Source organism: Microchirus variegatus, assembly GCF_963457635.1.
Source record: "Microchirus variegatus genome assembly, chromosome: 6".
Classification (NCBI taxonomy): Eukaryota; Metazoa; Chordata; class Actinopteri; order Pleuronectiformes; family Soleidae; genus Microchirus; species Microchirus variegatus.
The window spans coordinates 31,141,204-31,211,671 of record NC_139807.1 but is presented as its reverse complement, the minus strand read 5'-3'; the positions used below and the strand labels follow the sequence as shown (position 1 = coordinate 31,211,671).

The window sequence follows — 70,468 nt, the reverse complement described above, 5'->3', positions numbered from 1 at the left end:
TCGGTCTGCTGCCTTCCGGACGTCCTCCAGGATTTCGTCCAGCATGGACAGAGACTGGTTCTGGGCTAAAGCATTCTTAGCAGCTTCCTGCAGGTGTTTCTCAACAGCCACCAGCTCCACATACTCCTGCTCCACCTAAAGGGGGGAGAACAAAGCCCTGATCAGACATGGACTAGGTTTGAGAAGAAGTCTATGATGAAAAGTCCACCATCCCTGCAGGTGAAGCCTCAGGGTGGCTTCATTCTAAGGTTTTGACTGGATGTTGTTAAATGTAATTTTTGTTTTTGTTTTAACCTTTTAGGAAGTGTAATGCTTGAGACCACAGCGTCCTCACCTTTATGGCTGCTTCCCTGAGGGCATCCAGCCTCTGCCTGCTGCTCTCCTTCATGTTCACCACGTCCCTGTAGTCGCCCTGCAGCGCCCTCTGCAGGCTGAACATTGCTTGGAACACCAGGTGTTCGCTGTCATTGAGCTCTTTCTGAAAAACCTCAAGTGTGTGAACCTGAAGACAAATAAAGCAACTGTGGTCATTCATTAAGCTATAAAAGACCGTACATCCTCTTTCCCTGAAGCCACTCAATATGATCTTTAAATATATAATTTCTAGTAATTGAATAAGTAATAATAATAACAATAACAACAATAAATAAGTAATACTTTTTTAGTAATTTGGTTTGCAGTTATACTAAATTTCTAGCACTGGCATTTAAAAACACTTTTTGCATACCTGTACAATTGTTCATTTATTGCATTATTATTGTACTTTTTTTTGCATGTGTATGTTATATTTTTTAATAAATATAGAATAAGCAATGCATAAATGGGCTTATTTTATATCATAATGTAGTACTGTCTTCTCCCCCTGTTGTTATAACAAGATCATGTTCCCCAGTGTGGGATTAATAAAGTAAAATCTAAAATATTCTAATCTTATAAGTGGCTGAAATTATCAAGCTAGCTGGAGCGAGGTGCAACCATTGAATATAGAGCTGACACTTGATTACCTGATTAATCCATGACTAAATTAATCGTCAACTATATCGATCATAGATTAATGGGTTTAAAGCTTCACTGCTAAATTTAATGTGACTTAAATGTGAATATTTTCTTTGTTTCTTTGCTTGGTTTAGCAAAGAGATCATTAAAAGTGAATCATTTTCATTATTTCCAGGTTTGACAAACGCTGATCAACACTTTTTAACATTTTCTGACATTGACAACAACTACTTCGATTCGATCGATTAACAGATAATGAATCACTTGTGAAAATAATGGTTAGTTACAGCTCTAATTGTGTGTCACATATTATGCAATGGACCAGAGGGATGAGGCTCCACTTCACTTCTGCTCCCAACAAAAACCCTTGGTACCTTGAAAAGCCTCTCGGCCTCTGGAAGCGTCTGGTCTCTTCCAACAGCATCCGTGGCGTCAGCCAGCTTCCTCACGACCACGTTCTTCCGACGCAGGAGCGCCACCAGCTGCTTGCAGTTGCTGGACACCCAGCTGTGGCCAATTGTGACACCCTTGCTCTGCTGAGGTTTGTGGGCATTCTGGGCGTCGTGCTCCTTCTTCGCGACAGCCCCCGCCAGGCTGAGGCATAGCAGCCAATAAGCACCCTGCATCCAAACCTCTACTGCTGTCTGCACCAGAGGGCGGCCGTGGATTGAGATGATGACACCTGGGGAAAAAATTGAGAGAGAGAGTTGTAATTATAGAAAAAGAAGACAATCACACAACAATCATTGAACAATGAAAGTGCTAAGTAGAACCATATAAGGTTCTTCGGCTTGTCCCCATTAGAACTTTTTCATAAACGTTCCACCTGGAACCCTTTTGGAGGGTTCCACCTAGAACCCTTTTGAAACCCTTTATTCAGGAAAGGGGTTTTAAAGGGTTCTCTGGATCAAAATGGTTCTTAATGGAACCATTAGTGTTACCAAGAACCCTTGGAAAACCCTTCCTTCGTGAAAGGGTTTTTCAGAAGCAAATGGTTCCAGGTAGAACCTCAGCCATTGTAGAAGGGCCCTTTGGAACCCTTATTTTTTAAAGGTTTTAAAAGGGTTCTTGGTGGAACCCTCCAAAAGGATTCCAGGTAGAACCTTTATAAGTGTTCTTGGTAACACTAATGTTTCCAGTAAGAACCATTTTGATGAAGAGAACCCTTTAAAACCCCTTTACTGAATAAAGGGTTTTAAGTGTTCTTGGTGGAACCTTTATAAAAAGGTTCTACCTGGAGCCAAAAAGGGTTCTCCTATGAGGACAAGCCGAAGAACCGTATATGGTTCTACTTAGCACTATTATTTCTAAGAGTGTAAAAGACCTAAGAACAAACAAGAAAACAATACTGTTGAAAGTATAAAAACAACACTACACTCTCTAGTGTATACAGTATATGTATTAAATTGTTTTTTTCTCGAAGAGCCACGTGACTCACTCACAATAACAAAAACACAGGAACTTCCCTTCAGCACAGATTATTACGATAACTATTCTGTTAATGTGGGTCATGATCCGTCTTTGATTTCCTGTGCTTCTCAACAGAGGGATTTCGTCTTCGTGGCTGGGCGTGGTAGATACACACAACAGCTGTGTATACACACACCTGTGTCCTGTCCAACTGCTTGCTAGGAGTAGTCCATAGCAACTAACACTTGACAAAAATCCAGTAACACTTGCTGTTCCACATCCTATTGTGACGGTGCATGTGCATTTCTGCTTGGAATGCTTCTTAACGGGCCTCATTAAGAAACTGCTGTACTGCCAGAGTGCACCTCTGTGAGCATGAGTCAAGCCGAGTGACGACATTTTCAACTTTACAAACTCCTCCTCTGTCTGTCTTCCTATGACTGGACTGCAGCCACTCTGCTACTGTTGCTCAAAATCAATAGCACCACTGTTTGGTACTTGGCTGTTGACACACACATACACACATGCACATACACAGAATTTCCTTCAATTTGTATGGGTATTACATTTACTAAAATCATATGTTGATCTGGCCCTTTGGTGTACTGCCAACAGACCACATTTTGCCCTGTGTCAGCTGGGATTGGCCCCATGCAGCTCCCCCCACACGGAGGATAAAGTTGTGAATATGTTAACTTTTATGGTCGGGGGGGGGGGCAAACATGATTAAAGCATTATAAAGCTATATATTATTGATGCATAATGTGTGAAACATTATTTTGTCATATTACTATTGCATATAAGTAATTAGCAGATAGAAAAAACCATTGGAGTTGCATCATTATTGGTTACTTGGCATTTATCTAATTCCTGCAACCAAATCTTGTGTTTTTAGTGGCGTAGATGTTGAAATGGCCAATAATCAGATCCAGATAATGTGATGAAGTATAGTCGGTACATTTATTGTCTATTGTCACTGCTGTGCAGTACAGTTTTGACTGGAAGAGGGGGATTCATGGATTTTAGTGATTATAGGAGTAGAGGTCAAGGAAAGAGGAGGAGGATGGTGATGCAGCACTGTAGATGCCAACTGGACACCACCACTCACGCAGAAGAAGGAGAAGAAGATGCTCAGAATGGAAGAGATACGGACAGTTAACTCAGTTTTGATTGGTGGTAGTATTTTGTGGCCGTTGATGTGCATGGTATTGCTGTACTGTGTCCTGCAACTGGATTTAATCAACCATTACTTCTTTCCTTTCCTCTCTTCCGGGGCTAGTCAATGTGGGATAAAAACATTATCACAATATACTATTTTAAATATAACTTGACAATATATATTGGAATATAAATCAATATTTCTGTAAGGCTGGGCGATAGTGCTTATAAATACTATCTGATATTTGTATTCTATATACCGACATGTCTCGTATATCTGTACACAGCTCGTTTCTCTGGACTCATAACTCAGATGTTTGAAAGTAAATATATACCTATAACACAAATATTTAGGCTTATAATTAAAGGAGTGCTATCATTCCATGCACTTTTTTAATGAATATATATCATATTTAATTTATAATCGTTTTTATATATCGCAAATTCAATATGTATTCATGTATGTAGTCAATATAATAAATATGATACTTATCATTGCCTCTAAAACCAGGGAAAGACATCACATCTAAAATCTAAGACGATATCTTGTCTTGTGTCATGATACAGATAATAATAATATGGTGGATATATTGCCCAGACCTACTCTAGTCCCTTAGGTGGTGCCCCACAGGATGAGGTTAGTCGTGATGTTGTATTACTTATTTCTTCTCTTCCCATTGCCCGATCTTCTTTTTGTGGACGAACAGCGACTCAGGAGGAGCACCGAAGAGGAACTCTACAAGCCAAAGGAAAGAGACAGAGGGGAGTAATGCAACAATGCAGATACAATAAGATAATAATACGAGTCGTGAAAAAAGACCAAGACCTGACAAATATGCAGTCATGCAACATTGCAGAACTACCCACTCCCAATAAACACCACGACTAAAACTAACTAAAGATGAAGAGAAGGCAAAGATAAAAAGCAGTGTGTCAACTGCAGATAAACACACATAATAAACAAAAGGTTATTTATATGAACTGTGTGTGTACGTATCCAATAAATATAAATTCAATAATATTGGAGAATTAAAAACCTTGCAAATTAACTTGTAACTGGAAGATATTAGCAGAAAATCCGAAGAAGGTAAAAACAAAAACTATGACTCAACACATCAGAGCACACACACTCTCTCACACACACACTCTCTCACTCACACACTCACACACACACACACACACACACACACACACGTCAATGTCCCAAACAGTGAATACTTACAGTTTTAACAAGTTACATCAATGACGAATGATAAACACATTCAAAGTACCTGAGGACTGTGTACAGTGTCTTTGGCTCTTCACTGCACTCCACGACTGAAGCAGCACAGAGGAACAATCGTGTAGTTGTGCTGCAGCAGCTTCACTCCTCCTCCTCCTCCTCTGCCACATAGCTGATGTGAACGCAGCCGTTCACCATTTCACTAACTTGTTCCATCCTTTTATTATTGACGAGGCTAACGTAGCCGCTCCAACAAGTAGCTCTAGTTTATTTTTTAACTTAATAATAGTCTCTCCTGTTGCTGAACGTGAAGTCCTCACATTCCTCCGAGCTGTCACAACTTAGCATACACTAATATACTTCCACGTTAACACGGCGGGATGACGCTAGCATAACTTTGCTAACCTTAGCAACACAAACCCATCCTTTCCTCCTCGAGAAACCACGATGTCGCCATGACTCAACAGAAACCGCATTTGTGCTTCTGTTATCCTAATATATACAATCAAAACGTCGGTGTCATTTTAGTTTCATCTTCCCGATTTACTTCCTAAACATTTCGGACTTGATATGGGAGTTGTAGTTTTCATACACTTGTTCCTATAACACATTTAATCGCCGTGTCACAGAACTACATTTACCATAAACACATACAGCGCAGAAGCCCCAAAAAACTGAACAGGCTTCCGTACCACACGTCATCGTCGTCACCATATTGGTCCGGTCAAGACCAAAATAAAACCATTGGCCCTTCTCTTGTGTGTGTGTGAGTGTATTGCATAACTATATATGTGTTGATGAATGAACATATGAAATACTTTTAATAATATGTTGTTGTTATTTTCACATTTTAAATATTTAACTTAAGGTATTAATATATATATTATACTTATATATGTATACTACACACACACACACACACACACACACATATATATATATATACTGTATATACGATATATTCAGACTTTCATTATATATATATTTTTTAATTGATTTCCTGAATGGCATGCCATAATACATATATATGTACACACACATTATTAGAAATAGTAGTAGTAGTTTTTTATTTATTGCAGTAGTAGAATTGCGAACAATTTCATGCAGACTCCTTACCACATGGTGGCGGTAATGCAGCAAATGGCGCACGCTCATCTTCACGCAGGTGAATCAATCAGCTGATGGCCGCTGATTGATTCCTCCTCCTATTTAACTTCCTCCAGCAACAGCTCCGTGTTGTCATGAGTTTAATTTGAAGAGGAGTGAACACGAGCTGCCGCAACTCGAAAAAGACGCGAAGAAAGTCTTGAAAAACAAAACTACAACTAAAGAAGAAAAGAAAGAACTTGAACTCGAATTACAGAAACGGAAAAAGAAAGTTCCAGGAGGAGGGAACTTGTTGCGGCAACAACGCGCAAAATCGTTGTTTGTTAGCCAACCGCCATTAACCGGTTGGCAAGGAAGGCTAACCTGGCGTGACGTCAGACGCCGAAAAGGTTGCCTTCAGGTGCATTAGCTCGTGTACGCAGAAGGAGCTCCGAGATGGCGTGTTGTTCTGACCGGGTCCAGCCTTGTGACACGTTCAGAATGGTGAGTAAATGTTAAGTTGGCTTAATGGTGACTCTGTTTGCTGAATTATATTCTCTTTTAACTTTTGTCCGTTCACTGTCAAGTAAATTCTGACTTAATCTTAGCTAGTTGCTGCATTTCAGCTTTGGTTCAAGCTAGGTGTCATTCTAAGTTAAATGTTTGCTGTACTATTAGCTTATTTAGCCTTAGCTCAATGTTGGCCAAGCAGTAGGGCTGTCCTTGAACGCACCGCGGAACTAGGTTAATTCACTGTTGCGTTCATGGTCTTTACTACCGAGTAGTATTTTTCACTGGAAAGATTCATTAGTTTTTTTTATTATGTTACATATTTCTAGGCAGCTTCAGGGTTACAGGTGTGTGTGTATATGTGTGTTTATATATAATTCTAAACTTTAATTGTAGTTATTAAATTACACATTTTTTTCTTTTTTTTTTTAAAGGAACAACCTTCTGCTTCATGCTCACGGAGACCTGGTCGGACCCGTCATTTGCAAAAGCCATTATGGAAGAAGGTGAGTGACATTTTTTTCAGAAACAATTAACTACCCCAATGAAAACGTTATGGCTAAACAACATAATGTATTTAGTTGAAGGCAATATATCATTTAATCACAAATGTATAATATAGAAATGTTTTGGTATTTAAAAACAAGTGTGGCTGTATGAGCTACTGACAGTTTTACATTTTAAATTCGAAGGCATTCCTTAAACCTTAATCATCTTTATTCTACAATCAATTCTGACTATCTACGTATTCTATATTGAACATATGACTAAAACATTCTTTTCTTTGTTCCCCCCCCCCCCCCAGATTGATCGTCATGAAGACATTCAAATTGTAGGTGTCATGACTTCATCCTGGGTGTCCGCCGTGTACCCACTCTCTCTTGGCCACTTGGCCTCTATCTATGTGCATTGTTAGATGGCCACGATCTTTCTCTTCTCCTGCTTTCCATCTGTCAAATAGCTTAAACGGAGCATTTGCCACAGGTTGGCTTTGCATGTTCCTGGTTAATCTGGTCCTCATTGGTTAAATTTGTCGAACTGCTTGAACGAGTGATTTGAAAGAATGAGGTGCGTGACTGATGCAGTGAATGAAGTTCTCTCTCTTGTCTGAAAGATGCCGAGTGTTGAGTGATGAGAGTGCGTGTGAGAGTGTGAGTGAGACTTTGACTGACGTTAACCTGACCTTTAGACCAAGACGAGACTAACTAGTTGAGATTCTGTTCAGCAGTTCACGTTAAAGTAGATAGGTTTTGAAGACAGGTTGTAAACACTAACATTTCCTTTTTTAGGTTCCGTCGACAAGTGGTGAGTCCATATTTTATTCTTTGGGGAGCGACCTTGTTGGCCTCCATGTGTGCTAGGATTAGCAGAGTAGGGAAATATACATTTTGTTGTTTTTCATACCTTGTGGGCCAAACCCCTTACTTTCAAACTTTCGGACTTTACGTCAAAGTAAGTAACACCAGGCCTACGGGCTCATCGCTCTTCCGGCCGCCGTGCCGATCTGTCGTGTCCTGGCCCTCCTGTTTTAATGAATATGTCTGTAAAAATAATGTAATTTGAGGGATAGTGATGGAGGACCAGATCTTATATTAGGTTTAAATAGATGGTTTAATGTAAAATAAATGTCTGTTTTGCCTTGTACACTATGTCACAAGGTTTAGGCTTCTTGGCCACTGTGCCTTTTTTATTTTTATTTTCCATCGTGGCCATTAATCAACTGCTAGCCCTAGTACGCACAAATAAATCCTTGTGATCTACAAACATAGTCTGCCGTCCCGCAGTACAAGTCGGCAATGACGGCCGTCTACCCTCACGGCCCATTTGTATTGTTGGACTGGCTTTTGCGCGCTTAGGAACTGTACATGGATGCCAAGCGCATCCGTGTTGGTAAGTAACTAACCCTAACCCTAACATACTTTCCTTTGGCAGCGCATCTAGAAGAGGAGCACCGACATCCGTGAATGTCCAACATAATTAGATGGCGTTTTAGTTTAGTTTAAAACTTGGTGGTAAGAGCAGTTTGACTTTATTGTTTGGCCGCTGTGCCAATACTATACCTCCTCTGATCTTTTTCACAGCTGTCTATTGATTCTTCATGGCTATGAAATCTGTACTGTCACGACTGTGTTTACCAGACTAGAGTTTCTCATCCGTTTTGTTTCCTACTACGTTTCCCTGGTTACTGAATGGAGTGTGAGTGATGACTGACTTGGACTGACATTAATCTGACCTTTGGACCAAGACCAATACTCTTTATTGACTTTCCTGGACTGACTTTGTCTTTGTCTCGTCTGTCTGGTCTCCTGTCTCATGTGTCTGTCCATCTGATTGTCTCATGTCTGTCCTGTTTGTCTGTCTGTCCTCCATGTATCTGGTCTCCTGTCTGTCTTATTGTCTTGTCTGTCCTCCGTTTGTCTGTCTGTCTTGCGTTTCGGTCTTGTTGTGTCTGTCCACTGTCTGTCTTGTGTCTGTTTCTGTCTTATTGTCATGTGTCTGTTTGTCCTGTGTTGGGTTTAGTCAAGGTCTCCACTTAAATGCCTGGTTTTAAAGTTGATTTAAGAGTTGATTATGAAGCTAAACTTTGATTTATATGCAAGTGTAGTCACATTAGGTTTTAGGTGTCATCAGCCCATGGATAATGTTATGAAATACTTTACATCTGGCTCTTGTTGGCACAGTTTTGTTGTCAGTTTTTAGTCTTAAACTTTATGCACTGCCGTCAGCCTTTGTAGTCACCAACTGATAATACTAATAATTAATTTTATTTATTAAGCACTTTACATTTCTTTTAAAAGAATCTCAAAGTGCAACATAACTATATTACAACTTTGATGCTGACTTGTCTCACTGTCGAGTTTATTTCCTTCTAAAGTCTGGGGTTGAACCTTTCTGTGTTCATAGTCTTTTTGCGCGTCATGTTGGGAGGCCTCCCAGCAGGGGATTTATGTTCCCCTGCAAAACCGTTACTCGTCTTAGGGATGCAGGCCTATCCTGCATAGTTTATTTCCTAAATGGGATAGTTGGGTTGCAGGTTTAGAGCGCGTTTAGTTTCTTTAGAAGGACACAAACCTGGCAGCGAGACAACTCAGATTATTTAATTGAAGGCTAAGCCAAATATCTTTTGCTATGACAAATTGAAATACATTTTATTATGTGGGCTGAATTCCAGGAGTCATGATGTTTAGGGAATCAGACAGAATTTGTTAGTGTACCCTCTTGTAGCAGGAGTGAGCAGCTGCAGCTTCTAAAATTTATTTTTCGTTATTTGATTTGTTTCTAGGATTGACTTGGTGTCTGGAGCTTTGTGTTTAACCCTAATCATGTAAACACAAGTGGTCTTTTGCCTCCTATTTGCACAGCTGGTGATAGGACTTTATGGTTTGCCCAACATGGGAGTTTTGAAGGAGCATAGGGTTAACTACTAGCTTGTAGAGTCATTAGGACGATGCTTAATTCTCATTTCTTGGTTGGTTGCATGAGAAACTGCCATCTGTCAGTGTAGAACAGGAAAGGCAGGTATAGTTTAGGGAGGGCATCCATGGGTGGACCCTGATGTGAGGACCTGTCGCACTTGACCAGGTGAGCTACCTGAAAATTTTGTCATTTGTTTTTTTTTTTCTTGTGACTTATCAAATTCTGCCTTTGTTTTGTAGAGACGATGAAGGCTGCAGCAGATTTCTGGATCAGAGGACTCCATGGTTGACACAAGACCTGGAGAAGACCCTTCTATGATGATGACAGATGATCTGATCCTTCTGTGATGAGGCCTCTTTTCCACAGGATGTCTTCAGGTATGTTCTTTCAGATAGTACTGAAGTTGTTTAATCCATTTTTTTTTCCTTGTGACTTATCAAATTCTGCCTTGTTCTGTAGAGACGATGAAGGCTGCAGCAGATTTCTGGATCGCAGGACTCCATGGTTGACACCGTGACCTGGAGAAGTCCCATCCTGGATGATTGCCCCAGATGATCCGACTCTTATGGAGCAACTGGACGCAAAACAAATTTCAGACCTTGTCTGACAAAGTATTATCTATCTATACGATGAGGACCTTGCCCCAAGATGAACTGACCCCCTCCCCTTCTACGGAGAGGCCTCTTTTACACAGGATGTCTTCAGGTACGTTCTTTCAGATAGTACTCAAGTTGTTTTATCCATTTTTTTTTCTTGTGACTTATCAAATTCTGCTATGTTTTGTAGAGATGATGAAGGCTGCAGCAGATTTCTGGATCGGAGGACTCCCTGGTGGACACCACAACCTGGAGAAGTCCTGTCCTGGATCGCTGCAATGAGGACTTCAACCCAGATGAGCCGACCCTTCTATGACGACGCCTCTTTTCCACACAATGTCTTCAGGTATGTTTTTTCAGATGTTTCTTAATTTGTTTAATCCATATTTACTTAATACTAAAGTGTGCTGACTCCCTTTTTATTTTTAGATATTGGACCAAACTGAACACATGACTCAATGGCTGCTACATCACTCTGCCCAACAGGACCTGGACACTGAGATTTTTTTTTTTTTTAAATGGACTTTACCATCTAAAGCCAAAACCCCTGTGCAATTTAAGTCTTAAACTTTATGCACTGCCATCAGCCTTTGAAGTCGCAAACTTAATTGTAATTCAACATTTATGCTGAATTGTCTCACTGTCGAGTTTATTTCCCTCTAAAGTCTGGGGTTGAACCTTTCTGTGTTCATAGTCTTTTTGCGCGTCATGTTGGGAGGCCTCCCAGCAGGGGATTTATGTTCCCCTGCAAAACCATCCGTTACTCGTCTTAGGGATGCAGGCCTATCCTGCATAGTTTATTTCTAAAATGGGATAGTAGGGTTGCAGGATTAGAGCGCGTTTAGTTTCTTTAGGAGGAAACAAACCTGGCAGAGAGACAACTCAGATTATTTAATTGAATGTTATGCCAAATGTTACTACTTTTATCTTTTGACATGACGAATTGAAAGAAAACCTTTTTATTGTTATGGCTGAATTCCAGGAGTCATGTTTACAGAATTTGTTCAAGTGTTGAGACTTTTGTGCAAGTCATCTTTTGTAGCAGGAGTGAGCAGCTGCAAACTGAAAACAAATAAAAAGTTAACTTAAATGATTTGGTTTGAATGGTTTGTGTTTATAAGAAATTTAAAAATAAAATATCACAAGAAGCTGAAAAATCTGAGAATATAAAACTGATTACTAAAGATTATTAAAAGTAGTTGGTAAATTTAGTAAATGTTACAGCCCTGATTAGGAAATGACTGACACGTGACAAAGTTATGTTTAAAAATAAATGTAAAACGTATTGTGCTTTTTTACAGGTTTGTCATGCTTCAAAAATTGCACTTTTCTCCGTTTGTTTGGTCCAGAAAATGTTGCTCTGTGTTCCCTAAACTTAGAAAAGCTCATCCTCAAATGTCTTGTTTTGTCCACAAACCAAAAATTATTTCGTAAAAAATGTGTCACATGGAGAAAAAAAACAGAAAATACACTCAAGAAGCTGCAAAATCAGACCTTGTTTTTATTACAAAATTATAAGTGATTAAGGATGCAAAACTCAGAATTGAAGGTGGTGAACTTAAATGTAGTTTGTAAATAATATATTGTGGCACAATCTAATCTAATGGTAACAAAATGGACTCTAACTCTGAGTTGAGGAGTCTTGATAAGCAGACGTGGAAAGTAATGAATTACATTTACTGAAGTATTTGTTTTTTTTGAAGTACTGTACTTTGCTATGTTAAGTTACATCTGTTACGAGTACATTTTTGGCTTAACTTAACTTAAACATTTTTTTAAAATAATGCACAGTAATAATCAGCTCTCTGAAATGTTACACAGTACGTTTTGTGTGTATTTGTTTTTGTGCTGTGTAATGCTACATTTAAAGAAACACTAACTTAACAAAGAATGTCAATGTGGAGTATTGGGGCCACATTGAGGAAAAAACAATTAAATATAAATTCTAGTTCTTATAATGCATCCATGTAAAAATCTCAAAACGGAAGACGAAGAAGAAAACTAACCAACATTAGGCAACAGCAGTACGATGTTACGCCTACCTTTAAGAACCACACGAAGCAGAACTCTCCGATGTGCTAGGAACATCCATGGTCACCACCCGATGCATACTTTGTCAAATGGGCAGAGCGAGAACACTTCTGGGTATGAGAGCCATGCTCACTTTCTTGAAATGGTACAGAACTTGGACTGAGGAATGGCCATTATCCCGATAGTGTATGTTCAAGTTTATTTTAATGCGTTAAGTTGGTTGTGTAAACACAGCCCGACTTCCTCAAGCTTTTATTTTGTTACATCCGGTTACCGGCAGTGTGAATTTGCAGTTTTTAAACTGATATGGCTGCGAGGGAAAAGACCTGCTTTTCGGCGGTGCCTGTGGCCAGAACTGGGAACCTGGAGAACTTTTTTTGTGGGCTCTGGCTACACGCTGCCCGCTCGCTCCGACTGCACGCTCTGCAGCCGGGCACCCTTCAGGAGCAACGAGACTGACCCGGTAAATGTCAGCTTAAAGCGGCGACTTGCCGTCATGTCCAATTATTTTACAGTGTGTTCCCTTTTAATGTGTGTTTTGAAGTTTTTTCTAAGAATCGTTCTGAAACAAAGGCCGCATGTTATTTTTTTGTGACGATCTGCTCTTCGGGCTGCCATGGTCATGGATGCTGGAGACGCCCTGGACGCTGGTTGGGTTCGCCCTGGACGCTGGTTGGGTTCGCCCTGGACGACGCTGGAGTCGCCCTGCTCGCTGTCTTGCAGCAGGTTTTGAAGTGGCGGACAAAGTATTTCCAATGATTTTGCACTGTGTTGCCTTTCAATGTGTCTTTTGAAGTTTTTTCTAAAGATCGTCATGAAACAAAGACCACATGTTATTTTTTTGTGCCTTGCCAACAATATTTTTTTGTTATGATCTGCTCTTGGGGTCGCTAAAGGCGCCCTGGTCGTTCGAGACGCCCTGGTCGCTGGTTGGGTTCGCCCTGGACGCTGGTTGGGTTCGCCCTGGACGACGCTGGAGTCGCCCTGCACGCTGTCTTGCAGCAGGTTTTGAAGTGGCGGACAAAAAATTTCCAATGATTTTGCACTGTGTTGCCTTTCAATGTGTCTTTTGAAGTTTTTTCTAAAGATCGTTATGAAACAAAGACCACATGTTATTTTTTTGTGCCTTGCCAACAATATTTTTTTGTTATGATCTGCTCTTGGGGTCGCCCTGGTCGCTGGAGGAGCCCTGGTCGCTGGAGGTGCTCTGGTCGCGGGAGTTGCCCCGGTCGCGGGAGTTGCCCCAGTCGCTGGAGTCGCCCCGGTCGCTGGAGTCGCCCCGGTCGCTGGAGTCGCCCCGGTCGCTGGAGTCGCCCCGGTCGCTGGAGTCGCCCCGGTCGCTGTCTTGCAGCAGGTTTTGAAGTGCCGGACAAAATATTCCTTTCTCACAATGACTTTTGTGCAAAAGCCACAGTGATAATGACTGTTTTGCAGACAGCCAAGGTGGCATTTGTAGATACTGTATCCTGAAAGACAGTTTGGAAAAGTGATTTAAAAGTTTCAAGAAACAAAACATTTTTTTATTTTATCAGGGGCATCTATAAAAACGCAGGAATTTCTAAACTTTTTCCGAAAAAATCTAAATTCTCCACAAGAGTGAAAATAAAATGCACATGGACTAAAGATTCTCTACACATTAAGTACAGTACATATCATGGATGAAATGGCACTTACCACCATACTGCACTCTTGTCCGTCTGTGACACTGCAGATGTGCCACAAGCTTTGGGTAGCTCCCCTTCGTATGGCAAAATGGACACTGGAAAGTGTCCATTTTTGAGTCGCATCTCTTCAGCTCAGGACCTGCTCCATTAGTAAACGTAGTGTTGTTCTGTAAGAGAATTTTAACATTTAAATTTATTTTGTATTTTTAACATTGGAAAATGTTTAATCCACAATCAAGTAGTAATTAACTGCATTGCATTTGCCTGTAAGACTTTCCCTGAATTATATATTGTTATTTGCATGCATAGCGAGTTAGCGACATGCAATTAACTATTTACATTTTTCAGAAAGTTGGCAGGGATTACAGGCGCCTGTAATCGCCTACAGTTTCCACTCACCGTAGACACCGCAGTCACTACGAATAGTGGAGGCGAGGTGGATGATGGAGTCACCCTGGTTGATATAGTCACCGGCGATATGGGAGTCGCTGTGCTTGTTGGTGTCACCGTGGTTGAGGGAGTCACCATGAATAGTGGAGTCGAGGTGGATGCTGCGGTCACTGTGGTTGCTGCAGTCACTGTGGTTGCTGGAGTCACCGTGGTTGAGGGAGTCACCCTGAATAGTGGAGTCGAGGTGGATGCTGCGGTCACCGTGGTTGCTGGAGTCACCCTGGATGCTGGAGTCGCCATGATTAGTGGAGTCGTGGATGCTGGAGTCGCCATGAATAGTGGCGTCAAGGTGGTTGCTGGAGTCGCTGTGGTTGCTGCAGTCGCCGTGGTTGCTAGAGTCACTGTGGTTGCTGGAGTCACTGTGGTTACTGGAGTCACCGTGGTTACTGGAGTCGCCATGAATCGTGGCGTCAAGGTGGTTGCTGGAGTCACTGTGGTTGCTGGAGTCACTGTGGTTGCTGGAGTTGCCATGAATAGTGGAGTCAAGGTGGTTGCTGGAGTCACTGTGGTTGCTGGAGTCACCGTGGTTACTGGAGTCGCCATGAATCGTGGCGTCAAGGTGGTTGCTGGAGTCACCGAGGTTACTGGAGTCGCCATGAATCGTGGCGTCAAGGTGGTTGCTGGAGTCGCCGTGGTTGCTGCAGTCACTGTGGTTTCTATCTTGCAGCAGGTTTTGAAGTGCCGGACAAAATATTCCTTTCTCTCAATGACTTTTGTGCAAAAGCCACAGTGATAATGACTGTTTTGCACACAGCCAAGGTGGCATTTGTAGATACTGTATCCTGAAAGACAGTTTAGAAAAGTGATTCAGAAGTTTCAAGAAACAAAACCATACATTTTTTTATTTTATCAGGGGCATCTATAAAAACGCAGGAATTTCTAAACTTTTTCCGAAAAAATCTAAATTCTCCACAAGAGTGAAAATAAAATGCACATGGACTAAAGATTCTCTACACATTAAGTACAGTACATATCATAGATGAAATGGCCCCAGGATTAGTTTGCTTATTGTGAGTGTCTGATTCTCAAAACGATGAGTTTGATTGTCACAGAACAAACAGAAATAACATCATATTTGATAATATGTAAGGCTCATGGGGAAATGAAGGCCTTTCAGCATTGAAATAAAAAAACATTTGATAATACAGATGCACTTACCACCATACTGCACTCTTGTCCGTCTGTGGCACTGCAGATGTGCCACAAGCTTTGGGTAGCTCCCCTTCGTATGGCAAAATGGACACTGGAAAGTGTCCATTTTTGAGTCACATCTCCTCAGCTCAGGACCTGCTCCATTAGTAAAAGTAGTGTTCTGTAAGAGAATTTTAACATTTAAATTTATTTTGTATTTTTAACATTGGAAAATGTTTAATCCACAATCAAGTAGTAATTAACTGCATTGCATTTGCCTGTAAGACTTTCCCTGAATTATATATTTTTATTTGCATGCATAGCGACATGCAATTAACTATTTACATTTTTCAGAAAGTTGGCAGGGATTACAGGCGCCTGTAATCGCCTACAGTTTCCACTCACCGTAGACACCGCAGTCGCTACGAATAGTGGAGGCGAGGTGGATGATGGAGTCGCCCTGGTTTCTATAGTCACCGGCGATATGGGAGTCACTGTGCTTGTTGGTGTCACCGTGGTTGCTGGAGTCACCGTGGTTGAGCGAGTCACCCTGAATAGTGGAGTCGAGGTGGATGCTGCGGTCACTGTGGTTGCTGGAGTCACCCTGGTTGCTGGAGTCACCATGAATAGTGGCGTCAAGGTGGTTGCTGGAGTCGCTGTGGTTGCTGCAGTCGCCATGGTTGCTGGAGTCACCGTGGTTACTGGAGTCGCCATGAATCGTGGCGTCAAGGTGGTTGCTGGAGTCGCCGTGGTTGCTGGAGTCACTGTGGTTGCTAGAGTCACTGTGGTTTCTATCTTGCAGCAGGTTTTGAAGTGCTGGACAAAATATTCCTTTCTCTCAATGACTTTTGTGCAAAAGCCACAGTGATAATGACTGTTTTGCACACAGCCAAGGTGGCATTTGTAGATACTGTATCCTGAAAGACAGTTTAGAAAAGTGATTCAGAAGTTTCAAGAAACAAAACCATACATTTTTTTATTTTATCAGGGGCATCTATAAAAATGCAGGAATTTCTAAACTTTTCCGAAAAAATCTAAATTCTCCACAAGAGTGAAAATAAAATACACATGGACTAAAGATTCTCTACACATTAAGTACAGTACATATCATGGATGAAATGGCCCCAGGATTAGTTTGTTTATTGTGAGTGTCTGATTCTCAAAGGGATGAGTTTGATTGTCACAGAACAAACAGAAATAACATCATATTTGATAATATGTAAGGCTCATGGGGAAATGAAGGCCTTTCAGCATTGAAATTAAATAATATTTGATAATACAGATGCACTTACCACCATACTGCACTGTTGTCCGTCTGTGGCACTGCAGATGAGCCACAAGTTTTGGGTAGCTCCCCTTCGTATGGCAAAATGGACACTGGAAAGTGTCCGAGTCGCATCTCCTCAGCGCAGGGCCTGCTCCATTAGTAAAAGTAGTGTTGTTCTGTAAGAGAATTTTAACATTTAAAAATGTGCAGTCACCGTGGTTGGAGTCACCGTGGTTGAGGGAGTCACCATGAATAGTGGAATCGAGGTGGTTGCTGGAGTCAACATGGTTGCTGGAGTCACCCTGGATGGTGGAGTCACCCTGGTTGAGGGAGTCACCATGAATAGTGGAGTCGAGGTGGTTGCTGGAGTCACCCTGGATAGTGGAGTCGAGGTGGATGCTGTGGTCACCGTGGTTGCTGGAGTCGCCATAGTTGCTGGAGTCACCGTGGTTGAGGGAGTCACCGTGGTTGAGGGAGTCGCCGTGAATATTGGAGTCGAGGTGGTTGCCACAGTCACCGTGGTTGAGGGAGTCACCATGAATAGTGGAGTCGAGGTGGATGCTGCGGTCACCGTGGTTGCTGGAGTCGCTGTGGTTGCTGCAGTCACCCTGGATGGTGGAGTCGCCATGAATAGTGGAGTCAAGGTGGTTGCTGGAGTCGCCCTGGATGCTGGAGTCACCATGAATAGTGGCGTTACCGTGGTTGCTGGAGTCACTGTGGTTGCTGGAGTCACTGTGGTTGCTGGAGTCACCGTGGTTGCTGGAGTCACCGTGGTTGCTGCAGTCACCGTGGTTGCTGCAGTCACCGTGGTTGCTGCAGTCACCGTGGTTGCTGGAGTTGCCATGAATAGTGGAGTCGAGGTGGTTGCTGCAGTCACTGTGGTTGCTGCAGTCGCCGTGGTTGCTGCAGTCACTGTGGTTGCTGCAGTCGCCGTGGTTGCTTCGGTCGCCGTGGTTGCTGCAGTCACCGTGGTTGCTGGAGTCACCATGAATCGTGGCGTCAAGGTGGTTGCTGGAGTCACCATGAATAGTGGAGTCATGGTGGATGCTGGACTCACCATGAATCGTGGCATCAAGGTGGTTGCTGGAGTCGCCCTAGTTGCTGGACTCACCATGAATCGGGGCCTCAAGGTGGCTGGAGTCGCCCTGGTTGCTGGAGTCACCATGATTCGTGGCCTCAAGGTGGCTGGAGTCGCCCTGGTTGCTGGAGTCGCCATGAATCGGGGCCTCAAGGTGGTTGCTGGAGTCACCATGAATCGTGGCATCAAGGTGGTTGCTGGAGTCGCCCTGGTTGCTGGACTCACCATGAATCGGGGCCTCAAGGTGGCTGGAGTCGCCCTGGTTGCTGGAGTCACCATGAATCGGGGCCTCAAGGTGGTTGCTGGAGTCATGGTGGATGCTGGACTCACCATGAATCGTGGCCTCAAGGTGGTTGCTGGAGTCGCCCTGGTTCCTGGAGTCACCATGAATCGTGGCGTCAAGGTGGTTGCTGCAGTCGCCGTGGTTGCTAGAGTCACTGTGGTTGCTGGATTCACTGTGGTTACTGGAGTCACCGTGGTAACTGGAGTCGCCATGAATCGTGGCGTCAAGGTGGTTGCTGGAGTCACTGTGGTTGCTGGAGTCACTGTGGTTGCTGGAGTCACCGTGGTTACTGGAGTCGCCATGAATCGTGGCGTCAAGGTGGTTGCTGGAGTCACGGTGGTTGCTGGAGTTGCCTTGGTTGCAAGAGTCACCGTGGTTGCTGGAGTCGCCGTGGTTGCTGCAGTCGCCGTGGTTGCCGCAGTCACCGTGGTTGTTAGAGTCACTGTGGTTGCTAGAGTCACTGTGGTTTCTGTCTTGCAGCAGGTTTTGAAGTGCTGGACAAAATTTTCCTTTCTCACAATGACTTTTGTGCAAAAGCCACAGTGATAATGACTGTTTTGCACACAGCCAAGGTGGCATTTGTAGATACTGTATCCTGAAAGACAGTTTAGAAAAATGATTCAGAAATAACATCATATTTGATCATATGTAAGGCTCATGGGGAAATGAAGGCCTTTCAGCATTGAAATTAAATAATATTTGATAATACAGATGGACTTACCACCATACTCTACTCTTGTCCGTCTGTGGCACTGCAGATGAGGTACAAGCTTTGGGTAGCTCCCCTTCATATGGCAAAATGGACACTGGAAAGTGTCCGAGTCGCATCTCCTCAGCTCAGGGCCTGCTCCATTAGTAAAAGTAGTGTTGTTCTGTAAGAGAATTTTAACATTTCAATTTATTTTGTATATTAAACACTGGAAAATGTGCTTGGCTATATGACTTTCCTGGTCCCAAAATGATTTGTAGGCTAACTGAAATGAATCAAATCACACTTGTTGACCGTGATTCAACAGAACTTTGTATTTGTATATGTGAAATATATCATTCATCAAATCTTTTATCTCAACAATTGTAGAACTGAGGTCACACGTTTTCAAATTAGAAAAGCTGTGTGCAACTTCTCAGTCATTTAAAGATTATAAAATAGATAAAAATAAATAAAGAGCATGTAGTTTATCTCATTACAAAATCTTATCATACATTTACGAGAATAAAGTCGTAAAAAATTCTAACCTGTTGTTTTAGAAGAGGAGAGTTGTTATAATGAGGGCCGTGGAGCATTTCGTATCAATACTTTAAAAAGAAAATGCATCTTTTTCGCAGAAAGACCCAGGCGGAAGTGCATTTGTGGAGGGGGGTAAATAGCTGGGACTAGTCGACTGCGAGGTTATCAGTGGATGCATCAGCGGTTTCGTGGTTTCTCAATAAACTATCCGACGAAGATAATTGATTTTATCCTTTGCTCACTTGGTCTTCATTCAAATAGTATGAACAAACATATATATACTCACAACTGTAGCTGTCAACTCCATCGATATTATTGTCAACTACTCTCAGACTCGACTTTCTCTTCTGGTCCGTCACTCTAAGACGTCCGTGCACAACATGAACAATGACAACAATTCCCATTGCTACACACGCCGGCAGTATTGTACGACATCACGTAAATGTACGACTTTAATCTCTTAAATGTACGACTTTATTGTCGTAAATGTACGACTTTATTGTCGTAAATGTACGACTTTATTCTCATAATTGTAAGACTTTAATCTCCTAAAAGTACGATTTAATTCTCGAAGTGTGTGGTTTTAGTTTTTCTCTCGTGCCGTGAATCCACGTCCCCAAGTAAAACAATTTTCAAAATAAAAGCTCGCGTCCGGTCTTGTCAATAATAGCTTTTTAAAGAAACGGTAAAAGTAATCAAACTAATACGTATTAGTATATATTTATACTACTACTTATTTAAAAAAATACCTTACGTAAAAAATGTAATGGAAAAAATATACAGAACATAAAATGAGTAGTACATAGAGAAAAATAAATGTATTGTTCAATATCAGATAACATTATTGGAAGTAACATAATAGTTGTGGAAAGTCATTTTTACACAGAATACAGAGCCTACAAAGTTTAATGGCAGTTTTTTTTAAATTATTGTTTAATTAGTTTTGTGCATAAAATATCAGTAAACTAAAAAAAAAAAAAAAAAATTAAAAAAAGCACATTCTATAACACAGTAGGATTTTTTTCTATTTATTTATTTCGTGTTTATTTAGTGTCACACCAAAGAACAGACAATTACAGACTGACTTGCCCAATGACAACACATCGTCCTATATACCAGCCACTGACATCGGACTCATCATAACTCATCAAAACATACATATTTTCTCACAACCATGAGAAGCCAGATCCAGTCAAGAGTTCACAGGAGACACATCCAGGATTCATTTTAAAACCAGGTGTGAGTGGTGCTGGTTACCCACATGTGACCAGATCAAAAAGTGAAGGCTGTTAAATCCAGGCCTGAACTGGGTCTAGTACAGCCAGATTTTTGACACAAGTACTGTACGTACAAGCACGTGACCACATCAGTGATATTGCTGCAGTGACCTGTGACCTGTAGAGGTCTGTCATGTCCTGCCATGTAATAAAGATGGATTACTCCCTTTGTAATGACTAACTACACTGGAAATAATTACCTTTTATTACATATACAAACTCAGCTGAAATGCTTCAGACTTGAGTCTCCTATCAAATCAGGATGAAGGTTCATAGTGATTTTAGTGACACTTTATTTGACCACTAGTGATAGGTATTTGGTATATATCATCATGTCAACACACATCTACTGTTTTCAACAGTTTGTTTACTTTATTAGATGGTTCTGACACATTTACTATGGATGAAACAATACCACTTTTTCGTGTCTTTTACATTTACTTCTTTTAGGGCATACATTATGAATAAAGTACTTTTCATTGATGTAGGTATATGCATTAAAAATTAAAATCAGTGCATGTCTAATAAAAATCAATATATTTGGTGATATGGTGATATTTATTTCTGAATCTATATCTGAATATATATCTGAACTTGCAGACCACATTAATAAACATTAATAAACATAGGCCCCAGGTTGAAAAATACTGGAATTCCCCTTTTAAGGGCATTTAGACCTGAGAGTCAGCAGGATTTAAAGGTGCATTATGTAATGAATCTAAAGCAACTGGCCATAAAGATCCTCCTAATATGTCACAGAGACTCAGGAATAATGTTCATATAACAAACTGAACTCGCCAACAACAACAGTACAGACAAAATATTTGCATTAAAAAAAAATATTTTGCAGACTGCAAATCATGTTTTATGTTTTGAAATCAGTTTTGGCGTCATGTGGCGCCACCTACCGCCGTCTACCAATCATAGCAGTCAGTAGAGTCTCAGCTGCCGAGCAACCAGGGGTTGCCAGTTACGTCAGAAAAAAACGAAACCTAAAAGACCTCGGTGTTTTGAATTTGAACGTAGTAACCGTTTTTGACCACATTCTTACATATGGCGCCTTTAATAAACAATAGGCCCCAGGTTGAAAAATACTGGAATTCACCTTTTAAGGACATTTAGACCTGAGAGTCAGCAGGATTTAACACTCAAAAACTAAATAAAGTGAGTAGTAAAAGCGAAATATTATATCTGTGTTTTCTGCTGGGAAAGTGTTGTCCTTGTGTTCAGGTCAGCTTGGTTACAGTTGTCTCTTATCAGCTTGCATTCCTGCTGCATCTCATCATCATCACAGGCTCTTCTGGTCATTCCTGGTCTCTAGTTATGTTCAGGTCAACATTCACAGACGGGTCAACGGGGCACGTACATTATTTAAGGAAAGAGTTGAGTGAAAAAGGGAATTAAAGTAAGGAAACGTGTTGATATGTAACCGGAGAGTTGATTGGCGATGAGTTTGGAGATGATTCATAAAAAAAAAAAGTTTAAAATAGTGAGGATTAAGAGGGGCTCAGTGTGGGTGGAGTTATCAGCTGGGATGATGCTCCAGCCTTTTACCCTGCTCCCCATGGGGGGGCTGGTGGCATGTCAACAAAGTCTGAAACCAGCTGACTCCAGCTGACTCCAGCCCAGCGACGCATTAGCATCTCTCCCAGTTCCTCTTCCTCCTTCACATCCAACCATTCAGCTGACAGACGCCGGGGGCCGTGGGGATTGCCTTTTTAGGAGACACCTGATCGCTGCTGAGCTCAATGAGCTGCCCGACACAAAGAAGCCGCGCTTTGATAGTGTGATGCCTTTGTCTGCGGGAGGGTGGGTGTGTGTCCACTGTTGGTATGAGATGACTGAGGTAGTGTGATCATGTAGAGGAGGCTGCTGAGGTTTTTTTTCTACAGCGTTCATTGTTCTATTTCGATTAGCGAGGTGAGCTAACGTGACCAGAGAGACCGGTATCATGGAGAAATTCAAGGCAGCCATGGTCTTGGGCGCCGTCGGTGATGCTTTGGGCTACAGGAAGGGCAACTGGATGTGCTGCACATCGGGCAAGAAGATCCAGGAGGAGCTGGCGTCTCTGGGGGGACTGGGGTCCCTGAAACTGGACCCCGAGAACTGGCCCCTCAGCGATGCAACGCTGATGCACATGACCACAGCAGAAGCTCTGATAACAGGTAGGGACACGGTGTAAGACCTACTTCATCTTTATCTCATTCAAGAGTATTTCAGATACAGGCCTCTACCAAACGGTTGATTCGTCTGTTCATAATAAACCTGGTTTTCATAATTCATAAAGTACAACATTCAGAACAAGTGACATTAAGTGTTAGTGAGTTTTCAATGAGATATAGTGACTTAAAGTGTGGTCGACCAAATGGTTGAGTAGTACCTTAAAGGGTTCCAAAAGGGTTCTTCTACAAGGGCTGAGGTTCTACCTGGAACCACTTGCTTCTGAAAAAACCTTTTCCAGAAGAAAGGGTTTTTAAAGGGTTCTTGGTAACACTAATGGTTCCAGTAAGAACCACTTTGATCAAAAAGGGTTCTCCTATGAAAAAAAACCTTTCTTCGGGAAAGGGTTTTTTCCGAAGCAAATGGTTCCAGGTAGAACCTCAGCCCTTGTAGAAGGATCCTTTTGGAACCCTTATTTCTAAGAGTGTATGAGGACAAGCCGAAGAACCTTACATGGTTCTAGTTAGCACTTTTATTTCTCAGTGTACTGAATATTATATCAGTCCAATACAGCCTTTTAACCTCCTTAACACCAAAACACATAAATAATAATAATCATAATAATACATATGTGATGATCCCATAACCAGGCATTTAAAAAAAATGATTTGCTTTGTTTTCCTTTTAAAAAAAAAAGTTAATTCATTCTACATTTAACCTTTTTATTTCATCATAATATGATATGTCCTTAAAATACAAACACAGCTTCACAACTTTTAATCTCCAGACGGACCGGAATAGCTTCAGTGTGACCGTGTCATGGCAGATCAGACCAGAATGACCAAACCTGCTGACATACCACGATGATGTGATATGATGATGAGACAAAGCTCCGCGTCATCAGCAGAGTTACCAAGAAAAAAAGACTAAAATTAACTGTGTTGGAAAAGCTGATCCACAGTTCTTCTTTATTGAACAATGACAGCTCCGTAATCTGCCCGCGGTCGTGTTTGGCTGCGGATGCTGTTCAAAGCCGACGTGTCAGTGGTCCATGAGAAATGGTGAGGGCTTCTTTTGAGATTAGGAGGCTCTATTTTAGCCACAGTTGCAGGCATGTCGCCCTGTGGCTAAATACAGTTCAGAATGCTAACGCTATGGCTTATCACAGAACTTTAACCATAACCAGTTAACCAGTTCTGCCTAACCACGACTTTAATCTAACCACAGTGAAAATCAGTGTTTATGGCAGAAAAGCTCCCAGAGAGGTAAGAAAGAGCACACACTGAGGTTTATGCAGCTGTTCTGCACAATATTGACTTCCATTCATTTGAAAAAAGCTTCACCAGTTCCTCAGAAATTAAGTTCTGCCTCATTGAGACCAGGTTTTGGGTCACGATGGGGGTCACAAATACATATCCTAACCCTTTATTACCAGTGTTTCCCAATCCTGGTCCTCAGGGGACGCGGCCATGCCATGTTTTAGATCAGGGGTTCTCAAAGTTTTGGTACCTGAGGGCCAGTTTAGGAACCCAACATTGAACTGAGGGCCGCCAAAGGAAAAAAAAAAACGGAAAGAAATCCCATTTGTAATAATTTTAATGACCAGATTGCAGTTCTACAGTTTAGCGTTAAGTAATTTAAGCATTAATATAATAATGCTTTATAATTTACTGGGTAATTACAGTATTTTGGCCATTGTTCTTACCTTCTAATTACAGGTTAATACCAAGTAATACATTTCTGTTACCATATATTTACTGGGTAAATAGCTAGTAATTGGGGGCTGTAGCTACCTGTTTATTACCAACTTATAACCCAATAATACACTAAAATTCACCATATAGAAACCAGGTAAATACCCAGTATTTTTGTTTACACTTATTGGTCTGTATCCAGTAATGTCCAATAAACATTTAACAAGCTTAGTAGCTCCTGGATTAAAACTATCAACTGTAATTCATTGCGGGGCCGCCAGAAATGTTCTATGGTTCTTAACCCTTGAAAAACCATTTATTCGGGAATAACCCTTTTAAAAACCTGAATAAAGGTTTTTAAAAGGGTTCTTGGTAAGACTAAGGGTTCCAGGTGGAACCATTATAAAAAAGGTTCTACCTGGAACCAAAAAGGGTTCTCCTATGAGGACAAACCTATGTTGGATTACTACTGGGGAAAGAAACTCCGCTCGCTCCGCTCCCAAGGCATGCTGGTCCTAATCTGTGGTGCAGCAGGCTGAGGCTAAACTTAGCATCGCGACAGTCACTGCTCATCTTGCGTTGCATGCCAGGCATGAATGACACTCAGTCACTTTGTGTGTGTGTGTGTGTCTAGATTACTGGTGTCTAGAGGACCTGTACCGAGAGCTGGTGCGTCTCTATGTTGACGCCATGGTGTGTCTCCAGGGCAGAGCTCCTGATTCTGCCACAGTGGAAAGCTGCGTTTACCTCAAACCTCACAACTTCCTGCTCGCCTGGCACACGCCCTTCAATGAAAAAGGTCACTGAAGACTTTCTCGCTACATAAACAGAACTTTTTTTTTTTTTTTTGCATTTACAGTATGTGTCCAACGTATAATAATGTAATGCATTTTTTCTGAAAATGTGTGTCGTGTCCAGGGTCTGGGTTTGGGGCAGCAGCTAAGGCAATGTGTGTAGGTATGAGATACTGGCAGCCAGAGAGACTGGACAACCTGCTGGAGGTCAGCATCGAGACGGGCAGAATGACACACAACCACCCCACAGGTGACCAGGGTTTTGAAGATTATCCTAACAAATCTGTATATTTGGGTTATTCCCAGAATTTCCAGAAAGTTACCATTTTAGTTATTTAATCTAATTTAGTTTATTTCATAGGGACAAAGCAGGTCAACGTACACTCTTAGAAATAAGGGTTCCAAAAGAGTCCTTCTACAAGGGCTGAGGTTCTACCTGGAACCATTTGCTTCTGAAAAACCCCTTACAGAAGAAAGGGTTTTTCAAGGGTTCTTGGTAACACTAATGGTTCCAGTAAAGAACCATTTGGATCCAGAGAACCCTTTAAAAACCCTTTCCTGAATAAAGGGTTTAAAAGGGGTTCTTAGTGGAACCCTCCAAAAGGGTTTCAGGTAGAACCTTTAGAAAAAGCTGGAGCCAAAAAGGGTTCCCCTATGAGGACAAGCAGAAGAACCTTATATGGTTTCCAACTCCCGTCCCTAGTTAGGCTTTTTAAGAAAGAAGGTATGAAGAAAGACATCAAAATTACATTACAACACAATAACATGTACACTCTTAGAAATAAAAGTGCTAAGTAGAACCATATAAGGTTCTTCGGCTTGTCCACATAGGAGAACCCTTTTTGGCTCCAGGTAGAACCTTTTTGTAAAGGTTCTTCCTGAAACCCTTTTGGAGGGTTCCTCCAAGAACCCTTTTAAAACCCTTTATTCAGGAAAGGGGTTTTAAATTGTTCTCTGGATCAAAATGGTTCTTACTGGAACCATTAGTGTTACCAAGAACCCTTGATAAGGGGGAAAGGGTTTTTCAGAAGCAAATGGTTCCAGGTAGAACTTCAGCCCTTGTAGAAGAACCCTTTTGGAACCCTTATTTCTAAGAGTGTACCATACATCTAAAATCATACAAAGTCATGACCCATTAAAAATGCTAACGGCTCTGATTTCGTTTCAGCCAGACTTTAACATTTATATTAAAAATCTTAAGGTCTTAGGTTAGTTTTATTTCGGTTGGTAGTGAATTCCACATCTGGGAACCCTTTATAGAAAAGGCTGATTGCCCAAACGAGGTCTTACAGTGTTAGATTTGATTAAATAAGGATGCAATTGTAGTTGGGGAGGCCTGAATCCACACTGTAACACAATATGACATAATATGAGAAAAAAAATCATGGCATGCATATAAAGCTCTGCTTTGATAGGTTTATAATGTCTAATTCATTTATTTGGTGACCTGATGAGGTGTGACCAGGCAGAAGTGGCACTTTGACGTTATCCATCACTCTTTGCTTCAGGCTTCCTCGGCTCCATGACAACGGCGCTGTTCGCATCTTACGCGGTACAGGGGAAATCTCTGGTGACCTGGGGCCGAGAGCTGATGAAGGTCATCCCTCGGGCTGAGGAATACTGCAGGAAGACTATACGACACATGAGCGGTGAGGCTGTGTCTCTCTGTCTGAGCCCTGTTCAGATCCATTCTGAGTGATCTCATCACATACAGAGTCATCTAACCCTGACCTAGGTCTGATCAACCCAAGAGAAGATAAGAAGATAATCCTTTACTATTCCCACAATTGGAAAAATTGTACTTTACAACAAAAAATAAAGAAAAAAATAAACATAATATTTTAGATCTATGAATATACGATGTAGAAATATTTCTAAATAACACTAAATAACAAATGTGGCCTTAGTTTGAAGGTATTATCTGTATGTTCTAAAGTATGGTCATTTACAGTTGCATATTGATGTGTTTGACTGTGCATTCACATGCAGAGTATCAGGAAAACTGGTTCTATTTTGAGGCCAAGTGGCAGTTTTACCTGGAAGAGAGAGAAATAGACCAGGAAGGACAGAACAAACCCTTGTTCCCCGACTGCTACGATGCTGAGGAGACGGACAAGGTAAGGCCAAGCCTCTCCGACAAACTTTTTAAAGGTCACATAGGGTAGTCCTGTTGCACATAGTAACAGAAATGTGTTACTTGGTATTAACCTGTAATTAGAAGGTAAGAACAATGGCCAAAATACTGGGTAATTACCCAGTAAATTATAAAGCGTTATTATTACTTAACGCTAAACTGTAGAACTGCAATCTGGTCTTTAAAATGATTACAAATGGGATTTCTTTTTGGGGTTTTTTGGTTGTTTTTTTTCCTTTGGTGGCCCTCAGTCCAATGTTGGGTTCCTAAATTGGCCCTCAGGTATCAAATCTTTTGAGAACCCCTGATTTAAAGTAACTGGCCATAAAATCCTCCTAATATGTCACAGAGACTCAGGAATAATGTTCATATAACAAAGTGAACTCACCAACAACAACAGTACAGCCAAAATAAGCGCCACCTACCACCGTCAGTCAGTAGAGTCTCAGCTGCCGAGCAAACCACTGGTTGCCAGTTACGTCAGAAAAACGAAACCTTTAAAGACCTCGGTATTTTGAATTTGAACGTAGTAACCGCTTTTGGCCACATTCTTACATATGGCGCCTTTAATATAGGTAAGCAGACCTCCGTAACGTGCGATGGGACCGCTCTGTGGGAGCTTGAATAAACGGAACCGTTCCACTTGTTGGAAACACAGATATTGTGAGAATTACCACCTGACTATCAGTAGCACACACCAGTTTTACATTAAATTGAACATTAAACATCTCTGTGTTTCTTTCCGGTGCACACAGACGTACAAACGATGGAGTTCGGAGGGCTGTGCGGGCCGCAGAGGTCACGATGCCCCCATGATAGCCTACGATGCCCTTCTGGCTGCAGGCAGTGACTGGACTGAACTGTGTAAGCGAGGAATGTTCCACGGAGGTGAGAAATACAACGGTCCACATGTGAGATTTTTTTTTTTCCATTATTTTGCCAGCAGTGGACTTGAAGTGTGAAAACACTTGTTGTTCTAGGTGAGAGTGAAGCCACGGGCCTGATCGCGGGGTGTCTCTACGGCCTCATGCACGGCCAGAACCAGGTTCCTCCGGGTCTGTACCAGGATTTGGACAAACGAGTGCGTCTGGAGGAGCTGGGAGAGGCGCTTCACAAGGCAGCGTCTGCAGAGAAATGCATAGACAAGTAATCCTGATCTTTACGGGTAGATCCCCCACTTCAGTGTCAGTGAAACTACTTCCCTTAAGCCCCACACCGCCCTCTCTCTATTGTTCTCTTTGGTAATGCTTCACTAGTCCTAACTGGATTCCACAGTTCACACACAGTTTTAAGGCCACCTTAGTGACTTTTTCTCTCCAAACTTTAAAGCAACATAATGTAGGATTTCGACCTTCAGATGTTGTCTCGACTTAGCCTAGATTTACACGACAACGATCCGAACACGAACCGCAAAAGTGGCGTTGCGTTCCCACTTTTCATTTAGATGCGTTTAGACGAGCGTCTTTGGGTGGAAATGTGCACGCGTGCGGCGACGCTAAAGTGTGTGAAATTTGATGTAGTTTGCATGCCCGGTGGCTAGGTGGCACTGTGAAGCACTGTCATGCAACAACACCAGGAGCGTGCGCATTCTCCCTAGTAGCGCAAAAGTAGCCCAAACCAAAACATTAACTCGGCGTAATTGCTGAAATGACTCCTGGATAGGTATCAGAGCAGCTAAGGCAACTTGAATGCCCGACTGATGGAAATAATCCGACATGTTTGTTGTTGTTTGTCTGTACTGCACATGGATCTGACGTCAACGCGACGGTGGAGCGTTTTTAAGATTTCCACTCCGGAGGGTGGGTTCATTTCTTTTCTGTTTTTAAGCCCCAAAAACGCTGTAATATTTTGTGCACCCAGTAAGGAACTTTTGGTTTCAGGACCGTGCCACAAAAAGAACTACAACATTCTACTTTACCACTTTAGCTCTGCTAGCGGAGGGCTACTCAACCCAGGGCAAGCTACTGGACGAGTCTATACTATAGCACTGTCTTTTTTTGTTTTTTTGTGTTAGTTTTGTTTCTAGTATCTTGAAAAACAAATCAAAATCATCACATTTGTATAACATGCTATAACACAGTACCTGTTCTGAAGACATGGTTGTTTGCACAGTGCACAGGTATTGCAGGCTAAATCTATTTTTACTGTGGGTGGAACCCAAGAACAAATCCTACATTGTGCTACTTGAAATATGGGAGGATTATACCACTTTTTTCTTTTTTTTCACAACCTTGAATTTGCAGCCCTCACTCACATCCATGTCACATTACAGTTGTGGTGTTGTAACTGTGGCCTGTACTTATTGAAGCATTTAAGTCATGTTTTTATTGCCTTGTGTTTTTCCAGTATCCAATGCAGTGATTTTGGCCACTATTAGACCAATACACATATTGTAGAGGTTCACATCTAATCTAATCGAAATGACAATGAGAGGATAATTTCCTCCTCTTTTCCTTATATTCCTCTCAAGCTAACGTGTATTAACGGCGCAAAGTTACGCTGCATCTTGGAATAATTGATCTGCCTAAAGTCCTTAAGTATATGCGCGAATATTATCTGCTGTGACGCTCTGCAATTTCCTGCTTTTAGCTAAACATATTAATTGAATCAAAGGTGCTTTATGAAGTAATAGTTTGCAGTGTATGTTATCCTTAGTTTCCCAGTGTGAAATGTGTTTGTTTTTTTTACTTTTAACTGTTACACACACACACCAGAACTGAGTAACATTGTTACTGTGTGTTACTGTTTGCACTGTGATATATATCAGGCACAGGTCACTTACCTGTAATTAATATTGACAATGACAATTAAAATGGACCGAGATATGCATGAAGTCCCCGTCTCTTTATCTCAACTGCATCATTTGTTTTAATGGTTATCTTCTTAGTTGGTTGCACAACCGTCCGCTTCAGTTTAATAACTTAATGTTCCCTGAACTAACCGAGTATAACACGTTCACGCTGCTAAAATGCCTCACTTCTCGTCAGAATATCCAGTTTAGTATTGATTGCTCACTCACGTGTGGTAGAAACTTTGCATTGGAAAAACAACCCGAGGTTCTTTAGCTTCATGGTGGTGCCAGTTGGCTTCAGATGGCGACAGGGATTATGGGTGAATTCCAATTCAATTCCTTGCTTAATCCTCAATCTCAAAAATGCGTGAAAAGTGCTCCCTCTAGTGCAAGTGCTGTCCCCATGCTCCAGCATGGGGACAGCGCCGAAAGCATCGAAACGAGTACGCTACAAATTAAGTATTTTCTTTGTTAATAGAGATACAAAAATGATGAAAACCATTGTATTATCTTATTATCCCATATTATGGATTACTGACGTCATTGTTGCGTTACATTTATTTTTATTATCATCTTATAACTAACTGACAACCGGATCGTAATAAATAATCCTGACGTAAATGTGTTCTTCTTCTTCTTCTTCTTTTTTGGAGTTGACACACTGGACGCAGCTTTCGCGTTACTCTGCCCCCTACAGTCTGAAGACGTATCTGCATTTAAGGGGTGTCCCATTTCTAAGTGACAAAAATAACCCTCAACACTTGGTTTTGAGGGCCAGTTAAGATTAAGGGTTGAGCTTGAGGGTTAAGATTGAGGGTTAAGATAGGAATTGGAATTGGCCCTAAGTATGACATGTCCTCTATTCTCCGTAGACCAGATTCTCTGAACACCCGTGTCGGCCCTGACGCCGGTACGCTGAGGAAGTTGGTAAGGGATCGCAACTGCCGTCCAGTGCTGCGAGGGATTCTCGAGAGTCTCCTGCGTTATCTAACGGAGGATCTGCCCAAGCGGTCCACTCAGGAACCAGGACCTGGCACAGTATCAATCACAAACACAAGTAGTCAGAGAATGGAGAGTTCTTTGACTCAATTTCATGCAAATTCCAATATGGATCAGTCGTACGATACATACTCACATACTCCCAAGCGTATGTATCGGCGACTGACCACATTCCAGCTCCTCCAGTCTAAATTTTTAAGGTCTACGCCTAAACCTCACGTCACCGGCCGCCAAAGGGAGGTAGGAACTCTGTCTTTCAACAGAGCAGTGGCAGCTGAGGTTACCCACGGGCCAAGAGACAGGGCCAAAAGACCGAAGAAGAGGGGAGGAGGGAGTGTCGAAGACATGGTGGCCAAATTTGTCACGGCCGAACGGAAAGAAGCGGGCGTGGATACGCTCAAGAAAGAGCCGGTCAAAGCAAGAACGATTGGAAGAGGGATTATCTTTAACTCCTTGATGGAGAGGTTCGAGACCATGGCCACTGTATGCAAGGGAAGTGACTTGAAGGGTTCACAAAAAAGGTCTTCAGGGGAGATTGCCAAGGAGGTGACGGGTAGTGTGAAACAGAGGGTGGCTTGTTATGAAGGGCAACGACAGATGGTCGACCAAACTCTCAACTCTCACAAACAAAGCAAACACAAGCCGGTGACATGTAAATCTGCTGGAAAGCAAATTACAGATCGGCGAGAACAACAACCAGAGCAAGCAGAATACGTTTTTATAAAAGAAACTTCAAATCTGAGTGGTCAAAACCACTTGAAAGAAGAGCGAATGAGCCAAACACGGGAGCAGCCAAAAATCGATCAAAAATCGCATGGATATCGTTCATTAAAACACACAAATAGCCAAGGAAATAACAGTATTCAGGGTCGGGGGTCATGTGTTTATGGTAAAGATCAAACCGCAGCCGATGAAACCCGACGACGCGTCGACCACGGGTTAAAATACGGACAAACGGAGTCGCTCTGTTTCACGTCCGTCTCACAGTGGTCACCACCAGAACCTCACAGAGCTTTTCCACAGGTGCAGGCCTCACTCGGTTGGAACGTGGCGACCGTCGTGACCTGCTCCGCTGTGTGGTCCACAGGTGTAGATTCTTCTCCTACGCAACATTTCCAAGAAAACAAGAGCCCGGTGATGAAGAAGCCAAGTGTGAGGAACCATAGTCCTGGTGAAGATCCACAACGTGCTCAAAGGGAGTTAACTCAACGTGAACCTTCCAAAACAGACCGTGACCTTGTAGAGACCAAAGCAGAGGAGGATCCAGATAGTTCCAGATCAGAGATGACTCGGAGAACGCAGAATCCATACGTCATCCCACGCATTTACAGACTGGATTATCGACAAGATCCTGATCAGACACCAGAACATGAAACTACAACAGTACCACGGCAATCTGGTACTTCCACAGCTGCTCCTCCAAACACTTCACTAATGACGATGAAAATTTGGGAAAAGGACGTTGATCCAAGCCTTCATGACGTCATCGATCCTCATATTATTAAACCAACAGACACTAAGAAAGCACAAGAAAAAGACAGGAAACCTGCAGAGGAACGAGAAAGACTAACTCTGAATGATACGAATGTGCAGCAAAGGTTGAGACTTTCTGAACACCGCTCTGATCATGACGTTCATTTAGAAGGCAGCGACATGGTTGACATTAGCATACCTGAGGTTAAACCTAACCAGCGTGAGCCGACAGAAAAGCCAAAGTATACAACGATCAACTATGGGGATCCTTCCATCAAACAAACATATAAACCCAAAATCATACGTTTTACGGACACCTTCACTTTTTAGGTTGATGCTCGGGTCAATGACGTGACGCAATTTGTGTTTGTGTTCCTAGGGTTTAGTTAAATTTAAAAAATGTTTAAATTTGAAAATAAACTCACAAATGACTTGAATACAGACCTAGTCTAACATTTCTGGATTTGATCAATTTTGAGAGAATATTCAGAGGATAATGGTAAAAATGTCAATGTGGTGTAACCCATAAAAACTAAATATTTAAACTTGTTCAAAAAGGGTGAAAATGTCAATAAAACACATTATCGACTAGTTTGGCATGTTTATAATGTGAGTTATAAGTATGTTATATATATATATATATTATGTATATATATTGTCTTATAATGTGGGTTCTTTACAGTGTAATGTATTTTTTTTTTAAATAAAGTTTTTTTTAAACCCTATTTACAGTATTTTATTGTTCTTTACATTTATATTTTCTAGTGCTGTCAAGCGGTAACGGCGTTTAACGGCGTCCAGTTCCACTGTAGGCGCGCTAACGGCGCTAAAAGGAGCTAATGCAGCTAACGGAGCTAACTGGTAAACAGTGCTTGAACTCCGGAGTCGCGGCACGTCTTTTTCCGGACAGTCGTCACAGAAACGCGTCATGATTTAACGCGTGCTTACCTATTTTCACATTATTTATTTTCAAAATTACAAGTTACAAAATTTTTCGTTGGTGTCAAATTATTTATAACATGAACACTGGTCGAAAGGGCCCCCCTGGGAATGTTTTGCTTCGGGCCCCAACAGACTCTAGAATCGCCTCTGACAACATAAGATCTATGAAAATCTGAGGTCGCTCATTTTTACGGGATTCATTTGAACGCACCACCACCAAGTCTGATTGACGTGTGTGTCCCGGGGCAACTACGTCACGAGTGTGAAAATCCTCCATGGAGAAGAAGAAGTAGACGCTGGGAGAGAAGAAGAAGAAGGTTGGACGTGGATTTATATCCTCGTAGCTCTTAGATGTGTTAGCTAGTTAGTTAGCAGAGCTACAGGTCAGTTAATTAGTTAGTGGGTTAGGTGTTCACAGTTACGGTCCGGGCGGGAACAACAACAGCAGAAGCAGCAGGTGCATGTGGATGGCGATTAAAGCCAAGGAAAACTGTGTGAACTGAACATCAGCGGAAACATCGAATAAGTGTAGTATATTTGTTCAAACTCTTTCTTAGTTCGAGTAAAAAAAAACGCTTTTTGGGAGTTTTTCGCTGTTTTTCCGTCCTCGTGAATGTAATAAAAGCAGCGCAAACAAAGCTGCTGCGCTGTTCGCCCTCGTTTCCTGCGCACTCTCGAACACCGCGAGTTAGAGTTGACTTTTAGACAAACTTCGACTTCGACGTTAAAATGTCACTGTTTGTGTGTTTTTGTGACGCTAGAAAACATGGTGAGAAAGTAGCGCGGCTTTAGTTTTCAGGAGGAGATGGAGAAGAGGAACAGGGCGACCAGCAGGGGGCGCTCCATCGGCGGAAGAGCCAGAGACAGAGTGGACAGGTAACACATAAACAGTCAAATTATAGTCAAATATTAAACTGTCATTCCCAGTCTTGTGGGCGTTTTCTGCTCTTATAATGTATTTATATAAGTTGTTAATTTAAAAATAAGACATGCATAAAGTATATCAAACATATGTTTTTCAAATTATATTATATTCAAAATAACCAGAAACGTTATATTATGTTATATTGTTGTTTCCTTATCCCTAACCCAATGTAAGATAGTGTACCTTATTGAACAGTAAACCAAGTCTGCTAAAACCTTTTATTTTAAATACCATATTTAGCCATCAGGTCAGTTTCAATCAGCGTATTTTATTCAGATTTTCTTCCATTTGTGCCTTAAAAAACTGAACATTTGATAAAATCTTGAAATATCACTAAACATATCACTTTTTCTTTTTTTTTGAACTATATTAAAGAAAGCGTCAAAACAGAATAATTTTGGTTTAGACTTTTAAAAACCTCATCAATTCAAAGTTTGGGGAACACGATCAGTATTTTTTTATTTTTTTTATTTTTTTGCATTTTATGGACCAAACAACTCATCGATTAATCAAGAAAATATAAACCAAGAAATAAGTGACAAACGAATTGATTATGAAAAGTAATTATTTTCATAATTTTCATAATAGTTCATTCAGGCCTAAAATATCAAAAATGATAGATAGTCCAATCAAAGTAAATGCACTACAACATGCTTTACCATAATTAAAAAAAATGGATATAAATATAATATAAAATATAATATAAAAGAAACTATAATATAAAGTACAAAAATGAAGTTAATAAAATAAAACAACTCTGCTTTAAGAATGTATAACAAAAGACTTGTCTAAACCTGGACTTTTGACTTTGTTTGGTTTAGTAAATTGCAAAAAGTTGAAATTAATTGACAATTTGTGGCTTTAGTGTTTTGGTTTCATAGATTCCGTGAATACTTTGTGGTTATTTCTAGTGAGAAAAGGAACTTCTGTGCTGTTCAGACAATAATACCATTAGGTAGCTTCAAGTCCCACGTTTACACTTTAAACATCTGCTTGTGCTTTGTCAACAAAGACTCTCCCCGATAAGGAATGCAGTGGTTACATAATAATGTCTTTATTTTTACTGTTTTCGGTACACAGTAGAGGAAGGCTCAGGTTTACTGGCTCAAAGGTGTTTTTGTTTGTACTAGATGATGTTGAAAACGACACCACATTACTGGTCTGTAGGTACAGTTCTTCTGCAGGGTAAATGAAAGGGTTAAGCTGCAGGAAGATTATGGTGTTACTTACGTCATTAGGTTGACACACGCAAACACACACACATACAGCAGTCTGGTTTCCATGACTTCAGAGGACGTTACATTGACTTCCATTAATTTCCTGGACACTTATCTAACCTTAACCACCACTGGCCTAAGACTAACGCTAACGCTAAGCTAACCCTTGACCTCATCCTAACCATACAACACTTTAAAATATAATACTTTACCTCAAACAAGTCTCCATAAATGACCGTGTAAAGAGATTTAAACCACCTGTAACACCTCCAGCTCCCTACAGCCATCATACATACTTCAAATACACAGTCATAAAAATAGTAAACAATGTAGGATATAGAACGCGCTGTATTTAAAGTCCTTCACGTTTATGGATGAGGGAAATTTGAAGAAGGCACAAATCATTTACAAAGCAAGAAAAACAATTGTTTGTTTTATTTTCTGAAATGTGCAATGTGCTAAATTTGACTTTGTTTACTGGATGGATAATTGCGCTGGATGAGACATTTAAGGTATTTGTTGTAAACTGTTTTTGGTTGTATTGTATTAGAATAGGAAAAGTGTTTTTATTTGTTCTGTTTGGGGTTTGGAGTTGTATATAAATTAGGTGGTAATTGTTTATATATACAGTAATATTGGATTGTTTATAAGCAAAGTGTTTTTATTGACCTCCACCAGGCCTGTTAGCAACATAACTCGAAAAGTCGCTGACGGATTTGGATGAAATTTCCAGGAAATGTCCGCAATGGGACCAGGAACAAGTGATTAAAATTTGGGCGTGATCCGTAGGCGATATCACTATTTTTATCGCTATTTTGAGGGGGGTTGAGTTGCCTTAGTGGAGGTCTGCGCTCTCCGAGTGCTTTTCTAGTTAGTACTGTATTGACTGTTGATTGATTGATTGATTCTTTAATGATCTCGTATTGCACTGCATATATATATATTATTTATATAGTTGGGTTCAATGTTTCTATTACGTGTATACCAGATAAAAATGTGATTTACTGTACTTTGGTGTGTTTTGTTTGGTCCAGAGTGGATCCATATGGTTTCGAGCGCTCAAAAAACTTCGATTATGAGTCGTATGAGGCGCTGATGTCCGAGTATCTAGTTATACTCACCAGGCGCGCCATCAAGTGGTCCAAACTACTGAAGGGCCAGAGAAAGGTGCAGAAGAATGTAAAATGTGAGTGTCCAAACCAGAAACACACACACACACACACTCATGGGAGTTAGTTTTGCATTAAACTCAAATCTCTGTCTATCTCCCCCAGTGAAGCGTTATGTGCGTAAAGGGATTCCCAATGAACACCGATCTCTTATCTGGATGGCAGCCAGTGGAGCTCAAGAACAGTTAGAGAGGAACCCAGGGTACTACCAGTCCCTGCTCGCTGCCCAGCATGACCCCAAACTGGTGGAGACCATCCGCACAGGTCAGAACAAAGCAGAAAAAGGAACATAATATGACGAGAGGTGGTTCTCCTTGTGTGAATGTGTGTTCTCTTTGTGTACGTGAGCGTAAATCATGTGATTCATGTGTTTGCCCTGCGATGGACTGGTGTCATGTCCAGGATGTGACCCCGCCTTTTGCCCTATGTCAGCTGGGGTTGGCTTTAGTATCCCTAATCCTTACTGCTTCACCTGCACTTCCACGACATGAAGTTAAACTGCACATCCACAAACATTACATTCAACACATTAATGTATGGAAGAGGATTAGGGCCACTCAGGAAAAAAATGAGTTTGAGTTTTGACTCTTAACTCAGAATTCTGACTTTATTCTCAGAATTCTGTGTTTAAAGTCTGAATTCTGAGTTTTAAAGTAAGAATTCTGAGAAAAAGCCACAATTCTGAGAATAAAGTCTGAATTCTGATTTTAAAGTCAGAATTCTGAGAATTAAGTCAGAATTCTGAGAATTAAGTCAGAATTTTGAGAAAAAGTCACAATTCTGAGAATTAAGTCACAATTCTGAATAAAGTCACAATTCTGGGTTTAAAGTCACAATTCTGAGAATAGTCAGAACTCAAATCTTTTTTTCCTGTGTGGCCCTAATCCTCTACCGTACACTAATGAAAACACACAACTTCAGACGTTCTTTTTCCTGCTGCCTCTTTTTCATTCACATCAGAGTAATCATCACTGTCACATGTGGTTTCTTTCAGACTTGAACAGAACTTTTCCAGACAACATCCACTTCCACAGGACGTCCAACCAATGTCTGCAGAAAGCTCTGTACAATGTACTGTTAGCTTCTGGTTACCACAATCCCACAGTGGGCTACTGCCAGGTAACACTGCACAACTTCATCAGTTCATACATAGTTACTGTGAATACGTTTGCTATTGTAAAGGACCTTAGGTTTTGTGTGTCATGTGAGCTAAAAATCTGCTCTACGCCAGAGGTGAGCAAGATGTATCATTATGTCAGTGTGGAGAACTCTGTCGTATTTCTTTTTTATTCATTTGAAATGCAAATTTTATTCATAAGAGCATATGCAGCTTGTTTTGCAATTCAAATGTTTCTTATCCAGTTGGAGTGGAGGCTATTCATGTCTCATCTCTATCTAATGTCACATATCCAGTGTGTTCACTCACCAGGACGATTCATCTCACTGTCTGAGTGTGAATCTCTCTTTTTTTTTTGTCCATCAGGGAATGAACTTTATAGCTGGATATCTACTTATCATCACAAAAGATGAAGAGAAATCCTTCTGGCTGATGGATGCACTCCTGAGCAGAATCTTACCAGGTGTGTGTGTTTGTGTCTTTGTGAGGACCAAAACATCAGGATGTGATTTTCGCCCCTATGTCAGTTCGGATTTCCCTGGAAACCCTCATGTGGAGGATAAAGCAGTCGTCAGTCAATTTTATTTATACAGCCCAACATCATAAGTGATACCCTCTCTCCTTAGACCCTCACATTGATCCTCAGGATGAGCCACAGAGGAGGGATCCCTCTCCTAGAACACACCGACATGCTGTAGGTTTCACATGTACAGAAACAAGTTGAGCAGATTGCAAAAAAAACATTATTAATAGGGAGATTGAAAACCTATAAACATTGAAAACTGATAAACATCACTGATAAACCATTGGGAATGGGGACATTTGGGGGAAGTGAGGACACTTTGTCCGGTGCTCACAACTTTAAAGGTCTTTTTGGAGATGGTTTTAGGGTTAGAAGTAAGTTTAAATAAGGGGCGCGGCAATTCATTATGTCCATAAGTGACCTCAGTAAGAATGCTGCACAAGAATTCCTCTCTGTGTGTTGTCCCTTTGCTCTCGGCTAAGAAATGTCGTCACAGGTCACATGGTGTTTATCTGTCTGGTGCATTAGGACCAGTTTTTCCACCATTTGCATTTATAATGTACACTTAACTCCAATAAGTGCCTTTAATGACTTACTGCACACAATTTGACAGTTACAGTCTCATTGTACTGCTGTTTTGTTTTGTTTTAAGCTATACATATACCATTCAAAAGTTTGGGCTCACTTAGAAATGTCCTTATTTTTGAAGGAAAAGCCAATGAATATAACATTAAATGAATCATAAATACACTCTATACATTGTTAATGTGGTAAACGACTTTTCTAGCTGCAAACGTCTGGTTTTTAATAGAATGTACATAGGTCTATAGAGGCCCATTTCCACTGTTCTAATGGTACATTGTGTTTGCTAATGGTGTTAGAAGGCTATTGGATGATTAGAAAACCCTTGTGCAATGATGTTAGCACAGCAGTAAATGAACATTTCTCTGTATGCATGCATCTGTGTCTGTGCAGACTACTACAGTCCGGCCATGCTGGGACTGAAGACCGACCAGGAAGTGTTGGGGGAGCTGGTGAGAGTGAAAGTCCCCAGAGTGTGGCAGACCATGGTGGATCAAAACGTCATGTGGACGCTGGTGGTCTCTCGATGGTTCATCTGCCTCTACATAGACGTCTTACCAGTAGAGGTGAGTGTCGAGATTAAAAGTCAAACATGTAAGAAAGCTTGATAACTGAAGGTTAGATTAGAGATTAGAGGGTAAGTTTGTTGCCTGTTATCTGTCAGACACAAATAAAACTTAAAGGTGAATATGAACGTTCTTGAATAAATAAACCGGTATAATGATCATAATATAAAGAGCAATCATAGTGCAGCATGTAGAAAATGTCCTATATGTCTTACAGTCCCACCTTGTACTTGGATTAATTCCATTTTCAAAGTATTGTCTTTCCTTGTTATTAGATTTATGAAGATTTATCCAAATTCTTAATAATGCTTAAAACTGCTTAAATGTCAAGTCCATCTTCATTTCTATTTATTCTGTATGTCCGCTTCAGAAGGTTATTTTATTAGCCACATTAAAGGGTTACCATGAGTCCTTGAAATCCTTAAAAGTGTGTGAATTTTCAAGGCCCTTTTAGAAGATTTATAAAATTGCCCTAAATAGACATGGGCCATTGAAAGTGCTTAAATTAGTGCAAGTGTATTTGTTTGTTATGACACCACCTACTGTTCAGTGCCCCACATTACTCGATGTACATACACTCTTAGAAATAAAAGTAGAACCATCTAAGGTTCTTCGGCTTGTACTCATAGGAGAACTCTTTTTGGCTCCAGGTTAGAACCTTTTTATAAAGATTTCACCTGGAACCCTTTTGGAGGGTTTCACCAAGAACCCTTTTAAAACCCTTTATTCAGGAAAGGGGTTTTAAAGGGTTCTCTGGATCAAAATGGTTCTTACTGGAACCATTAGTGTTACCAAGAACCCTTGAAAAACCCTTTCTTCAGGAAAAGGGTTTTCCAGAAGCAAATGGTTCCAGGTAGAATCTGAGCCCTTGTAGAAGGACCCTTTTGGAACCCTTATTTCTAAGTGTGAAGTTGCCCTCCCATCATAAAGCTGTGTCAGCAAATTCAGTCCTTGAATTTGATGTCAGTCAATGTGTGGGATAATGAATATAATCTAATATATTAGATTTATTTTGCATCATAAATGTTTTATTGTGAAATCTTAATAATCTCAAAGTCATGTTCCCCACCCACGACTGAACGGTTGTTATCGTTGTTTTTCCCCACAGACAGTTCTGCGAATATGGGACTGCTTGTTCTACGAGGGCTCGAAAATCCTGTTCCGTGTGGCGCTGACGCTGATCCACCACAACCAGGCTCTGATCGTCCAGGCCCAGTCTCTGCCAGATGTCTGCCAGGTCTTCAAGCAGATCGCACACGGACCATTCGTCGACGAATGCCACACTTTCATGCAGGTAAGATAAAGAAGTCATAAACATCCATTTGTCTGTGTTATTTAATTCTGTAATAACACAGTTTCTTTCCTTTCCCAGAAAATCTTCAATGAACCAGGAAGTCTCTCCATGGCCACGTTGACGAAGCTGCGGGCGACGTGTCGATCTCGCATCATCGCGGAAAAGTCGTGACATTTAACGTCGACTCTCACACATTCCACTGGGAGAAGAGCCCAGCAGCCTGTTTGCACCTTTTTAACTATCAATTTTACTCATGTACTCTTTCCATACAATCTCAATTACTGTTATTAGTAATGTTGTTAGTATGAGCCGATCATTCCATTTCAAATGAGTCTGTGCCGTAGTTTAAGAATATTTTCTTGAGTGAAGATTTCGAATGGTGCACTTTACTCTGAAGAGTTAAACACAGTTAATATATAAAAACTGTTGGTTATGATCAGACTGACCGAACACTATCAGAGGAAATGTCCACTGTATTTCAGATAGTTCTCTATTAATGATATTCTAGAAGAACATGGGATCACCATGATATATGCTGGCATAATCCAATGTGAGTTTGTTTAATTAAAAAAGAAAACATATTGCACAATCTAATGAGCTAAACCTTCTCAGTGTGTTATATCATTTCATTTGTTATCAAACTGGATAAGCAGCAAATGCTGTGGTGGTAGTCTTGAAAAAAAAAAAAAAAACCAGCTGCAATGCTAAATAAATCCAGTGGGTGGCAGCAGAGGTTCATTGTTAAATTGGAGCATGTGACTACCTCCCCTTTGCTGTTAAAGGTTAATAAAGCAGTTCCAAGTAAATTCTGTGTATGATGTGGTCATTATTCAAAAATAACTGTGTCATTTGAGTGAACAAATTTTTGTTTTGTGTATTTCATATAAAAACAAACCACACATGGTTCCATTATGTGAAAATAGCCCAGACTTTATTAACGTTCAGTCATTTTCTTAAGCACTGTTGCACACAAAGCAGCAGTCCACACGTCTACTGTCACAATAACTGGTTACTGGCCCAGTTCATCAGTGGATTAGGATTAGGATTGACTATGGAAGTAAATCTGAGAGATCAAATTTTTTGCAACTGAATTTCTTGAGACATCTAATTTTTTGCAACTGAATTTATTTTAACGTTGAAAAAAAATCAGTGACAAAAAAATAACTTGAAATTGAAATTGAGTTGCTTGAAATTTGATGGTTTTAAAAATTAAAAGTCTAATTTTGATGCAAAAAAATTCAGTGGCAGAATTCGAATTCAAACTCGGATGGCACTTCCATAATTGACCAGCTTCAACTGTCTTTCTAAAAATGTCAAAGTCAAAATAAAATAAAACTTACATTTCCTTACACGGACATCCCAAGCGTTTTTTCTCATTTTAAATAGTTTTTTGAAAAACGACAAACTGCAATACGTCATCGTCACTTAAACCAGTGTTTCCCAACCCTGGTCCTCAGGGCACACTGCCCTGCATGTTTTAGATGTTGCCCTGCTTCAACACACCTGATTCAGATGAACAGCTTGTCATCAGGCTTCTGCAGAGCTTGATGACGAGCTGTTCATCTGAATCAGGTGTGTTGAAGCAGGGCAACATCTAAAACATGCAGGGCAGTGTGCCCTGAGGACCAGGGTTGGGAAACACTAAACAAGTATTTTTCTTCTCATAACGGAGAAAAATGTCATTAAGTCAAGAAAAACTAATACTTCCATTCACTCGTGTGAAGAGGAGAATTCCTTCTCCTCGTTTCAGTCCATCAGCTGCAAAAAGGAAAAGAAGGTTTTTTTTATATTTCAGATGGTCTGGTATCCAGCACGACTCTTCTTCCTGCCTATTAGATACGCGATCAGCACAATCAGCACCAGACCAGCGAGAGCCGCTCCGACAACGATGGGAACGAGCATGTGGTCCTGGTCCATCTGACACACCTCCACTGGAACCACAGGTATAATAAAGGCTTATTTTACAGAATGTGTCGTCGTGGTATGACATAACATTCTAGATTGTAAAAATTATCAAGATGAAAATAACATCGACATTTTGTCAGATTTCGCTCCAAGTCATAAAGGTGACTTTTTCCACAATATCGCCAATATTTGTTAACTTGTACATATATTAAATAGTTAAATCTAAATATTGAATATCACATCTATATGTTAAATATACGTATTCAATTATCTAAATCTTCTGGGTGAGACTAAATATTTAGCTAATATGCAAATTCACACAATCGGTAACAGGAAGTACCAAAATAAAAGCTTGAAATGGTCAGACTGTGTTTATAGAATCAAAGAAACGGGGGAAATTTTGCTTATTGTAGAATTTTATTTTGTGTTGATGATACACTCTTAGAAATATAAGTGCTAAGTAGAACCATATAAGGTTCTTCAGCTTGTCCTCATAGGAGAACCCTGTTCCACCAAGAAAATCCTTTATTCAGGTAAGGGGTTTTAAAGGGTTATCTGGATCAAAAAGGAACCATTAGTGTTACCAAGAACCCTTTTAAAACCCTTTCTTCAGGAAAAGGGTTTTTCAGAAGCAAATGGTTCCAGGTAGAACCTCAGTCCTTCTAGAAGAACCCTTTTGGAACCCTTATTTCCAAGAGTGTACACCCCCACCCAACCCTGCATACAGTTTAACACCATATGCCGTCAGATTTATCTCAAAAGTCTACAACCAGTCATAAACCTCCTGGTATAAAATATTTAATTGATAATATTTAGTGTATTTCACAAATATTCAATACAATATATGTGATGATTATCAATGCAACATCCTATAAAACCAGGAAAAGTCTCATCACAGATACCTTATCACAATATGACTATATCTTGTATATAAAATAAAGCAGTCTGACCTGTTGGACTCAGGTCATTTCCTGGCATGTACGCCTCCAGCCTCACATCAGAGAAGGTGACGGTGTCTCCAGAGACGGGAACAGCAGTGGGACTCACACAGCGATAGGTGGTGTTGGTCGACGCCCACATCCATACTGAAGACGTAAACTCAAACACCACGTCTGTCAATCACACAAAACCACGTATCAGACACAAATCAACACAAAGTTAACTAACGAATCGGAAAGAGTGTAAAAGAAAGAAATAGCTGAAGCTAAAATGGGCAAAAATAAACAAAAGAAAGAAAAAGAAGTTGAGGAAAGATGGCAACTAACGATTATTTACATAAATAAAAATGTTTTTTTCAGTACTTGATTTATTGTTATATTGATATATTGTTATATTGTTGTATTGATATATTGTTATATTGATAAATTGATATTTTGAAAAATGTAAATAATACATGTTCATTATTTCTTTGTTATATGGAGCAAAGAAACCAGAAAATATTAACATTCAATAAGAAAATCTGTCGACTTGTTAGCCGCAGTTAGCCTTTGCTAGCACAACAACACACTTCACGTCTCTGAGGCCCGGCAGCTAACCGCAGTTAGCCTTTGCTAGCACAACAACACATGTCTCTGAGGCCCGGCAGTTAACTGCCGTTTTAAAACACTGAAACCAATGAAGTGATTATCAAATTTGTCGACAATTAATTTAATAATTATGTCGGTTCATCTCTTAAAATAGTTAGTAGAGACAACAAGGAAGTTATCAGAAGATATGGAAGAAGTTGCAGTTTCAAAGTTACTGTGTGAAGTGGTCAGTGTAAAAGGGGACATATTATGCAAAATCTACTTTTTAATCATTTTAATACTTAAGACTCTGGAGGCCTGACCAGTCGCCAAAGTGTGAAAAAAGATGACTTAGTCATGTTTTCGTGGTCCACCTTAGTCTAAGTACAGGAGATAAAACACGCGATGTTGACTTCCCTGCACAATGTGACGACACAATGTGCATTTCACCACGAATGTTGCCAACTGTAGTACCAACTGTCCGTGGAGAGACCGCAGTGGATCAAACTTTAAAAAAACGTATGCTTAGTTTGTAATTGTTCGTGTAACGCTAGCAAAGGCTAACTGCGGTTAGCTGCCGGGCCTCAGAGACGTGACGTGTGTTGTTGTGCTAGCATAGGCTAACTGCAGTTAGCTGCCGGGCCTCAGAGACGTGACGTGTGTTGTTGTGGCTGGGAAAATTGGCTTCCACACTACTCTGTGCTGCACTGAGAGTGTTTGTTCTCACCAGAGCTGTTAGCATCAGGGAAGGACACAGTGTCGTTCAGGTTGTACTGCAGCGTCAGGTTAGCGACTCTGTAAACACTGGAGTTGGTTGTAAAGCTCAGGCCGAGGGCGTGGCCCGGTCCGAACAGAACCACCAACCACGCCGAGCCGCTGTCTGAGCCACATGAGCTTCTGCCCACGTCCACTGTGGAAGAGTCCGGCAGAGGAAGCTGCACTGTTTTCTGATGAGGAAGAACACAAGCGTTAGGACCGGTGATCACAGACAGGAAAAGGTGGCGCAGTTGCATCGCTGGTCATTATGGGCTGTACTGTACATACTGTGCTGCTGCTGCTGATGGTGGTGTTGTACGTGATGGAGAAGGAAACAGAAAGCTCCGCTTTAATACAGGTGGAGTTTCCCTCTTTGACCTCAAGAGTCAGAGCCTGGATACAAGCTGAGGATGAGACGATAAACACAATCTCACTCTGACATCAGCTGACTCCACTGCAGTTTAAAAACACACTTTGACTATGACCACCACATACTCTTTATCATTGTGTTGTATTGGCGTGTCACGTTTTATCTTAATTGTATTGTTGCACTCGTTCTCGTAGAATTATCCCTTCATATTTATGTACAACTTTGTTTTATTTTAAAATGCAGGAGTTAACTTTCATGTTGACGGTCTATCATTTTTTCAAAAAAGGAAAAAAAACGGAAATAAAATTAAAAAAACAAAAAAAATGTCAAAATTATGACATAGAAAGTCATAATTATGAGAAATGAAGTCGTAATTTTGAGATTTTGTTATAATTTGGAGAAATTATGAGATACACTCATTTTACAATCTCGACTTAAAATCTCAAAATGACGACTTTTAATCTCATAATTCTGATTTTTTATCTCATAATTATAACATAGTATCTCATCATTTTTACTCTATCTCGTAATTTCGACTTTTAATCTCATAATTATGGCTTAAAATCTCAAAATTATTGCTTGAAATCTCAAAATTACGATTCATTTCTCATAATCATGACATAGTATCTGTCAGTTTCCCGCCCCAAGTGGCGGAAACGGGCTTCCGTAGTCCTGTTTACAATTGACGCTTTAATATATACTGACTTTAGCGTGTTAAGAAAAACTGAACATGCTGATGATTTTTAATATTGTATTATTATAATAACAACAACAGAGTAAGAATCACACTGACCTGAAAGAGTAACGCAGGCGAAAGTGAACGCGAGCAGCACATGAGCCACTTTCATCATTTACGCTTTTTAAATCCTTGAAGAAGGAAACAAACAAACAAACAAACAAACAAAGAGTCCGGACTGTTGCTGCTGCTTCTCCTGCTGCTGTTGTTGTTGTTGTTGTGCTCGTGTGTCGCTGCTGCGTCACTCCTCTCCGTGTTGTTGTTGTTGTTGTTTATGTTACGCTTTTTCGTGAAGAATACAAATAAATAATAACGAGCACCGCAGCTTTCGTGGGAGAAAAGGCGTTAATGTCGGTCAAAGGCTGATTGTGTGAATCATAAACCATGTCTGGTCATGTGAGTTCCGCAGCATTAAGATCTCACCAGTCACGTGAGAGACACCCCCCCCCCACACACACACAAAACTGTAACTGATGACGTTCATATTATCAGCTTTAAAGCGACACAAGCTTCAAATGTCTCCAACATTATGTTGACGCTACTTCTGGTTACAAACAAACAGTTGTGCATATCCGGTACATGATGTTACACACCTGTTAAAGGGGACATATTATGCAAAATCAACTTTAAAAAAATATATTATTTTAAATCCTTATAATTGTGACTCTGGAGGCCTTATCAGTCGGCAAAGTGTGAAAAATGATGAGTCACTCATGTTTTTGTGGTCCCCCTTAGTTGGAAAGGCGGAACCGCTAGAAAGATTAGCCTTTTCTGTCTCAGCCCCCATTTAGAATTGATGAGTGAATTATAAACTACGGTGACCCTGAAGTGCAAAACACAAACGCAAATCAAAAACACAAACTCAAATCACACAACAATTTATGAGCGAAATATAAACTACGGAGGCCCTGAGGTTAAAACGCAAATCACAAAACACAAACGCAAATCAAAAACACAAATCAAAATCGTAATTCACACAACACAAAAGCAGAAAACACGAAAACATATGCGTTTTTGATTTGCGTAGTGTTAATAAACAAATAGAAGCCTGTTGTGTGTTATTAAATCGGCAATATAGTCCATTTGCATTCGTAATTATTACACACTGTAATAAAAATGTTTAAAGGTGCCATATGTAAGAATGTGGCCAAAAACGGTTACTACATTCAAATTCAAGTCTTTTAGGTTTAGTTTTCTGACATAACTGGCAACCCGTGGTTGCGCGCCAGCTGGGACTCTACTGACCGCAATGATTGGTAGACAGCGGTAGGTGGTGCCACATGACGCCAAAACATGATTTCAAAACATAAACATGATTTGCAGTCTGCAAAATATTTTTTTTAATGCAAATACTTTGTCAGTACTATTTTTGTTGGTGAGTTCAGTTTGTTATATGAACATTATTCCTGAGTCTCTGTGACATATTAGGAGGATTTTATGGCCAGTTGCTTTAGATTTATTACATAATGCACCTTTAAAGGTGACATATTATACCCTATAACTTACTTTCACAGTGGCATTGTGTGTGTGTGTGTGTGTGTGAAGGAAGGATGATGAAGGAACTGAATGTAATACAAACAAACAAACAAATAAATGAAACAAGTCATCCCCTGAATAAAATGTAAGGGAAAAACAGCTTCTTTCAGTGGTGAACTGCTGCTTAATTAATGTAAGATAAACGACAACAACAACAAAAACAAAAATACAGCAGGCTGGTTATCCACAAACCACCAATTCAATCATTAAATATCCATTTATTCAGGTTCACTTTTCTCACTCATACATAGAACACAACCTGACCTACAAAAAGAACGTCAACACAATGACATTGGACATTTGAACATTTTGGTCAAAACGTACAGGGATACCCAAAAGACATACCTGCAAAATGATTTAGCGTCTGCTTTACCATTCGTTAATAACTCCTCCCTCTTACCTGAACACACCAGACTCAGCTTCTCAGGAATAACTTCATCCATCCTCCATGGATGTCTTCTCCAGCTGCTCCTCTGCCAAATCAAGCTAGCAACCAACCAACCAGGTTCACACTCAGCAGTGTTTTGCGGAGGAGGACACATCGGAAAAAACAAAATTCCCAAACTTTTGTCAAACCAGCTACAGTAGAAAATATTTGATTTTTAGAACAAATATGGTGCAGAAAAAAAAAATCCCAATCCCGAAGAGAATAAGCGAAAAAAATCAAAAACTAGATGGAAGTGCCAGTTATTTTCTGTCGAGTTTTGCATGAGCTGAAACCACATAAACCAAGAATCGACGACCTGGGCCGCTCCTCCAGCACCATTTCTGAGTCCCATCAAAGATTATCACGAGGCGGGGACAGTATAGTCGAGAGTCTCTCCTCTCACTGATTACTGAGTCCAGGATTGAAGATGGAGGGAAACAACGGGCACCAGAGGATCGATGGGTGGATGACGGGCTGCAACGCTGTATTTGACTGTAAAAACCCCCTCAGGCAACGTAGTGGTACTGGTTTGGTGTCTCCTTGTCGCGCTCCATGTAGTCTCTGTCAATGAGCGACTCGATGCGCTTTTTAAGATCGCCCGGCTGAGGGGAGGAAAACGAGGCAGATTAACCCTCCGTGTCGGTGTGAATCGTGAATTATTATGAATTAGAAGATTCAAGATGCGTTACCTTGACGGGGAACTTCAGCTGGTTATAAATCTCTGATACGAGCAGGTTGTGACTGAGGGTTTTCCTCATCTTCATAATGCGCACCACAGCTGCATCAATCTGGTACTGCCGGTCCTGAAAGACGCGCTCTGTGGTGCTGACCTGCTCTTCCACCTGTTTAGGAAAATGAGTTTTAAAAAATGGGTTAACTGCATCACAGCTGGGGAGGAGGGCGTTTACTGCTACATCCATATTACACAGAAAAAAGACTAGAAGTGCTGATGCACGACCAAAAATAGTAGCCATTACATGTGCAAATGTTTTTAATTCCAAAAAGATTTGATTTGCTATTACATGGACGCAAAATTAAATAATCCGATTGTGGTGGCTCCCACAGAGCGAGTGTGTCTGTCTGTTTGTGTTTCCGCACTTGCACTTGCCAATATGACCAGAGGCCGCCAGAGGCTTGTTTGCGTGAATGGAGAGAAGTCTGCCATCTCTGATTGCATTGGTTTGGAATGGAAATACAGCAGCGAGTTAGGTTATTGTGGGGTTGGGTTGATTTAATTGTTTTGTAAAGCACTTTGTGCTACGATTTATACTCAAATAAAAAGCGCTTGTTGGAGCAATTTATTTATTGTTAGTATTTAGTGCTGTTTAGTTTAGTATTTTATTTAGTGAGTATTTCGTTTTGGTTATTCTTAATTTACTTGATTTCATTCTGATTAAATTTCTATTAGTATTCTAGTTTATTCTTTTATTTCTTGTGTCTTATTTGTGTTTTGTTTCATTTGGACACGTTAGCGGGGCACCTGAGGTCATATAGGTAAGGGACCAGCATGCACCTGGGTGGGAAAATATTTATTTACCGGAGCGGCAGAGGAGATTCTTTGTTTGCTCTTTGGTTCTTTGTTAAATAAACCACGTTTTCATTGAAACTGGACTTTTGTTAGACGAGAGAGTCAACTTTTTGTACCCGAGTCACATAACATATGGATGCAGGTTACTACTGACATACAGAGCAGAATCCGTACGTGGATGCAGATCATTTTGATCTAAAAATACTGTTTTCAAATGAAACATAGCCAAAGAGAGAGAAAGAAATGTGTTGTTTTGTTTGTTTTTCTTACCGTTTCCTTCATTTGGATCTGGTTGATCTTGATGCGGAACAGTTTGTGTTTGAAGTCGTTGTTGAAGTTGAAGCGGTCTCCGTCCTCCACCTCTTTCCCTCTAGGGTTCTTGTTGAGGACACGTGCTTTTCCACAGGCCAGCGACTGCAGTGTACGCTTGAGCTCTCCTTCCTCTATGCACAAGACAAAGGGATGGTGTGATATAGTGAGTACTTCTCTCCAAACAAAGACATAGTTGTAGTACTCATTTGAAGATGTGTGTGACCTATGCCGGTGGCAGTGCGAATCTCCTCAATGCTGAATTCTTCTCCCTCATTAAACATCAGCAGCACCAGTGTCTGGAACAGGGAGACCTGCAGCTCCTTCTTACCCTGCAGGAGAAAGCACTCAGTAACTCCAGTCATTTCTCTTCTGTGGGCTCTGTTAGTTTTCTTCGAGTATTTACCTCTTTAAACTCGGCTTTTAATACAGCGTGGCCCAATGTCGGCTGCCACTGGAGCTTCCTTCCACTGTGCTTGCCCAGATAGAAGACCTTAAACACCTCCTGGAGTTTGACCATCTACCAAAACACAGAGAGATTCAACGTGTAACGCAGGTGTCCTTAACGCAGTCTTTTAGGGAACAGTTGATAACCAAATTCACAAGTGATTGATATACAGCATTTTTCTTAAAGGGGACATATTATAGCCTAGTTAGCCTAGTTCCCTGTTGTCCTAATGAACATGTCTGTGACACGCTTACCTCTGAGGGCAGGTGAACCTCCATGGGTGTGTATGAAGGCCAGTATCCCATAGTGAGGATGTTGACTGTAAGTTCTATGTTGCTTGGTTCACTCTGGTTCTGGATATACTGAGTAGAAATATCGTACTTATTATTATGGATGACAAATTACCCATTTAATGAGCCATTTAATGAGGTGTTTGTTGTTGGAGACTTCACGTACCTGTTTGAACTGGATCATGATGTCTTTGGACAGCTCCATGTCCTTGAACATTCCCTCCAGCTTACTGGTAAATGCTGCTCCACATTCTGCAAGCACATTCAAATGTTAGGTTACATTTGACAGAAAAATACACTATAGATACAGTACAGTACAGAACAAATGATCTATCAATCTATCTATATTGACAATTTAAAAATATCAAAGATTTACCATGTTTGAGCTTGGAGAGCATGGACTTCTCAGCATCAACAGAGGCACTCTTTCCAACTAACAGACGCTTGGCCAAATCTTTCTTATAAAAAGCTTCAAAGACATCTTTTCCTAGAGGGAGGAAACACAAATCAATAAGGCTATGAGTGAAACCAACTTCAAAGTGATTAGTGATGGGAATTTGTAGCAAAAATGGCATTCAAATATACTTTAAACTGTAGTGCATGAGAGATAGTGGAAGTAATGCATGGTTCATAGCGTGTTAAGCTAACAGTGGATCAGGTAATAAGATGCATTCAAAGATGCTGCAGGATCTGGTAAACTGGTAAATGACTCATGCCCATCCTTAATTAGTAACAGTCGTAGTGAGAAAGCAAACACGCTAATAGACATGCAGTTCCAAGTGTAACTGACCATGTATGAAACGGAAGATTATCATAATCTTGTCCAGGATTCTCTCGAGCTCCTCCTCTGTCGCCTCCTTGTTCCCCGCTCTCAATTTAGAATCCACATATTTAGCTGGATGGGAAACAACAAAGCAAATCAAAATCTGTCATTCACAAAACCACGATTAAAATGTGCTTTGGTCGTTCAAAATTAAATTAAATGGCATCATACCAATAAGCTCAGCCGGTTTATTGGGCCTTCTGTTGATAAAAGTCTCAAAGGCCTCCTTCATGGCATTAATGAATCCCTCATTCCGTGTGAAGCAACTCTGTGTGACGTTGTCCATCTTGTCCTTGAAGTCCAGCAGTTCTTGCACCATGTCCTTGTCTTTCTCTGGCGTACACACAATCTCTCCACCAAAGCTCTAAGACCACAGGCAGATAAGTGTTAACAGTACACTTACACATAAATGACAATGCTTTGTGTTTGATGTCAACACAGAATATGTTTGTTGAGCTACAGTGCATGTGTATATAGATTTACGTATATCTACCTTGATGTAATCCCTCCAGAACTGCAGCAGTGTGGGAAGTCCTCCCTTCACCTTGCTGAAGAGCTGGTAGAGGAGGGCTAACTCAGTCACACGGTTCCCATCCAGCAGGATGCTCAAACCTGGCACAACAACATGCATATGCATATATTTGCTATATACTTTCAAAAAATAGACACAACATGTATGGAATAGATAGATTTCACAAATGTACCATGCTAATGTCACATACATACCCTTTTGTAGCACTGCAGTCATATGTTCTCCTAGAAGTTGTTTCTCAACACAGCTAATAAGTGGTTTCCTGTGAAATAATGAGAAATAAGCAGCAAGAAAATGAGCAAGTGTATTCAAAAGTTAAAATAGGTGCATAGATATTTAACACTGATCTTAAAAAAATCATCCTCAACCAAATAGTTATCCATTAGTTAAGGACATGGCAACTTGAGTTTCAACTAAATCTTCTGGGCCAGGTGTTTACAGTAGAAACTTTTTTTTTTTTAAAAAAGGTACAATCCACTCAAACTAAACTGATGGGGGAAAAAAAGAAATTATAGTTATAAATCTCAGGTCTCCCTGTCTGCAGTAGGATCTTAAAAAACGCATGGAGGTCATGTAACAACATGTGGACATGAGCTGTGCAAAGTCTGATGCTGCTGAAGTGAAGCAGAGTAAAATGACAGAGGTTTTAGTAAAGAGATATCGAGGTGTTCTCTCGTTTGGCCCAAATGATTAAAACCCATTTAATTTTATTTACATGTTACTATTGGTCTAAAATGTTTCATAATTATGCTGATGCTCCGGTGCTGCTTTTCAAAGTGTGTGCTGTGAACATAAATTGAACATAAAGGAAATTACTGAGTGCTCTGGTCGAGATAGCTCATAATGCGATCATTCTCCTCCTCCAACCGTCGAGCCACATGATGGAGATACTCAGGCACCTGGACATAGGTAAACACACCAATTCAGTTTGCCGGCTGAGAGCATACAACAGGTGACGACTGATGAATAATACGTGACAATATGACGTGCAGATCTGTGTCACTCACATCCCTCTCCTGCATTAGCCTCTGCCCTTCTGCTGCGTACAGACGATTGGTCTCGATCAAAAATCTCTCCTCAAAGGAATCTTTGTAAACCTGAGAGAACGTGAGACAAACAGGAGATCAAAATGATGTCACATGTTTAGTTCATCATCTGATTGATGATGATGATGAACAAGCAATTAGGTACCTGCAGGTCTGACAGCATGCCCAACAGGCTCCTGAGCAGACTGCGATCGACGGTTTCCCCATTCCGCTCCAGCTCTATCTGCTCCAAAATGCCATCCACAGTGCGCTTCTGCACTGCACTGTCGCTCACAATGTGGGTGCGAAACAGTTCCAAACCAGTGTCCCTGCATCATACACATAACATTAGCCTCCAAAGGACACAAGCACATTTATCCATCCATCTTCTGCTTTATCCTCCCACAGGAGGGACATGTCTCAGCTGACATAGGGGCCATAGGCTGGGTACATCCTGGACAGTTTGCCAGTCTATCACAGGGCAACGTATAGAGACAAACAACCATTCAACTATTCACTCTCACACCTACGGTCAAGTTAGAGTGCCCAATTTTAACTAATCCCCATATTTCATGTTTTTGGACTGTGGGAGGAAGCCGGGGAACCCAGAGAAAACCCACGCACACACGGGGAGAACATGCAAACTCCGATTTTTAAGCTGTTTAAACAGCATGTTACTTTACCATATGGAGGGAAGAAGGGAGTTCTGAAGCACATATGTACGATCCAGAAAGAGGAAGATACTTCGGATCATTATCTGTAAAGAGACCAAACAGTGTAAATATTGGATTATTTTCAAAACATAAAACTGAACAAAGTAAAGATGAGTATGTGTGATAAATACTGTTTTTAAAGCAGCTTACAGTTTGTCTGCAGTGGTCCTGCCAGCAGCGATTTATTCGCTTCAGGAAGGAAAGGTTGTCCAAAGACTCTGTGAAATTCATGTTAAGGGATTTTCTTATACGCACTCATGCTATTAAATTAAAAATACTCAAAGAGCATTAACCATGGGAAACATTATTGGGTTTTAAGCTAGGTGAGACAATAGCCTTTATTCTGATTGGCGCTGATGTTTTAGTGGATAAAGCAAATCATCAAGCAAATACTGATACTAACATAATGTCACACAAATAAATAAATATGGACATTTGAACTACATGGTTGCATAACAGTCGGTTGGTTATATGCTCAGTATGCAGTGGATTTGGCTCACATCTCACCTTACACAGTGTTTGACAAAAAAAAAGGATATTCTCTGAACTGTTGGATCTGAGCTTGCACATGATCTTCACAGACCTGTCGTAGCTGCTTGTACAGAGTAGGGGACACTTTATAAGAACACAGATTCTCCACCGCCTAGTTTCAGAAGAGAGGAGACAGACAGTTCATCATTTTAAACAAACAGCAATAACACAGATTGATTTCCAGGTAATTCCTGGAAATATATATTTACAAAAAAACAGATTTGATTATTTGAATGTGCATTCCATTAATATTTTAGAAGTTGGTTAATACATTTGTACACAGAAAATGCTGTGGAGACTTTTGGAATTTCTGGCTGATGCTGCCCCCCACAGTTCAAGTAAACATTCTATTTCAACCGTTTGTTTTAATCCTAATGGAATATGACACTGCTGGTGTTCAAACAGAGAGAGAGGATCAGCAAACCTGATAAAGTTCTTCCAGGTTGTACTTTATAGAAGTGCTGTTCTGAATGGCTCCCACTGCGTCCCGTAGCTTCAGCCATGTGTCTTCAGTGTAGTTCTCTGCTAGTTTTGGCCTGTCTGTTACAAAAAAAGCCAGCAATAAAGTTTAGAGATCGATCTCCCACACATAATAAGCTCAAAATGTGGCAATAATCAGCTCTAATTGTTAATAGGCAACTGACCAAAGTTAAAAGTTAAAATCATACTTAATAATAGTGTGTGATTTCTTTTAAACTCCTCTGAATAACATTACAACTGCTGCTGCACAAGGCAGGTACCTGCTTCTGTCTTGGAAAAATAAACATTAATGGAATAACTGACAATCAACTACGGCACATTGCAAATGACAAACGTTGGACCCAAAGGTTAGCTTGTAAATTAACATTTTTATAGTGCACAGAGTTGGTTTTCTGGTTATAGATATATTCCCTGTGATTATATTACTGGGTTCTTTGAATTAACAAGGACAGTCATGATAAATCAATCCTAAATCACGGGCCACATGGTTGGCATAGTGGTTTGCGCTGTTGCCTATGCAGCAAAAAGACCTGGGTTCGTGACCTGGTCGGAAAAAGCACCTTTGAGAAAGGCAAGTTTCTCCTTGTGTGTGCATGGATTTTCTCCAGGTTCTATGGCTTCCTCCCACAGATAAATTAACTGGACAATAAATGCGAGAGTGAATGGCTGTTTGTCTCCGTGTGGTCCTGTGACGGACTCGCAACCTGTCGAGTGTTTCCTGCCTTTCGTCCTATGTCAGCTGGGATTGGCACCAGCGGCATCAAAACCCTCATGTGGAGGGATAAAGCAGTAGAATTCGTCTCTCTGTTTTTTTGCTCACTTCTAATCTTAAAACTGATGCCTTTTTTTTTCTACTAAGCTGTAATGTGTAGGTCTTCCAAAATGGAACAGGTTATGCAAATCAAAACTGAAGCAATGTTGTGGTAATTTTAGGATTTGATTTCATGAATGTGCATATTTGAATATATATGCAAAATCTGAAACTTGACAATTTCTTTATTGTGTGTTAATCTGCAGTATAGTTGCATTGTATGTATGTGCATTTTATGTATTTGTTTATTTTATCTAAGGTGAGGATCTTATGGTTTTGGCCTGTAAGAAGCATAACACAAAAAGTAAAGCACTGATTTGGATTGAGTTTTCTGGGGATGTAGGTTATCATCAACTGTTATATATCGACTTTTGAGCTTGTAACATAAAGGCATGTATTTGACACTTTAGGAAATGAGTGGCCACCTTGGTGGAGGGTTGTGCTCTCTGAGTGTTTTCTTCAATTTTGGATGAGTGTAATCTGATTTGCCCACACTATGGGAGAAGTTTATGTGAAAACTTAGGCTAAAACAACATAGACGTCTTTCAGAATGTGGAGACCCTCCCTTGTTGACTTCTGATTATTTTCATCACGTAGTCATTACTTGGGGGATGATGCTTTGGACAGTGATTACCTCATATGTGCAAACAGATGTTGCAAGGAGCTTGGTTAGAAAAACAACAACACCACCAACCTGAGCACTCAGCTCAATAAATTGTACTTGATAATAACTGTCAAAAACATACAACCCGAGACAGACATGTTAACTGAATGAGCCCAAAGTTAAGTTGCTTGCTGAGTCGTAGCCTACCTTTGAAATTTTTGATCACTAACTTCTTTGAAGCGCCACTTTTGCCGGAGGCCACAGCTGACGTCCTGGTCAGCCCGTTGGTGTTGTGTTCCGATAGAGCAGAGAAGCTGGCCCTCTTCTCCTGTCGGGTGTCCTCTGCCATTATCAGATTAGCACTTTGGCTTAACGATGTATAGTCCGTATTTCGCCAAGTTACTGCTAGGTCTTGCTGTCACCGCTGTTTATTATACAGGCATAAAATAGTCCCCTCGTAAGGCAAACTATATTTGCTGACGACTCAAACAGACACGGTCTACTTAAAACACATTCAAACATGCACTGACTAACGTAAGCTCAATTAACCGCAAAACATAACTGCGGTGTACACATAAACAAGCTAACAGTATGTTAACACACTTTAGCTCAGTTTTCGTCTTCTCTAAAACACTTTGGCTTATTAGGCTAGACCATGCCAGTCTCGGCTATTTCCAGTTTAAAACGAATTCAATGTATGTGTTCAGCGGCAGCAAACAAAAACCTAAAAGTGACATATGTAGCGTTGTTATAACAGATCAATATTTTTGGTGGCTTTCTTTAGCATACAGCTAGCTAGCACAACAAAATGGCTTTTCTCAGGCAGTTCAGTTGAACAGGTGCATCTTGGGTGAAAAGCGACTGAGATGCGTTTGAGGACAGTTCGGAGTAATACTTTCCGCAACAATCTTCTAACTTTCTGGGACAGTGTATGGCCGGATTATCATAATTACATCCATTTAAACAGTCACATTCTTATTTATATGTGGATTAATAAACATATTAAGAAGCCAGTTTTGAAATGTGTTTAAAAAAATGTCAGCTTCCCTGCTTTCTTGACACTCTTGAACGCGGCTCTAAATCACCGACAGCCAGCAGGAGTTCAGTGTGACTGGGCGGTGTTTGATTCGGTCAAGGAAGGAGCCAACGCTATCATTCAAGCCATAATTTCAGTTTGACAGTGCGGTGCCGACCACAACAACATGGGTACACCACTGTGCAGGTGTAACTATATGCTGTGCCCGCTGCAGCAGTAAGGCTTGCCAGTTAGCGGTGGTCCCCGTCTGCTGTCCTGTGCGCTGTCTACAGCGGTACGTATGCTAAGAGCTCCAGGAGAAACTAGGTGCAAAGCTGTTGCACACATCATCACGTTAAGGGCAGTGTTGGAAATTACTTGCTTTCCCTTGCTTTCGGACATTCCACTCCACCAGTGTTGTAATGTAGCATTGTAGATTATATGAACATATTAATAACATGTAGGCGCACAGATGACATGCTATTTCCTAGCTTAAATTAGCTTGATAGCATTGGCACCACTGGAGAACAGCCACTTTCAGTTCACGTTAGCTTGCTTAGCTAGCTGGCCTAGACCTCAACTTTATGTACTATAACCGCAAATGCCTTCCTTACATGAAAAGTTATGTATGGCTGCATGCACTATATCCTCCCTCACTGTTTACCTGATAACTTTATCTTGTTGCTGTTGTTAGCCTTTATGGGCATCGAAAGCTAGCTAACGTGAACGCTATTAGCCATCGCCACTTTTTAGCAGTGCCCTATGTTATGATATTTTCAAAAAATGTTATACTTGATCCCGTTTGCTTGTTGAGTTCCCTTTGTTAAGCAACCATTACCAATTAATACATATACAGTAGCCTCGCCTACAGAGGTAATTGTTTAAAATGCATTTAAACCTACTGTATGTACTGTCAAAAACATTATTGTCATATGAACCATTTCTTAACTGTCTAATAAGTCAATAAATGCTTGATAGGGGACAGTATTGCCTTACTTGACATAAACACGTACTGTCCAGGACATTAAACTAAGTGATCGCTGTTTGTGATGTAGAATGTCCAGAATAGTGAGAAATACTTATCTTGTTTTAATTTCCCTATTAATCAACACTCATTACACTCATGCAAGCTGGCAGCCACAAATAAATCACTAAAACCATCAAAGGTAAAGTGCTGAAGAGGTTATTCTGAATGAAGAACACTCATAAACATAATAACAACATAATTTATTGCATGGTCTGCAGTATTTTTTTCATATTTATACTTTCATTTGTTTGCAGTCTTGTTAACATTCATCTGTTTTGTGTCTTCTAGTGTAGATGCCTTTGTTGAGATGAGTGTGAAGGCCTTTGAGCTTGTCCCCGCTGTGGAGAGAGATCTCCTCATGGGCGACAAGGCTCGCATCAACATCGAGTGCATCGAATGTTGTGGGAAGCACTTGTACGTGGGTACCAATGACTGCTTCATCCACCACTTCCTGTTGGACGAAGTCACTTCCTCCAAAGGAAAGCTGAGTTACTCGGCTCAAAAGCTGCTGCACAAATACCTGGGCCTCAAGAAACCAGTTGCAGAGCTGCGGGCTGCGTCTGCCTTGGAGCGTCTGATAGTGCTTTGTGATGGAATAGTGTTTCTCATCGATATGGTGACATTGGAGACTGTGCCTTCAGCGGCAGGGGGTGGAGCCAAGATCAGAGGTGTGACGACGTTTTGCATTAACGAGAACCCGGTAAATGGCGATCCCTTCTGTGTGGAAATGTGTGTGCTCTCCTCCAAGCGGCGGACAGTGCAGATTTACATGGTATATGAGGACAGAGTCCAACTGGTCAAAGAAGTGAGCACTCCTGAGCAGCCCTGTGCTGTCAGTCTGGACGGCTACTTCTTGTGCTTGGCCCTTGCTACACAATACATGATCCTGAACTACAACACTGGAGCATCCCAAGACCTCTTCCCTTACAACAGTGAAGAGAGGAGGCCCATTTTGAAGAGGATTGACAGGGAGGAGTTCCTCTTAGCAGCACCTGGTGGTCTAGGTAAGTTAGAAATGTTGGTTCATCTGCAGATCATTGGATGTATTAAAAGCAAATTCAATGTGGTAAACCCTGCTAATTTCTTTGAGAGAGGATGTTTATTACACAGTCGGAGAATTACGTCTTTTGAAGTTGCTTGACATGTCTGGAGGTGATGAATCAGCACAAGTGTGTTGTTAACAGCATCATAGTCTATTATGTATTATATGTATTATTTAAAACTAACTGATATCCACATTGTTCCTTTAGGAATGTTTGCCAATGCAGAGGGGGTATCTCAGCGGGCTCCAGTCAGCTGGTCAGAGGGCGTGATTGGTGCCGCTGTATGTTTTCCATATGTGGTGGCCTTGGATGAGAACTTCATCACCATCCATAGCATGTTGGATCAACAGCTGAAACAGACCCTGTCATTCAGGGATGGACACATTCTGCAAGACTTTGAAGGTATTCAAATTCATAATATATATAAAGATAAAATAATACAACTTTTATAACTCTGCTGCAATTTCTGTAACTTAATATTAATGTTATGCCTGTTTTCAAAAACAAATACACATACATCTCAAGTAAAATGCTGTAAAATATTCTGCAAATGTACCACAAAATTACTAAAATGACCGACGAACCTGCGATCGAGAGCTAGGTCTATTTGAGGAAGCCATGTGCGCGCGCTGATCCAGGATTGGTTTCACCTGGCTTGATGAATCTGTGTCTGCTCATCCTGGCTTGGTCTTTGTGCAAACAATTGAGCCTGGACGCCTGGAGCCTTGTTTTGGATTCGTTGAACTGAGCTCAGTCATTTATCCCGGGCCCCAGAACAGAAAAACGGCTTTTGTTTGTTTGCTCCATGACCGTGTAGAAGAAGACAACAACAATAACAACAACAATCCGTTATGGCAGCACTCTCGCCTTATGCTTATTTAGTCCCTGGATTGTTTGAAAGTGGAAATACACATGCGGAAATTAGCCAAGCCAAGCATTTCACTCTTAAGTGTGTCCTGAGAGCAAAGCAGACCTCCTCTGTTAAATTGTTATATTAAATATTCCAGGAATAACAAAAGACTTTGCTTTTGGATTGCTGGGCTGAGACTTAAAGACGTGTAGAGCTGTTCACTGGATTCTTAATGGGATTTGAAGCATGAGAAAGTTTTTCCTATTACAGACCATTTCACTGTAGAGTTGGAATACAAGTATTACCCTTTAGAGCAACAACTGAAAATGAAAAGCTGTGGATGGAAGCACAGAAGTCAAATGTAACATACATACACATATTCTTATAATTGATGCGCAGAAACCAATGAAACCTGTCAGAGTGTTTTGACATGTTATTTACCTCTAGTATGTGGGATGTCATTGCAAATTGAGCCTTGTAAAGGCCATTGTGACACAGGATTATAGCTAAGTAGCTTCCTTGTGATATCATTCATTTTTTTGGCTACTTGAGTCATGTATTGTCTGTTTTTTTTTTTTCTAGGGAAGGTAATACTGGCCTCCACTAAAGCAGTCTATGTCCTGGTGCCCTTGCCACTGGAGAGACAGATCCAAGACCTACTGGCCAGTCACAGAGTGGAGGAGGCGCTCACCCTCACAGAAGGAGCACAGAGGAATATTCCCAAAGACAAGTTTCAGGTTAGAAACAATGTGTTTTCATTTTAAGGGCTGAAGTGTGTTAAGATAATACGCCATATGAATCACCATATAATGATATTGGTATTGTAGGAGTAGGTCATACTTTGCACACCGATAGATCGAAGCAAACATCATTTTGAATAAAACCGTTTTGAATCAAAAATCAGTTTTAATCGAATCATAGCCCCAAAAATCGGAATCGAATCATGAGATAGTAAACGATTCTCACCCCTAATACACTGTAATGTGTACTTTAGAGCAATTATTTTCACGATTAGAGAGAAAAGTTATTTTTCCGTGTGGTTAAGGCATTTGAGCAGCACCAAGAAATCCACGAGATTCTGATATATATTCTGTCTGCGTGTACAGGTTTTGCACAAAAGAATCCTTCAGCAGGTGGGTTTCATACAGTTCGGCCAACTTCGGTTTCAAGAAGCAAGCGAGCACTTCAGGAAGGGTCAGCTGGACGTGCGAGAGCTCATCTCTCTTTACCCACGGCTGTTGCCAGCGTCCTCTTCGTTCACTCGCTGCCACCCTCCTCTCCATGAGTTTGCAGATCTCAACCACCTGGCACAGGGTGACCAAGAAAAAGTGCTGCAGTGCAAGAGATTCCTCATCAGTTATTTGGCAGAGGTAAGCGGAGTAAAATAATTTCATTCTCGTGTCATAAGGTGTCGTTTGTGTACTCACAGAAGGTCGTCTTTATCCTCATGCGCAGGTACGAAACACAGAGGTGGCGAACGTTTGCAGAGAGGATGTGGACACGGCGTTGTTGAAACTGTACGCTGAACAGGATCACCAGAGCCTTCTGGACCTTGTAGCTTCAGGCAACACCTGCCTGCTGGCAGACAGCGTCCCGTGGCTAGAAAAATATCACAAGTGTGTACACTATAATTTTTTATTTCAGAATGTTTGTGTTTTATGAATTTACAAAATGCTGAGTGAGCTGACAGAAGAAAAATCCAAAACAAATCAATATTTGGTGCCAAAACAGCATTATGGTAATTGTTTTAGGTCAACTTTTTTATATGTTGTGTTGAGGAAACATCAACACTGTTCATTTACTGGTCTTGTCTCTGCCTCTGTGTAGATATTTTGCACTTGGGCTGCTCTATCATTACAACAGTCAAGACTCAGCAGCACTTCAGGTATGTATGCTAACAAATCACCTGTTACTGGTTCTCACTGTAGAATCAACCTGAACATTTTTCCCTTTTTCATGCTGCTGTCAGTTGTGGATCCGTTTGGCAGACGGGGATCTGCAGGACTCCACAAGATCAGACGTTTACGAGTACATCGTGGACTTTCTCTCCTCCTGCTCCAATCTGGACCTTGTATGGACGTATGCAGACTGGGCCTTGCAGAAAGACCCCGCTGTAGGTTTTGCCGGTACCTCAAACTGATCTTGTATTGTGCAGAGGTAGAGCTGCAGTAGTAACCTTTCCCTTCTTTGTTTGCAGATAGGCATGCATATCTTTACTAAGAGGCCTCTCGGTAAGGACGTGTCGCAGTTAAATCCTGACGATGTCATCACTTACCTTGGAAAACACAGCCGAGCGCTGCTTCTTTACTTGGAATACCTGGTGCTTGAGAGAAGGATACAGGTACAGTGAAAGAATGAATGGGTCTGGATTTAGTTTATATTTCTTTTTAGCAGCTTCCTAAAGTTAATTGAATTCATGTTTTCTTTCCTGTGTGTGTGTGTGTGGCTACAGAAAGAGAAGTTCCATACACACCTGGCTGTGTTGTACCTGGAGAGGGTCTTGTCACTGCAGTCACAGTCACCAACAGATGAGGAGCAGCTCACCACAGCCAGAGAGAGGCTTCAAGCCCTTCTCAGGGAGTCCAACCTCTACCGTGTACAGTTACTTTTAGGTGAGACAAAAGGCCGTTTTACAGTATTTTAACCCGTTTATTCAGGATTTATTAATGAAGTTATTTAGTGACTCAAAACTGCAGTATGTACCTTTATGGCAGCAATTCAGGATCAGGTGGGGATTCTGTCAAACTGCTGAATGACTGGGTATTATGAGCAGTAGAATTGACTTTCATGGTCACTTCCTGTTTGCAGCCATTTCACTTTCGTAGCAAAATGTTGCTGTTGCCTACATGTTTGACATGAACCAAAATGCCACTATACTAAGGAATACAATATCTGAAATGTCATGTAAAATGGCGTTTGTTTGAATGTTAAACTGATACTGTACAGCTTAGGGCTTGGTAATATAATGAGACGAGATATGGTCTTAGAGTTAGGCTATTGGCATATCGTGATAATGGATTTTTCATGGTTTTAAAGGATGCATTGATAATCAATCTAAACATATAATATCACATGCTCAATCTCTGATTATAAGGGAAACATCTTGTCCATACTATATATTCTGGAAATTGTCTATAATGTACACTATACATTCTATTTAACTTTTTTATACTCTCAGTGTTGATGTCTTTTTATATTGTACTTTTTTCGGTAATGCTTGTTTACTATTTATTATCCTTATCTTTACTGTCTTGCTGCTGTAAAGCTGAAATTCCCCCACTGCAGGACAATTAAAGGACCATCTAATCTTTAAATTAAAATGCCAAAGAGATAAACCAGTTATTCTCTGAAAATAAAGGTAATAAGTGTATTTTAAGATCATGTTATACAGCTCATAAACAGTAGATATTTTATTTTAGAGTGTATTTACACTATATTGTCACTCTCACAATACTGCACAAAACTTTTTTTCATGAGTCTGGAGAAACGACCTATGTGCAGCTTTATGACGTATCATTCTGCAGTTGTTTATTTTATTGTTTTGACTGCTGATATGTTGTGTTCTTCTTCATTGTTTAGATAAGATGGAGAACTGTGAACAGCTACTGCTAGAACGCGCAACACTACATGGTAAACTGGAGGAGCACGATAGAGCTCTGCACATACTGGTTCACCAGCTCAGAGACTTCCGCTCTGCTGAGGCCTTCTGTGTATGGGCCTCGTCTTGCCGGGACTCTGCTTACCGACAACGGCTCTTTCACCTGCTCCTGGGGGTTTATCTGGATGGGAGCCACGGTGGAAGGTCCCATACAGCAGGGGGCAGTGGAGAGCTGGAGATGGCAGCAGTGGACCTCCTAAACCGTCACGGCGAGGTTTTCGACGCCATCAGTGTCCTCCGGCTGCTCCCTGAGAGCTGGTCACTGCAGCTGCTGCGGCCTTTCCTGGGTCGAGCAGTCAGGGCCAGTATGCACGCCTGCCGCACTTCACAGATTGCTCTGGGTTTAGCTCACTCTGAAAACCTGCAACTGCTACATGACAGGGTAAGACGCATGTGAGAGAACAAAAATATTGTAAATGTGCAACGTAGTTCCTCTAACTGTTAAATGTATTTTTTTGTGTGTGTACAGTATAGTTATTAGATTATTACATGGCTGCAACTAATGATTATTTTCATAATCTGCCAATTATCTTCAATATTTTGGTCCCATAAAATGTTGACCAATGTTTTTTAAACCTCAAAATTACAATGATTTCACATGTCCCCACACCTTTTTTGTGGGGACATTTTTCCTTGTGGGGACATTACGCCCGGTCCCAAACGTGGTCCTCACAATGTGGTAAAGACGTGTGTGTGTGTGTGTGTGTGTGTGTGTGTGTGTGTGCGCTTGTCTTTCTATGCTTGTGTGGACCACGCCCTGGCAAAACACCTTTATTGTGAGGACAGTTTTCCTTGTGGGGACATTATGCCCAGTCCCAAACATGGTCCTCACCAAGACATGTAGGTGTGTGTGTGTAAAATATCAGTCATTTGCACATAATACCCCATATGAATAATAAATATTTGTCTTTAGTAGTTTAAATAAAAATAAAAATGTATTTTAAAAAACAAAAATTGGATCTGAGATATATATATGATTTTATTTTTAGGCCATATCGCCAAGCCCTACTTTAAGTAAGTTGACAAAAATATGAGAATTTGTTTGAGTGATACACAATTAATTAATTGATTAATCAATAAAAATAGGGTCAACATATAAAGACAAGCAAACATGCATTCTTACATTCACACTATGGGCAATTTAGAGTGTCCAATTGACCTCTGCATGTTTTTGTACTGTGGGGGGAAACCAGAGAACCCCCATGTGCAAACAGGGAGAACATCCAAACCATAGAAAGGCCCTCGGTCAGACTGGGTCACAAACCCTGGGTCTTCTTGCTGCAAAGCAACAATGCTAGCCACTAGTCTGCTGCTGTATGGACATAATAGGGTGTTCTCTTAGTGACCATTAGTCCTTTAACTTTCTATCATATGTCTTTGTTTTCTCCAGTTGAAAGAGCGCAAGAAACAAATCCTGGTGTCTGAAAAGAAGGGATGCCACCTGTGCCACAACACCTTCAGCGATCCTGACGTGGTGTGTCTGCCCGGCCCAGTGCCCGTCCACACTCACTGTGTCGCCCACAGAGTAAGAGACTCGCCTACAAAGAGACTGTTAACTAATAGCAGCAACCACACGTGAGACGCCACCGTTTAAAAACCGTCACATGATCGCTGCGATGGTTTGGAGTCACCAAAATAAAAGCAGGGGCTCGCTGAGATTCTGGATTGGCTGAGGACTGTGAGCGGGTTTTTAAAAGAAAAAAAGGAAAGCACAGCGCACACTTTGACAGAGAGAGGATCACAAAGAGAGCTGTGTATGTGTGAGGGAGAAACAGAGGATGTCAGCTATGTATTCCTGTTCTGCAGTTATGCCACACTTTCTGCAAAAGATGAAAAAAAATAACCTGCCTTTTTAAAATAATTTAAATGGAGAGTAAATCAAAGCTCTTGTCCTTTTTTTGTGTGTGTGTGTGTGTTGTGTTCCCATCGTTGTCTTCATCTCGAAACTTCAAAGTAGGGCTGCAACTCACCAGTATTATTACTCTGTCAAGGATTTTCTCCTTTAGGTCCGGAACATTCAAAATGATGAGGTCAATGATTTCTTTGTTATATGAAAGAAAATATTCATTTATAAGAAGCTGAAATAAAACAGATCAGTCATTATTAAATAACAAACACACATTCAAACCATTCAGTTATTGATTAGTAATGGATTCATCCCTGCAGCCCTACTCCAGAGCACACAATATTTAAATTATTTTGCAAATATCTTCGAAACCATGTGAAGTATTACCACCACAGGTCTGGGCTTAAATTCCGACTTCAATAGATTTTTATTAGGTTAAGGGTTACTTTGAAAGACTCGTCAGTGCTGATACATGAAGAGAGTTCAGAGGTGGTTTCAGTGCTTCATTTATAAAAGTCATGCAAATTAAATGACTGAATATGTCAGACATTTTGTGTCTTTCTTTTTTTTTTTAGCAATTGAGTGTATAAAATGAGACGGCTCTTCACTGACCAACTGGTGTTTGTTTGCAGCCCCTCTGTGGCCTGTGCTGGTACTGCATGTGGGTCATTAAAAATTAATAGGAATTTTCAATTTGGTAACGAGGCAAGAAGTAACCATTAACTATTCTGAATCGTAATGTACTATTATTTTGTTCAATCTGTAAAAACTGCAAGCTGTGTCCACAAGATGGCAGTAATGTATAAAACAAATACAACAAACAGCAGGTGGAGCAGGGGAATGAATTTATGATATTCTTCACTTTTATTCTACTCAAGGCTCTGGTTATGCATTTTAAATCACAGGAAGAAACAACAATTATATTTTTGGGACCAAAACTAGTCACTCTGTCACCACACACTGGTGTTTAATACGCCGTCTGTCGAGCTGTGCTATTGAAAATACTTTAAATAATAATTAAATTATACATTTATACACAGTGTACAGAATTGGTACGTGTATGACGTTCCTACAGAAAGTAATGAATGAGACGGTGAAGAGACGAAAACCTTTATCATCCATGACTTTGATGGCCCGAGAGCATACGGCTCGATACATCTGTGCTTTCATAACTGCCTCCCTCAGAGTGCTGAAGTTATGGCTTTAACCTTTTAATCCTGACACCTCCACTCAGAAAAGGGAAGTCTGCCCCCCCGTTCCATCATCATGAAGCCTCTAAAATTCTTTACAGACTTGTCATCGCAAAGCACCGCTTTGTCCTTTTAGTGCTGTCCTAACGCTGCGCGGTGTAGCTTCAGTCCTCGTAAACGCGTCTGTTTTGCAAAAACTGTCAGAGCAGTCAAATTCAGGGACGTATTTCTAAAGGAGGGAAAAAAAGCCTGATGGATGTGATGCACAGCTTAAAAAATGGCAGACAAAAAAATAACAAAAGTGTTACTAGGTAATTACCAAGGGTAATAAGAAAATAAATACAGTGAAACCGTTGCCAAAATACTGGGTAATACACAGTAATGTACTCAGTAAGTAAAGTAAAACTGTACTGTAAAAGAAAGCCAAGCTTGTTTCCATGTAATTACACACATAGTTTGGGTTAGGGTTAGGTTACCCCTTGGGTAAATAGCTAGTAATTAGGGGACTGTAGCTACCTGCTTATTACCAGTTTATAACCCAATAATACACTTAAATTTACCATATAGATACCAGGTGAATACCCAGCATTTAGGCCATAGTTTCGCTGGACATACCTTCTTATTAACAGCAGTAATTACCCAATAACACACTATAATTTACTATATAGTTACCCGGTAAATGCCCAGTATTTTGGCAACAGTTTCACTGTATTTACTTTCTTATTACCATTGGTAATTGCCTAGTAACACTTTTGTGTTACCGTGAATTTACCAGGTAAATACCTGGTAATTAGGGTACTGTAAAAGAAAGCGTTACCAAAATGGCTTAACCATGTCAAACTGTTTCACTTTGGAAAAACGTGTTTATTTAAAGCTGCTCTGCATGAAATACACTGTTAAATTCAGGGTAAATTCATGCTCACTCATGTCTCTTGTTCCACAAACGTAACATCGTCTGTCTGTCCAAAGATGCTCGGCCCGATTTACAGTAAAATAAAGAACTATTGTCACTTTTACACCCCTACAATTATCATTATTATTTTCATAATAGAGTAATCTGACCACTTACCCCATGGCTATTTTGATTTATTTGTCATATGAAGCAAAGGAACTAGAAAAGATGAACATATTAGATGCTGAAAATTCATAGAACTGAAAAAAAAATGATGTGTTTATCAAAATAGTTGGCGATTAAATTAATAATCAATGAATATGTTTGCAGCCTTACAACAAACCCTTGAAAATATGTTCATGCAAATTTGGGATGCAACTGATAGAATCGATTAATCTGTCGATTATTTTCTTCATCAGTCGAGTAATGGTTTGGTCCATTAAATGTCAGAAAATATTGAAAATGATGTTGTGAAATGATTCAGATTTCTTTGTTACACGGAACAAAACAAACAAAAAAAACATATTTAAGAAGCTGAAGAATCACAGAAATGAAATGAGTTTTCCAAAACATCTCTCTGGACTTATTTTCCAGAGAGCACTTCCAGATGTTCCTCAGTGTCTGTTACAGCGACCAAAGCACATCTTTGTTGTGGCTCATGCTCATTTCTCTGGTGCCTGTGCCGTCGATGCTCACCTGACGTCTGAATATTGTAGAGTTCGGTCTTCAGTGTTTTCGCTTTCCGTGACTGAAATCCACAGCTTCTGCAGTGTTTTTCCTGTCCTAACGACTTGTTAGTGTGCATAACTAAAAGAGTAAAAGTCCTCCTAAAAAATGACTCAAAGATATATTGCAGTTCTGTGGGGCGAAAACAAATGTATTTTATAAATATAATGTATACTGGTGTGTATATACTGCATTTGTACTTGGTTTGTTGCTTTCCTAATGAATGCCAATGTGGATGGAGTGAACAAACAGTGCCTCTGTCCACTTTTAATAAACGGGAAACTAAACTGAACTGTAAATGAGCGTGTGGACTCTCAGTTTTACACCCACAATTAATCACATGTATGTTTTCACATGATAATTGTCCAATAGCATTTGGAAAAGTGATCGTTTGCAGGCTCTAGCAGGCACATTGCCGTCATATATAACATGTGTCCACTGGACAGATAAATCCACTGAAGATAGTGTAGAACTCTGTGCTGCACTGTGGAGCCAAGAATAGAACTTTTCACAGACTTTGCAGAGTTCTGGTTTTCGGATACCGTTGCCCTCGCCAGCACTCTCGCGTGTTTTACGGACAAAGTGGAGCTCCGTGAGACAACAATTCCAGGAATTTTGCGCATTGTGTGTTTTATCTCCTGTACTTAGACTGAGGTGGACCACAAAAACATGAGTGAGTTGTCTTTTTTCACACTTTGCCGACTGATCGGGCCTCCAGAGTCCCAAATATAAGGATTTAAATGATTAAAAAGTTGATTTTACATAAAATGTCCCCTTTAACCTAGTTCTTTAACACTCTCTTTTGAGTGCCTGTCTCTTTAAATATGCAAATGAGACACAGGAAAATACGTCAGCGTCACTGAGGCTAATGGCAGCTAACAGCCGTTAGCATTTGGAAAAGCCCTCATTTGCTGACTCTAGCCGGCACATTGCCATCATATATAAAATATAAATCCTATGAGGCTGGAAGTTTGTGTAGAACTCTGTGCTGCACTGTGCAGACAAGAATAGAACACTTCACGGACTTCCATACTTATATAGGGCCTCCAGAGTCCCAAATATAAGTATGAATTGATTTTTGCTCAGGCAAAAACACAAAAACATAACACAACTTAAGTTCAAAACAAAAATAAAACTCACACGAAATCAATTTCAAAACCTTTCCTTGAATTTCATGACTGTGGCGTCTCCCACAGTGGATCATCTGCCTCCATTTGTCCTTGAACTTATTATTTAGTGTAACAGCATTGTTTGCTGGATTGTAATCCACCTTCCATTCTGTTCCAAACCACAACACACTCACATTTTATGGTTTCGTAACATTTTAACTACAACCTGAACACAACCCACGATAAAGAGTTATCACACACCTGGATTTCATGCCATCATCACAGAATCGGGATGAACGAACATCTCCTCTTTTCCGTCCTGTGTGCGTCAGACTGCATCAGAGTGAAGATGAATTTTAACACAAATCTGCTTCTTTGAAGGTTTTTATTGCTTTTAAACATACAATCTGTTTGTTCTGCGAGAGGAGGAGACCTCAAACCTCTGAGGATAATCTACCTCAATAAAAACCCGATGATAAACGAACAGTGAAGAACTCCTAAACTAAGAATAAAATGGTAAGAGCAAAAACAACAACACGCCCTGGCGTGTTTATAGATGTTATAAATGCACAGCTGTCTGGTTTCTATCTTTATTTTGC

At 40.7% G+C, this 70,468-nt stretch overlaps 6 protein-coding genes across 7 annotated transcripts in view; 3 read left to right on the top strand and 3 right to left on the bottom strand.

Moving 5' to 3' along the window:
* Positions 1–4,294, bottom strand: part of LOC310928346 (transmembrane and coiled-coil domain-containing protein 3-like) — a gene marked incomplete at its 3' end in the record, with an annotated part of 7,182 nt that extends 2,888 nt beyond the window's left edge. The window contains exons 1-4 of the mRNA XM_083890870.1: positions 4,165–4,294; positions 1,371–1,678; positions 335–502; positions 1–135 (exon numbers count right to left, since the gene is read on the bottom strand). The exon at positions 1–135 is cut by the window's left edge and continues 45 nt beyond it. Of these exons, the coding sequence (XP_083746996.1) occupies positions 1–135; positions 335–502; positions 1,371–1,622 (555 nt within the window). The 5' untranslated portion in view covers positions 1,623–1,678; positions 4,165–4,294. The remainder of the gene's footprint in view (positions 136–334; positions 503–1,370; positions 1,679–4,164) is intronic.
* An 18,461-nt stretch (positions 4,295–22,755) lies between these two features.
* Positions 22,756–29,319, top strand: adprhl1 (ADP-ribosylhydrolase like 1; the record flags this gene model as incomplete). Its single annotated transcript, XM_083891289.1, has 7 exons — positions 22,756–22,969; positions 25,293–25,457; positions 25,577–25,702; positions 26,961–27,101; positions 27,442–27,569; positions 28,342–28,474; positions 28,567–29,319. The coding sequence occupies 7 exons, from the start codon at positions 22,756–22,758 to the stop codon at positions 28,734–28,736; spliced, it is 1,077 nt and encodes a 358-aa protein (XP_083747415.1). The 3' UTR covers positions 28,737–29,319.
* Positions 29,320–34,332: 5,013 nt separating this feature from the next.
* Positions 34,333–41,377, top strand: grtp1a (growth hormone regulated TBC protein 1a). Its single transcript, XM_083891799.1, has 8 exons — positions 34,333–34,667; positions 36,968–37,119; positions 37,208–37,366; positions 38,097–38,221; positions 38,586–38,682; positions 39,718–39,890; positions 40,999–41,184; positions 41,263–41,377. Exons 1-8 carry the CDS (start codon positions 34,597–34,599, stop codon positions 41,353–41,355), a joined length of 1,056 nt encoding a protein of 351 aa, XP_083747925.1. The 5' UTR covers positions 34,333–34,596; the 3' UTR covers positions 41,356–41,377.
* Positions 41,378–42,114: 737 nt separating this feature from the next.
* Positions 42,115–46,869, bottom strand: LOC310929014 (lysosome-associated membrane glycoprotein 1-like). Its single transcript, XM_083891708.1, has 5 exons — positions 46,514–46,869; positions 45,639–45,754; positions 45,322–45,541; positions 44,040–44,201; positions 42,115–43,115 (listed from the first exon to the last, which is right to left on the bottom strand). Exons 1-5 carry the CDS (start codon positions 46,569–46,571, stop codon positions 42,976–42,978), a joined length of 696 nt encoding a protein of 231 aa, XP_083747834.1. The 5' UTR covers positions 46,572–46,869; the 3' UTR covers positions 42,115–42,975.
* A 1,433-nt stretch (positions 46,870–48,302) lies between these two features.
* cul4a (cullin 4A) lies at positions 48,303–57,303 on the bottom strand. Its single transcript, XM_083890914.1, has 20 exons — positions 56,721–57,303; positions 55,043–55,158; positions 54,627–54,730; positions 54,238–54,307; positions 54,058–54,131; positions 53,541–53,703; positions 53,357–53,446; positions 53,166–53,248; positions 52,544–52,611; positions 52,311–52,429; positions 51,989–52,181; positions 51,785–51,889; positions 51,371–51,481; positions 51,161–51,246; positions 50,959–51,066; positions 50,663–50,776; positions 50,483–50,588; positions 50,218–50,390; positions 49,109–49,261; positions 48,303–49,021 (listed from the first exon to the last, which is right to left on the bottom strand). The coding sequence occupies exons 1-20, from the start codon at positions 56,860–56,862 to the stop codon at positions 48,926–48,928; spliced, it is 2,274 nt and encodes a 757-aa protein (XP_083747040.1). The 5' UTR covers positions 56,863–57,303; the 3' UTR covers positions 48,303–48,925.
* A 378-nt stretch (positions 57,304–57,681) lies between these two features.
* tgfbrap1 (transforming growth factor, beta receptor associated protein 1) lies at positions 57,682–66,938 on the top strand. 2 transcript variants are annotated; one of them, XM_083891670.1, is made up of 12 exons: positions 57,682–57,823; positions 58,844–59,559; positions 59,806–60,000; positions 61,031–61,185; positions 61,555–61,818; positions 61,904–62,064; positions 62,276–62,333; positions 62,418–62,561; positions 62,646–62,789; positions 62,901–63,060; positions 64,028–64,488; positions 65,497–66,938. In XM_083891670.1, the coding sequence occupies exons 2-12, from the start codon at positions 58,863–58,865 to the stop codon at positions 65,683–65,685; spliced, it is 2,628 nt and encodes an 875-aa protein (XP_083747796.1). In that variant the 5' UTR covers positions 57,682–57,823; positions 58,844–58,862; the 3' UTR covers positions 65,686–66,938. The 2 variants fall into 2 exon arrangements, with proteins under 2 accessions (XP_083747796.1, XP_083747795.1); XM_083891669.1 differs by having other exon boundaries at positions 57,714–57,823; positions 58,849–59,559.
* Positions 66,939–70,468: the final 3,530 nt, after the last annotated feature.

Excerpts from the sequence above, each read along its gene's own strand:
- cul4a (XM_083890914.1), bottom strand. The coding sequence starts at position 56,862 with ATGGCAGAGGACACCCGACAGGAGAAGAGGGCCAGCTTCTCTGCTCTA. Across the intron at positions 53,249-53,356 it reads GGCTAATGCAGGAGAGGGAT|GTGCCTGAGTATCTCCATCA; the intron begins GTGAGTGACACA and ends ACCTATGTCCAG. Across the intron at positions 51,067-51,160 it reads TCATGATCCAGTTCAAACAG|TATATCCAGAACCAGAGTGA; the intron begins GTACGTGAAGTC and ends ATTTCTACTCAG.
- tgfbrap1 (XM_083891670.1), top strand. The coding sequence starts at position 58,863 with ATGAGTGTGAAGGCCTTTGAGCTTGTCCCCGCTGTGGAGAGAGATCTC. Across the intron at positions 59,560-59,805 it reads AGCAGCACCTGGTGGTCTAG|GAATGTTTGCCAATGCAGAG; the intron begins GTAAGTTAGAAA and ends TTGTTCCTTTAG. Across the intron at positions 61,186-61,554 it reads TTCCCAAAGACAAGTTTCAG|GTTTTGCACAAAAGAATCCT; the intron begins GTTAGAAACAAT and ends CTGCGTGTACAG.
- grtp1a (XM_083891799.1), top strand. The coding sequence starts at position 34,597 with ATGGAGAAGAGGAACAGGGCGACCAGCAGGGGGCGCTCCATCGGCGGA. Across the intron at positions 34,668-36,967 it reads GCCAGAGACAGAGTGGACAG|AGTGGATCCATATGGTTTCG; the intron begins GTAACACATAAA and ends TGTTTGGTCCAG. Across the intron at positions 38,683-39,717 it reads CCTGAGCAGAATCTTACCAG|ACTACTACAGTCCGGCCATG; the intron begins GTGTGTGTGTTT and ends GTGTCTGTGCAG.
- LOC310929014 (XM_083891708.1), bottom strand. The coding sequence starts at position 46,571 with ATGATGAAAGTGGCTCATGTGCTGCTCGCGTTCACTTTCGCCTGCGTT. Across the intron at positions 45,542-45,638 it reads CCATCAGCAGCAGCAGCACA|AAAACAGTGCAGCTTCCTCT; the intron begins GTATGTACAGTA and ends CTTCCTCATCAG. Across the intron at positions 43,116-44,039 it reads AAATGACCTGAGTCCAACAG|TGGAGGTGTGTCAGATGGAC; the intron begins GTCAGACTGCTT and ends CTGTGGTTCCAG.